General features: G+C 38.0%; 3 protein-coding genes and 1 pseudogene across 3 annotated transcripts; 2 read left to right on the forward strand and 2 right to left on the reverse strand.

Moving 5' to 3' along the window:
- The first annotated feature begins 21,948 nt into the window (after window positions 1-21,948).
- LOC111021343 (uncharacterized) lies at window positions 21,949-22,269 on the forward strand. Its single transcript, XM_022298264.1, has one exon. The coding sequence runs from the start codon at window positions 21,949-21,951 to the stop codon at window positions 22,267-22,269; it is 321 nt and encodes a 106-aa protein (XP_022153956.1).
- A 14,623-nt stretch (window positions 22,270-36,892) lies between these two features.
- On the reverse strand, window positions 36,893-37,868 carry LOC148211406 (uncharacterized). Its single transcript, XM_088124406.1, has 2 exons — window positions 37,472-37,868; window positions 36,893-37,266 (listed from the first exon to the last, which is right to left on the reverse strand). The coding sequence occupies exons 1-2, from the start codon at window positions 37,866-37,868 to the stop codon at window positions 36,893-36,895; spliced, it is 771 nt and encodes a 256-aa protein (XP_087980532.1).
- A 3,676-nt stretch (window positions 37,869-41,544) lies between these two features.
- Window positions 41,545-42,060, reverse strand: LOC111021344 (uncharacterized). Its single transcript, XM_022298265.2, has one exon. The coding sequence runs from the start codon at window positions 42,058-42,060 to the stop codon at window positions 41,545-41,547; it is 516 nt and encodes a 171-aa protein (XP_022153957.2).
- A 6,510-nt stretch (window positions 42,061-48,570) lies between these two features.
- LOC111021345 (serine carboxypeptidase-like 45) lies at window positions 48,571-59,104 on the forward strand (annotated as a pseudogene).
- The last annotated feature ends 12,985 nt before the right edge of the window (window positions 59,105-72,089 follow it).

The raw sequence follows: 72,089 nt of genomic DNA on the forward strand, positions 1-72,089 counted from the left end.
AAATTTCTTAAGGGATTATATGTATATTGATACGTTATAATATATAGTTAATTCTAAATTAAAACTATATATTATGAGAGAAATTATTTGAATGAGATTCAAATAAAATTAATATGAATATGATTCATATTAAAACTATAGGTTAAAAATAATGTGCATAAGATGTACATTACAACTATAGGTTATGCGAGAGAAATGCGAGAGAAATGTGCATAAGATGTACATTACAACTATAGTTTTAGAATGCGAGAGAAGTGTTAATTCTTTATTTGATTTATATATATTTATTAATTAATTATTAATTGGATTAATAATTAATTATATTTATTAATTAATAAATTATATATATATATTAATTATTATATATATATATTAATTAATAATATTAATATATATATTAATAATTAACTCCCCTAAAATTTTGCAAGGGAGTGGGCAGTTAAGTGACGTGGGGTAATTTCCCATGTGGCTTTTGATGTTCTTCTTTTTGCAGTTCTGCAAAAATACATATGAATAGAACAAAAGATAGCACTCCCATTTTCTCTCTCGATCAAGCGCTCTCACTCAACACTCCCTCTCATTCCAAACGAGGTGTTCCCACAAGCACGATCTCGAAACCCATGAGGATAGCAAGGAAGATCGTTTGGTGGTGTTCGTTGGGAAATTGTTGAAGAAACGTTCTTCAAAGGTATATTTTTCCCTCTGTATTTTCATCTTTAACGGTTTTGCTTTTGTTTCCAAAATGTCACGAACAACGGTCCGCTTCTGCTCCGGGATTCACATCCCTTCAGAGACGTAGTGAGAGTAAGGGGTAAAGTGGTAAAATTGTTGCCTTCCATTATTAACACTCACTATGATTTGTTGGATGTGTTTAATGCCATAGGAAATGAAGTCTTGATCCATCCATCGGACAAGCAAGTGGAGGAGGCACGTAGACTTATTTGTAGACCACACAAGATATGGATCGTTCCAACAACGGGGAAGCTTTCCCTAAATCCCCTTGACATCAATGAACAAGCAACGATTTGGACGTATGTCGTGAAGAACCGGTTGATCCCCACCTCTCACGATTCCTCCATTAATCGCAATAAGGCGATGATGGTGTACATCTTAATGAAGGGTATTGAGTTCAATTTTGGGGAACTCATAAGAAATGAGATACGGAGTTGCTTGGAGAAAATGATAGGACCCCTTGTTTTTCCTAGACTAATAACTGAGTTATGTTTGGAGGCGGGTGTGGAGGCTGATGATGCGAATGTAGTGACACCCAAGAAGCCGGTCACATCCGTCAGGAAAGTTCGGGGATATTCGATTGTTCGAGAGGAAGACTCCCTCATTACCGCCCCGGATCATGAGACCCGAGGAGTGGTAACTAGAGAGCAATATGATGAGCTAAGGCACAAGTACGAGCTTCTCTTGGCTACTCAACGTGCCATATGTGAGTTCCTCAAGAAGATATACGGTGATGATGCACCTTCAATCCCCGATAAGCTTGCGGCCGACTTACCATCTTCTTCTCGTCTTCCTACTGATTCCACCGGTGATGAATCTTCAGATGACGATTAAGGGAGTATCTCTCTCTCTTTACTTTGATATTTAGATCTTGATTTTGTATGTTGTGTTGTTTAGTATAAGTTGTTTAGATTAGTTTGCATGTTAGGTTGTGTAGGTTGTCTTTGTTCTTTTTAGTGTGCATGATAGGTTGTTTAGCTTAGTTTTTGTTCTAGGTTAGTTGTTGGGATGTTGTGCTGTTAGGAATGTATATAAGTTGTGTCTTTACATATGTTTAACGTTCAAGCTTGCATGCTTCCTTGTTATAGCTTATCACTTGTCCTTAGCTTCTTCAATGCATCTTTTCTAAACTCTCAACATGTTCATCTTTTTAATGAAATGTTTTCCCGTATTATTTGTTTTTGTATCATATCGATGAAGATTCTTAAGATCATGAATATGCTAGATTTCCTAGTTTTATAATCAAGCAATAAGTCATTTTCCACTTTTTGTTTTGGTTATAAAACTTGTTCTGCTTCTTTTTATTTTGAAACTTAAACTTTTTTATTGCATTGGAAGTTCTTGTTCTTTTTGTGCCAAAATTTTGCATCTATCAAAATTTCTTTCCCTAGTGAGGACATTGTTTCCCTTAAATTTGGGGGAGACAGTGTATGTCTTTTTGTTTTTCTTTTTTTTTTTTGAAAGAAAATGCTTTTTACATTTAAAAAAAGAGTCAGAAAGAAAATGCAAGCAATAAAAAAGAGCCTTATGCAAAAAAAGACATATGCAAGAAATTTGTTTCGAAAAAAAAGTTCAAAAGAAGGAAAAAAAGTTCGAAAAAGAGTCTTGAGAGAAAATAAGAGTGGGGGCAAGAAAAGAAAAATAAAAGTGAGAGTAAAATAAAAGTGGCAAGAAACATGAGCGGCAAGAAAACGTACTTATTGTTTCGCGAGTCCCCACTTTAGACATTCATTTACTTTTAAATAGATGTCGCTAGCATCTTGGAGGGTAGTAGCCTACATATTAAGGTGACTTCGTGAAAACCATGGTCGACATCATTTTATGTCGGGTTGCTACCTAACAAGTTTCTATGAGTGGCTGTGGTTTGAAACCGATGTTAGTTGGTTGAAACCCTCAGGGGTTAGTAGCCAATCCACGTGTCTTTTTGATGTAAAACCTTTTTGAATCAAAATGGAAGTGTGCATATTCATTGGTTTTGTAAAAAAGTTTTGTGTTTTAGAAAAAGAGATTTTAGAATCATTTTTATCTTCAAAACAAAAGATGGTTTATGGTTTGTTGGCTTGAGATTAAAGTTAGGATGTTTAGCTTGTGGAGCCTTTCTTGAGACGTATGACTCATTTACTTAGAATCTTTGGATTGTTGTTCATTCATATTTCTATCATGTTGACTGTTTTAGCTTTTTTGCTGTTGATTTTGCTTGAGGACAAGCAAATGGCTAAGTTTGGGGGTGTGTTAGGGTTGACTTTTTACTATAGAAACATGTGTCGGTAGTCCTATTTAACCACGATTTTGACCCCTTTTCCATTATTATTTGCCAAAAATGATTACATATTCTTAAAGTAGAACATGCGTAGTACATTTATGCATAAAAGTCTAACTATGGTACTTTAGGAAAAATATGAGAAAATGCGGTCAAAGTTGGAAGAAAATAACAATTTTATGTTTTGTAGGAATTGCGCCAACTGGCGCAATATTGAAGAATAATTTGCCAAAACGTGCGGTTTGATTAATAAATGGCAAGGAGGGAATTTCCTGTGTTTAAATCAAAGCTATAACCGCGGGTCTAAGTCAAATGGGAGTGGTTAGGTGTATCTCAACTCATTTCCACCTAAAATGTTGGGAAGTTCAACAACTCCAAGGGCCTATATAAGAAAATCATTCTTTCAGCAGCAAATCATCCCTTCTAAGCTCGTTTCAACTTCATTTACTTTCTCTTTCGTTGTAGAACTCGTTCTTAGGCTTTAGATTCAAGTTTTAGTTGTTATTTCTTTGTATTTTCATATATCCAAGTTCTATCTTTTGTTCTGCATTTATTTTGTTCTTCTTAAGTTCTTTAGGGAGCTTACACTCGAGAGATAAAGAGGGTCAAGCTAGAACTCATTGTACGGCTCGATTATTCATTTTAATTTAATGAAAAATACTTCTTTTATGTTTTCGTGCATTTTCTTTCCATTAAAACTGTTCTAAATTAGTTATCAACCTCTTTGTGGAATGCCTTTGTCAAAATGAGTTAATTTTCTACACGCTCGGGATTTGCCCATAATTGCGCCTGACACTTTTTTGGGTTGGTTTTTAAAAACTTCTCTTTATATATTTTTTCCATTTGGCCAGTGAGAACTTGATTTATACACTAAAGTCCAACCTTGAGAAAGGTGAGTAAGGTAAAATAATAGGAAACAAATATGAGATTTGACATAGATATAAGCACATAAAACATGGTCCTAGACATAGGCCCTTTGACCCATAATGTAAATGAGTTGATTGTAGGTTAGCCTAACCTCTACAGCAACCAAAAGCGGTAGTGAAAGAGTAGAACTCCAAATCCCAAGAAAATCCAGAATTGCACCTGGCGCAATTTCCCAACAATATGTGTTTTCTATGTTTTGCATCAAAACTAAGGTAGGAAGCAAAGAGGTTGAGTTTTATTAAATTTCTTGATATTTAAAACCCCAAACAATAACATTTCATCACTATTTTCTTCATAAATCGCAATTGCATATTTGAACCATTCACTTCTTTAAAATCGATTTTGAAAGCAACAAGCCCCTAAGGATTGAACCTTGGATTACTCCCAAGTATTACTTGTGACCGTGTGCGCTTGCACGAGTCTCTAAAATCTTTTTGAAGGTAGAGAAAGTCCCAACAACTTCTGCCTGTTAGGGCTCGTCCTTTGATTTGTATAGGTGAGAGTGGCCCAAGTCGCCGACTCAATATTCCTACCATCTTTAGGACGAAACCGAGTGGGGAGCTGGAAACATAACTATACAAGATGAAATTCACTCATTCCCGACTTTAGGGTAAATAGATGAGTGTTCTCTTAAGTGCTGACTCTTAGACTTGAACAAGGGGCCCCACTCTCTCACTGGCCTGAGAGGGACTTCCAATTATTGGTCAGATCATAAATGGATTGTTCATTAGAAGATCAGCAGTACATAACCTCCAAGATGTAACACAGGGGTAAAACGATAATTTGACCCAACTGTGGTTACGAACACTCATGAAGGATTGACTTGCCATTAATGGTTAATATCTATGGATGCAAAATATTCTACAGTGAGAAGAGTGCAGCTATGGGTTTTTAGTAGAGTGACCAATAGTTAACGAATGTTGATTAATATGGTTAATGAGTTTAATCAATTAATCTCGTATCGTTGAAGCTTCTAATCTGTACGTTCATTAGGTTCCCTTGTTAGCTCGTAAAGGATAGTTAAGAATATTTAGTCTTAAAAAGAATTTGAAGTGTTCAAATTTTTTAAAGGGAATTAAAGTTAATTGTATGAAATGCAATTAATATAATGTATGTTGATACATTATGAGATATAGTTAATTTTTAATTAGATTCAAAATTGTGAGAGAGTGAGATATTATAATTTGATTCTAATATGGTTCATTAATTTAAGTTTAATTTAATTATATATGATTTAATTAAATTAATGGTATATGTTAATTTGGTTAAATTAAATTAGACTTAAGTTAATCAAATTAATAATTCTTTTGTAATTAATTAAATTCGATTTAATTCATTATTAATTTAATTAAAAATAGTTTTAATTAAATGAAATAAAAAAGAAAAAGAAAAGTGAAAGTGGGAGATAATTAACCTCTCACTTCCCACCATTAATGGTGGGAAGTGGGGAAGTGGTGAATGGTGGGAAGTGGGGAAGTGGTGACTTCCCCCTCACTCTTCCTCATAGAAGAGAGGTTCTCCCCTTCCTTAGTTCCCCCCGGTCGTCAGTTGAATGAGTTTTGGAAACTTTAGCTAACAACCTCTATCTCAATCTCTCGATTTCCCTCTCAATTTTAAGATGGTTCCCACAAACTGAGATCTTAATGTCCAGAAGTTAGTGAGAAGGCTTTTTGATGGCGTTGGTATCTACATTGATGAAGTGTCTTCAAATGTATGTTTCACTGCTTCCTTTTAATAATACTTATAGCTTTACTTTGTTGTATTTCCAAAACAAGATCGAAGTGTTCGTGCGGTTCCACTACAGGATTTGATCCCTTTAGGTCATACCAAAGGTGTTCCGACCTGGGAACCAGCTCTGGAACCAACCTTAAGATAAATAAACTTCCACCAATGTGGTGATCTTCGTTATTTTGGTAAATATCGAAGAAAGTGGCATGAATAAACTTCTTAAGAAGTCGAACAAGTCGAAGGGAAGTTGCTTTCATAGAGACGAAAAACATAATACGTTTGGTTGCTTATAGCTCAAGTGTCAGATTAAAGACCTAATTTAACATGAGTACTTCAAAAAGTTCATGGGAAAGAAGAACAGCTCGACCCACGCTAAGAAGCCTAGAGAAGATTGCAATAGCTCCATAACTCCCCAAGGCATAAAAACCAACCACCTATGATCCACATCATCTTTGGAGGTCCGAGTGGGGGAAAGTCTGGAAATAAAAGGAAAGAACTTGCAAGGGAAGGGAAGCACATGAAGTGTGCACATTGCATACGAAGCCAATAACTTGGTTTATTTCCTTGATGCCAACCTTCAAGGTGTCCACCAACCGCACAATGACGCCCCATTGCGCCTTTGATTGACCACGTTCAAGTTCGGCATGTGCTGAACGACAAACTAGCTTCATACCTTAGTTGTGAATAAAAAAAAGCTTTCCAAATAGCGTTGACGCTATTAGCTATTCTACTACTAAATAGGTTATACTCTAATCACAAACCGCTTTTAGTTGTTTCAAAGCTTAGGTTAACTACTTCCTCATATGTCTATTGGTTGTTACAAAAACCTAAAGAGCACTTAGCCAACCTTCTGTTTTACGGGTAAGAGGTGTTATGTCTAAAGGTCTTGTTTTATGTACATATGTCTAAGCTATTTTCCCATATTAATTCCATGAAATCCACTTAAACCTAATATTTTAAGTAATAGGGGTCAAGCTAACTGACTACTTAATGGCGAATTTTAAGAAATCATTGGAAAGAAGTAATTCAATGCGAGTTAAGCAGAGTGCTAGGCGCTAACCGACTACAACTCTTATGCTATTTTGAAAAGATAACAGCTAAGACATTTCAATAGAGGTATCAAAAGCTAATTTAGCTCACAATGGAAATAGAAAAAACAATAAATAAAGAAGCATAAAAGGAATTCATTTTCACTAAAAAGTAAAGTGTTCCAAAAATGTGAAAAAGTAAAAGAAAATATTGACTAATCAAAGGAAAGACAAAGGTAAATTATAAAAATAAATTGCATAATAAAGTAAAAAAAAAAATGCTTGGAAAAGAGACGAAAATCGAACGCTTCAAAAGGCTACATCCCCATGGTATTTACAGAACTCAAAATATGGTTGTTAGATGGTTGGAGAGAATCAAGGTAATTAGGTCTAACTTATGGTTTTGTTGCAAATATCATGGGACTTGGACTTCAGACTAAAATGACCTCAACAACCTTTGAGTTTGAACGAATCCAGGCGGCTGCGAAATGGCCTAAATGAACAATGCTCGAAACTATGTGTTTTGCAAACTGATAACCCTTATTTTCAAGGGTTAAAAGATAGTTGTTTGTGCATACTTCAAAGCTTAATTCATTCATTCTTATCCAAAATATGCATGTATTTGAATACATAATGTTAATATAAAGTATGAAATTGATCACTTTTTAAAGGAAAACGAACAAAAACATCAAATTTCAAGAGTGCATGTAGGTAACTCTCGATGCTATTTTCATGGAGTGAGAAAACACTTCGTTTTGAGCGGAGGACGGCGAGTACATTGCACAAATCACGGGATTTCGTCATGTCACAGCAGTTAAGTCCGTTTGATGGTTTTTTAGTCAACAATCACTTCATTTTAGATCCCACTTCCTTCTTTTGTGCAGTCTAGTTACAACTACACCAGCTCCTATAAATTCCAAGCGCTCCTGCATTAGAATCACCGTCATCTAGTGATGTGAAAACCCTAGAGAATTGAAATCTTTTGGGTACTAAAACACTCAAATTGATTCGATTTGAACCCTAAGCTTTAGGTTAGATATGAATTGCATTAAGATCAACGCTCTCGAGACAAAGAATAAGTTCCTTGGCCCAGGAGTCAAACACTCGACAAGATAGGATGATCATTGTTGCATATCCACAACTCATATGAAAATCGGTGCAAGTGTACACAATATGCTCAATTGTAGTATAAAACAAGATCGTTTCCACATGGACTAAGGTTATTTTGATGCAGTAAAACAAAAAACCCAAGAGAAAAATAAAAATAAGATGATTAAAGAATTATGAATGTTTTAATAGTAAATGATAGAAATGGTAAATGAGCAAGGAACATAAGTGTTATGCGATTCTGTGTTGTGGTATACAAAAACAGAGAACGAAATGAAATAGATAATGTGATACGATGTAAAAGTAAATCGAGATGGAATCACTCTAACGCTTTCACTTCCATCTAACTAATGCTTTAGCAAACTCAAAATACTGAATACCCAAACAGATGTGATTCTCTCTCAAGATACCTAAACATGCTTATTCCCAACTTTCTCGGTAAAATAAACAAGCATAGAACATAGTTTATAGGCACGATAGGGTGAGCCTGAAGTACTCACCATCCTACTTCAAAGAGAGAAATCTAACGCAAATGTAGGTAAACATGCATCAAGAGGACTTTTCCAAGCCACAAACGAGTTGACAAACCAATAATGTCGGCCAAACAAAATTAGTAAGATGAAAGAAATGAAACACCTCTATTAAATTAGCAAAGATGAGTTAGTAAAACATAGTTATTCAAGAGCTACAACAAGTTCATCCCCCATGAAGGTGGGGTTTAGTTCATGCTAAAAGATTATAAAACAGTGGGTAGAAGAGAAAGAAGGCCGATCAAGTAAAGAAGCTTCAGTAGTGGTGGAAAATCTCCCAGCTCAGTGATGATGCAAGGTTCAGTTCCTCTTTCGTCAGCTTCTTCGTTGAAATGAGTACGAAATGTCTCCATTTTCGATCTCAAAATTGATTCCTCAGTTTTGTCTCTCTAAAGGTGGCATTTAGTTCATGGTAAAAGATTATAAAATAGGGGCAACTGCAGGAATGACCAAATTTAATAACACGTTTTAAAAAATACCAAACCTATGAGATATTGCAATAATGACTAAATGGTTTTTTTTTTAAATACTAATAAAATGTTTAGACAAATATACCCTTGTAACCAATTAGGTATATCTGCATAAATGTAGGGATCTAAGATTTTTATGAATTGAAAAAACAATCAACCTTAATTTTAGGGAATCAACCGTATCTAATAAAATGTAAATGAAATTAAAATATTTATTTTAAATCTAATTTAAAATTACTAATTATTATTTTAAATCTAATTTTAAATTACTCATTAGAATCTGAAAGTAGATTTTAAAAGAAATTGATAAAATTGTGTTGGTGTAGATTTTAAAATTTACCCATGTCTAATATAAGATTTAAACATAAGAGAGTAAATATAAAATTGATAAAATTGTGTTGGTGTAGATTTTTTAATTCACCCCTACCTAATATAAGATTTAAAAATAAGATGGTAAATATAAGTAATACATTTATTGATTTTTTTTTAAGAAGTTGATTTCGAATCTAATTAGTAATTTTAAATTAGATTCGAAATCAAATCTAATTTAAAATTACTAATTATTATTTTAAATCTAATTTTAAATAATTCATTAGAATTTGAAAGTAGATTTTAAAAGAAATTGATAAAAGTGTGCTGCGTAGATTTTAAAATGTACCCATGTCTAATATAAGTTTAAAAATAAGAGAGTAAATATAAAATTGATAAAACTTTGGTGTAGATTTTTTAATTTACCCCTACCTAATATAAGATTTTAAAATAAGAGGGTAAATATAAGTAATACCTTTATTGATTTTTTTTAAGAAATTAAGGTTTCTTAAATAAACAAAACCTTTTGACAGCTTCAGCCGCCGCCTCCTCCAGCCTGCAAAAGAAGACACTGCCACTGTTTCAGTCGGCGTCGTCCGTCACTGCTTCAATCGTCGTTGCCGCTCCCATCTACGCAAAACGCGTCACAACATCCTTCCTCGCTCTCATCCATCAGTCGTTCAACGACTGCTCAGGCGAGTTCGTTTCCCATCGGTCAGAGCTTCGCCAGACGTCGCCGTCAAGTCATCGATGGTTTACCCAACTCACAACAGCTGCCCAACTCGCCCAACTAGACGCTCACGCCGCCGCCCCATCCACGCCGACGCACGAACCACTGTCCCATCCATTAGTCATCGAATCGCTGCTCAGGCGCTCTTGTCCCCCATCTGCCGGAGCTTCGTCAGCCGCCGCTCGAAACCACATTACAGACTAATATTGCTGCCACGCCATCCATACTACCGCCGCACCGTCAATACCTCCCTGTCGTTTGAAAAAAACTCGTTCGTCAATACCCCGACTGTTTGAGGAAGGTCTTTGTTCTGATTAAGGTTGATTGTTTGATGAAGGTTTTTGCAGCTTCATTTAAAAAGAAATTTTTTGTCTTCCTAACTTTCAGGTGTATTTTTAAAAATATATAAATGTGGGACCTACCGTGTTGTTAATAACCATATTTGAGGAGTATATGTGTTTAACTCCAACAAACTTACTATATTTAAGTAAATTAAAATCTAAATAATATCTATAGATATGGTTAGAGTTAGAGGAGGAATAACTCGACGATCGAGTGAACGATTGAAGGCTGTTGGAATAACAGGGGGTCGAAGAGAATTGTGCACAATCAGCTTAGAAAGTGAAGAAGAGGTATATATAAATCTATTTACATATGGGTTGTTTGTTTTGTTAAAAATCCTCAACCTTAATATGTTTTGTTTTATTTTTATATATACAGATTGAATCATCAAGTCCCCAAAGAAAGACTCCAATGAATATTGTAGAATGTGATGTTGTCCCAAGAAAGAAAAGTAAGAAATTGAAGGATACCAGCAAAAAAAGGGTGGAGGAGACCTGGTCGGAGGTAAAACAAAACAGATTAAAATTGACCCTAAAAGGAATTTGGGTTATAAGGAATCCACTAAGAAGGTAAGAACTCACTGGATGTTGGTGTATATTTAAAAATTAGATTCTAATTATACTCTTATGCTCTAGGGAAAAGGAAAATATCTCAAGATAGTTGAGAAAGAGTGCGTTGTTAGTGATGTAATTATTAGGATATACATGTACTAGCTTGTGTAATACAGTAGTCAATAGATGTATTGACTTTTTGAATTTCGTTGATAAATTGATATATACATTTGTTTACTTCATGTTTTGTTAATTGTTGAATTATTTGGAGATATATGTACTAGTTTATAAAATTATGATAATTTAGTTGTAAGACCGTAAATAGATGTATTCACTTACGTATCTGGTTGTTTCTTGAATTGATATATACATCTATTAACTTTCACGTTTTGTTAAATGTTGAATTATTAGTACATACGTATATTTACTCAATCATCTATTAACTCATACATATTTTGATGATTGAGTTGCGTGATTATATGTACATGTATCAACTGGTATATGCATTTACTGACTTTCTAATTTAAATAATTCTTCTAAGATAAGGATGATACGAAATCTGATGAAGAAAATGAAAGGCTGAATAATGAATCTAGTGATGAAGATAAGGTAAATAACTCAACTTCTAAAGAAATTTCAGAGACAGAATCTGATGAGGATGCGCACCCAAAGAAAGATACAAATTTAAGAGGAAATGGAGAACATAAAAATTTAATACTAATTGCATGATTCCTCTAGGCACTTTTTGTTGGATTTTACTGTTTTGAACTGAAAACTACCCTTTAAGGCTATAGAGTAAACTACCTTATTCAATTCTTCCTTGCTTAGAAAAGCACAATCTTTTTTCGGAACAAAGTTGGACGGAAAACCATGAATTTGACTCGGATTCATTAGTATGAGTTCCTTGCATTTATGGTGGGATGCTGATGTCTCACCTCCATTCATGGGGTCAATGGGAGTATTTACAACAATGCTATCTAGTGTAGACTGCACTTGTGTAGAACTGTCATAGCTAGGGTAGATGTTGACATTTACATTCGTCCGAAATAGCTTCTCACTTCCATCCATGGATTCAATACGGGTATCCACAGTATCAACAACAATGCAGTACTCTTGTTCCCAGCTCATTCGACAACACAGTTAAAAACCATGTGACATTCCTATCCTCGACTAGTCTTATAATAAGAGACTTGTAACTATTATTCTTGACCAACGATATACATGAAACTTTTTGCCCGTCTGTTAAATGAATATTCTTCCTAATGCCTTTGATAAGTTGCGACAACGTACAATCCTTTTGAATTAACATCTGAGAGATGTTGAAATTGTTGTACCCATTTTTTTCATTCCATGTGCCACCATATAGAATTGTGATTACTACATTCACAACTGTTGCAAGGAAACAATGAGCTAAAGGAAGAAGATACAGTAGAATGACAAGAAGATGGGGACAGTAGAATGACAAAATGATGAGATGGAGACAGTAGAACACTGATAACGTTTAAATTAAATGAAATTACTAATAAAATAATTAAAATAATTAATAAAAAATCCCTTGAAGGTAGGAAACCAAATTTTGAATTGAACAGCAAGTTTGTTAGGGTCGTTAAATACATGTAAATTCCATGTAAAATATAGGAACGACATTGTGGGGAAAAAAGTTTTAAAATGTAAAAATTCAAATATACCCTTTAGCCATTTTTGCAAAATTATAAACTAATGGACATTTTGTTAAGTGGGTGGCCAAATTTAGCCACTCACCTAAATTTCCCTATAAAATAGTGGGTAGAAGTGAAAAAAGGCCCATCAAGTAAAGAAGCTTCAGTAATGGTGGAAAATCCCCTAGCTTAGTGATAATGCAAGGTTCATGTAACGCCCCAGGAGTTTCAACATTCCAAACGGGGTCGTTACTAAAACCACCTAAAAAGTACCACTCGTACTAGGGAAATAAACAAGTAGTAATATAAACTATGACAAATTCTCACCACGCTTCCACTGCGCTACTCTGTTCAATAGCACTTACAAAAGTGTAAACAAACTAGCCAAGATATGGAATTCAACAAAGTTACAAACTTTTATAAGCAACAAATTTAGGAACAAATCTAACTTAAATTAAATTCACAAACTAAACAAACGACCTAACATTAGCAAACCCAAGCTAGGGAGTAAACTGACCTAAAACGTATGTGAACAACCTGAACTTCGCACAATAACAATCTAAATAGAGTACATTACTGGAAAAAAGATAAGCTCCTAACAACCTATCTTAAACTCAATAAAACGAATGGAAGGTAGCCATGGTCTTTCTTCTCCAGCCTCCTCCTCGCATTCTAAAGAGTTAGCTCACTGCCTGCAAAATCTGAGGAGAAAAAGAGGGATGAGTACAACCACGGTACCTAGTAAGCAGCCCTTGCCTGAAGGGTCAGGCACAAACAACATGTTCATCACAAAAAGTTCAAACGACATGCATAACAAATCATCATGCTTTACATAATAAAAATATAAACATATCTAAACATGCAAGCTACATGTCAAACTCATCCTCACACCTCAACTCACTAGTTTGCTTTCCTATTTCTCAAAGACTTATTCCTTCGAGTCGTATCGACCTCCGACCATGCATAGCCAAGGCATCGACACTTCTTTAAACTCAGTAGTTCTCTTTTATTTACCTCCAAAACTTACTTCTTCGAGTCGTACCGACCCCCGACCACGCATAGCCAAGGTATCGACAGTTCTCTATAGTGCTTGGCATTCGACCTTTGACCACGTATAGCCAAAGCCTCAAACTGTTGCACCAACCCCTAACCATGCATAGCTAAGGCATCGATGACTTTGCAACATGTTGGCCCTTGTCCTTTCCTCTCAAGGCCCCAATACTTGCCTTCCCCTAAGACTCACCGCGTCGACCCCTATCCACGCATAGCTAAGGCACCGACACTCATCTTTATCCAAAATTGGCATATCAATCCCCGACCTTTGCACCCGGAGCCTCAATACCCAACTAGTGATGTATCAGCCCCTTGGCCCTCATACTCACCTATTCACTTCATAACAAAACTTACGCTCTCACTAGAGTCTTACATGCTACTAAACCATGACCCATTAAACAATCGTCTCATAGCAATCCAATATGCGATATACAGAAAACATACATAAATACCAATCAACTCAAAATAGCCCAACATGATCCAACAACTACAACTTGTATAGTTCACAAAAGAGGCACAACCAACAACTTAATCAACAGATACCCAGCATACATCAATACAACAGGCTTCTCACAAATATTCAGTATGCTTTCCAAATAACAAATTATAGTAACAGAACAACTAACACAATTTTCATCACGCAACCCTATAAGAACATGAAACCAAATCCAATATAACTATCCAAGATTACGTGTTTACAATTTATTCACACAACCACGTGTATTTATAGGATATATTAACAATTATATCAATAATGACATTCACTAAATGATAAGAACCACAAGAAATCATGCAAATATCACACACATAGGCACACAAGCAAAAAACCAGTTCATATCAGCACACAACTCAATCCCCTCAAGTAAGAAACTACTTACTACAATGTCCTAACGTGCTACTAAGCTTGCAGAAGGATTCCTAAATCAAAGGCAACCAAACATGCGTTAGAATCCAAACATTAACACTTAAATCGAATCTAAAAGTGGGTTTAAGCGAGTCACTACTTACTAACTCAGACCGAATCCACTTAGGTTAAGAGTGGGTCGATGCCGTATAAGTCTGGCACTGCAAAATGGAATTTGAAATGTTCGAGCTTGCTGGTTTGACGCTGGAAAGAGGTGGCTAACACTAATTTGGATCCAAATAGGAGTGGGTCAATGCTAAAACAATCTCGAAGGGGGTGGGTATCACGGATTTCACTTCGAACAATGGTGGGTAAGCGTCAAATGTCACTGAAACGTCGTGGGTCTGCTCCACCTACCGTGCGTCGCCGAGGATGCCGCAAAATGCCACTGATTAAGGGAGGAACGTCGGGGTCTGTGCACGAGTCACTGGATCTGGTTTGTACCGCATCACCGATTGGAACATCGTGGGAAACACTAGAGCTCACTGAAAACATGCCGCCGTCGCCGTGGATTCGTCGGAGAATGCCAGATCTGGGCGTTTGTTGTGTCGTACCACCGCTGATAACGTGCAGCCCATGGGTTGCGCCGCCGTTTAGTGTTGTTGTGTCGTGGAGAAATCACCCGAGCACGCCACTGTACTGAACGATCGTGCCACAGAAGCTACCGAAAATCGAGGAGGGCGACGACTGGGGAAGGGTTGGGGAAGAGGAAGAAGAAGAATAAGGGATTTAAGGTTTTTTTCCTACTTTGGTTTGTTTCATTTTCTTTTTTAATTTCCTTTTGTTATCATTTATTTTCCAAACAAAAATAGCCCAATAATAATAATAATAAACTAACAGAAATAGGCTAAAGTAAAAGGGGGAGATGTTTTTCTTGATTATTTTGTTTTTTTCAAAAAAGAGAACTTATTTTAAAAAGGTTTGGGAAAAATTATTTAATAAAATCTAAAAGTAAACATTAAATTTCCAAAACTTTGAATTAATATTTAATTAAAAATCTCTTTGAAATTTCGGAAACTTAATTTATCTTAATCAAACGAAATTAATCTTAATTCTTATTTAAGCAAAAAGTAGAACTCTGTAACAACCGAAAAAATATATATAAATATATATATATTTAAATTATTAGTTTTTAGTTGTTTTCTTTTATTTTCTCAAACATAAACTTTTTTGGTTTAGAAATTATTTTTGAAAGATAATTTGTTCTTAGAGTTTGAAAAAAAAATAAAAAGAAAGAGTTTTATTAAATCTTTATCTTTTTATTATCCTTTTTAAATAAGGATTCATTAGGATTTGTTATAAAAACCCTTAAACCCTAAGTTTTATTTTCTTAAACTGTTAGGCCTAGTTTTTTCTCAAAGAGAAAAAAAAAAGAAAAGAAGAAGAGTTTGGTATTTTCTCTCAAAGATCGGTAAGATTTTCTTCTCATTGTTTTAGTTTTATTTTTCTTGATTTGTAGTTCATTAATTCAGTTTATTGGGAAAAGTTTTGACGTCTTTGTTTTTTTAGAATAAAAGATTTTAAGGACTTTTTAGCCTAAAATTTTTTCAGAATTTTTGGTTTGAATCTTTTTGTTTATAAGACTGTTTTTGGGCTATTTTGAGGCTCTTTTTACATAAAAAGTTTACCTATTTGTATCCTATAGATTATAGTTTGTTGTTATGATTTTTACATGAAAAATTATGTGTTTTGACCAAATTTTAAAGGTTTTCTATAAAGCTTTCAGATCTGATTTTTAAATTGTTAATTGTTTTATGGAAAACTCTTGGAAGTTTTATTTTATAAAACAGAAAATTTTTTAGATTTAAAATCGCCAAATTTTCAATTGTTTAGAAGGTTTTTAAGCTGGTTTTATTGAGAAACTTTTTGTAAATTTAGTTCGTATTGATTTATATCGATTCTTGTAATTTTTAAAGGTTGTTATGGTGGATTTTAGAGGCTTTTTAACCTAGTTTTCAGATCTGGTTTTGTGGCCCCAAATCCATACTTTCCTAATTATTTTACATAAAAAAGTGTTTTGAATGGGCAAATTGGGTAGATAAGATTTGAGTTAGTAATTGGTTGAATTTAAAATCCTTCGATAGGATTTAAGAATTGATTTTGGATATTGGTTGTTTCTAGGCCTCTAAGTTGACAACTACCAAGGAAGAAATTTATTAGATTTGTAGGATTTCTGAAAGAGGTAAGTAATTTACCATATCCCTTCGAAAAAGTATTGTAAGTAATTTGTCATATCCCTTCGAATAAGTATTGTAAGTAATTTACCGTATCCCTTCGAAAAGTTTTGTAAGTGATTTGTCATATTTCAAAAACTAAAATGTATTTTGGATTTGATAGGAAGATTTGAAATTGATATCTTGCATATGAAATTGAAGTTTTATTATGAATTTGAAAACTAATTTGGCAATTGAAATTATGTTTATTTGTAAAGTATTTGAAGTATTCTTAAATGATTTGATAAAATTTTGCTTAAATTTATTGAAAGGTTTGAAATTGATATTTTGTTTATTTGTGAAATATTTGAAATCCTGTTTTGGACGATTGATAAAGTTTGTTTTAAATTATTTCAATGTTTTGAATTAATTTAATATTGAAAGTAAGTATTTGTTTTGCATTTCATTTGAAAGATATTTTGATTGATTTCATAGGGCTATCCGGATATGTCATGATTGTTGTTTTGAGGAATGTTTTGCTTATTTGGGGTAGTAGCCTAATTTGGAATTGATGGATTTCTGTTCTGGCTTATTTGTGGGAAGGCACTTTTGTAGTTTGGCATTCATTGGGAATGAAGATTCATGTGTGTGTTATTCACTCACATGGCCTCACACTTAAGTAACTCTGTTCTGGTCGATATTATTTCGACAACTCTGTTCTGGTCGATATTGTTTCGACAACTCTGTTCTGGTCGATATTAATTCGACAACTCTGATAGAAGCTTCTGATTGATTTGGTGTTACCGACGGGTAACCACATATGTTCTGTAGGCTACCCAAATAATGCAACATTCCACTCTGATTTTGAAAGTATGAATGAATGTAAGATTGTTTTGAATGTTTGAATGATTTAGTTATTCGAAAGTTTGAAAGTTGTACCAAATGTTTTAGAAGAAATTTTGAAAGTTTTGATTGGAAAATTTAGTTTGTTTTGAAAGTTTTGAAAATTGTATTAAATATTTTAAAGGACTTTAAAAGTTTTGATCTGTTCGTATTTTTGTTTACGAATGTTTTGAAAGGAAAATGAATTTTGAAATTCGATATGGAAATTGCTTATTGATCATTTTTGTACTCATTCTTTGTTTTCCTAAATGTTTTTCAGATGAAGGACTGAATGATCGTTTTGGTAGAAGGTGAAGTTTAGCATACTGGCATGAGTTTGAAAGTCATCTTCCTATTTAGTTAAGTTAGTTTAGAAAAATTCTGTAAAGAAATTGCTTCCGCTGAATAATTTTAGTTCTTAAGGTTTCTTGAAAGTTACGTTTCCGCATTTTTTCAGAATGACCGTATTAGAAAATACAGGTTGTTACAAACTCCAAGATTAAAAAATCCAAGAAATCAAATTATCAACTTAGGGAAAAAATCCAAAGGCACAATTTAATTCTTGAAATAAACGAGCCAGAGAAGGTGGGTTACAGTTCAGCTCTTCCTTTGTCAGCTTCTTCCTCGAAATAGGTAAAGAATGTCTCTATTTTCAATCTCAAAATTGATTCCTTAGTTTTGTCTCCCCTTTAGGACTGGGCACTATTTTCTTTATATATCGATCGAGCCCTGATTTTTAGGGCAGCATCTGGAAGCTATACGGATTTGGTTGAAAATTGGGGTGCAAAGTTACTGTGCAGTCACAGATGCAAGAACATCCAGCAGGCTCCAACAAACTCTAGCATTTCCACACCAACCTTCATAGCTCACATCTTAGGCATCCTTAACTATAAAAAATACACCAAGAAAATCAAATAATTAGCTAAACTTCATTCAAATTAAGGATACTTGATGATTCTAAATAGCTTAGACACCTACTTCACCACATGCTTCTCTTTTCTTGCTAATTGACCAAGGATCCTTACGTTTTCACACCAAAATTGCTCAATTTATACCACAAAGCACTCTCTTATCGAGAGTTATAAATCATTCCTACTTGAATGTTCTTGACATGCAACTCAAAGAAACATGAAATTGTAAAGTTCAAGGAAGCATATTGGCTAAAAAAAAAGCTTGATGACTAATTTACATTAAAACTAATCTAATCTGTAAAACAATGTAATGGTCAGGCTGTAGATAGCCTCTCAGCTAAACCATAAATGGTATGATAAGAAAACAATAGCCAATTGGATCTAAGAATCCTTATGGTTATGCAAACCCCTAGATCACAAGTGCTAAAACCCCCAAATCAAGATGATGTCAACCAAAGGAAGAAGTTAGAACGGATTTACCTTGATGATCAATATCAAGAGTAGAGAAAACTTGTTTCTAAACTCAAGATTCGAACCACTCCACAAGATAGCTTGATCAATGCTACTTGAATGATTCTAGCATGCAATTCTAAAACACAAGAAATGCAAAGGAAAAGCTCATGGCTCAATAAGCTTAAATTTCATTATCTCAAAACTCAAATCTCAAATCTCAAATCTCAAATCTCAAATCTGTTTTTCCAAGGGAATAAGCTAGGCTATTTATAGCCTCCAAAACAACCCTTCAAGTAACCTAAAAGAATTGTAAAGGTTGTAACTCTCTACTACATCAATACCATAACCACCACTAACACAAATAAAACTTAAAACACATAAATGAAATGTTTAAAACTGAAAATACAATTAAACATGCTTTAAATCCGAGAATGAAACTCCTCCACCATAAAACCAAGAGTTTGTAACCCTTCAAGAGTGAATAAACTGGAGTTTGAACTACTTTCAAGTACTTTGAAGTCTTGTTCATTTAATGCATCTGGAGTTCAACTTAGACTTCCATTAATGCAACTCGAGTTTGTAGTAAATGAAGTTGGACTTGTTCTTGACTTCATTCAATGCCACTTGAGGTTGCCATAAATGACACTAGAGTGCATTTAATGCAACTCCAATTTGTTGTCAACTTGGACATAGGATTCTCCAACAACTTCCTTTAACTCTTTGAAGACTAAGACAGTTTGGTTCATATCATGGTACATCATCAACACAAAAGCAAAAGACGAAAAAACCTACTTAGTATGTTCAATAAAGGGTAAAATTTGAAAACAATAAATTACATAAAAATTTCTTAAATAAATTGTTATCATAATGTAAAGTCCTAGGCGGTTCATATCATCGGAGGTTTAAAATTCATAGATTGTAACTTTACAGATTTGTTTAACTTAAATTATTGTTTGACGGTTATTTTACATGCATTTCTTTATTCGTTTCTATTGCACTTTTATTTTATTCAAGTTCTGTACGTAGTTCTAGTGAGTTTATACTCTCTTAAAACATTGAAGAGAATAAGGTCAAGCTAGGAGAACTTGGGATTATTTATTTTATTGTATTTCACTTATTAATGTTATTTTCAATCAATAGAAAGTATTCACGTTTGGAGAACAAGCCCACTGCATGCTCATTGACTACACAACGCTGATAGAACGAACGATTCATTTCGCAGGGAAATTGTTGGATTGACATTGAATGTATATTTAGAGTACTAAATTAATTGAGAAAGTAAAATACCTTTGTAGAATTTCTCCACAAGACCTTCCTCGCTATGACTTGAACAAATGGACCAAAGTTGGTGGGAGCTCCTTGAAAGAAATGAGAGAGAATTTCGAGAGAATTCGTAGAGAACGAATGTTTGTTTTGGCTTACCTCAAAGGTCTTATTTATAGAATTTGAGGTAGAATCTTTTTAATATCACATTTTAAAAAGTTTTATTTTATTTTATTCTTATAATATTTTATCTAGATAAAATATTATCTTTTCCTTAATGTATCAATTACACTAAATAGGAGAATCTCATGCCAAATAAAATCTTTTAATATCTCATATTAAAATTTTTATATTATTTGATTCATAGTCAAATAATTATTTTATTAGTTTATCTTATATATTAATAAAATATTAATTTAAATTTAAATGTATCAAATACATTAATTTATTATTCTCATTTTTTTAATGTATTCCAAGTACATTAAATATGAATTTGAACATTTCAAATTCAATTTTCTTTCCACATAATTTGGTCCATTAATGTTATTATGAGTTAGCAAGGGGATCTTAATTAAATGTATGATGCATAAATGATGTCATTTAGATTAAAATCCCACCATAAGTTGAAGCATGATCATGAATTGTATTAATATAAGTGTTATATTATATGAAGCGTGATGAATTTTTCTTGTAATTGATATACTTGTTATGTTAATTAATGGAAAAAATGAGTTGCATTGAGCATGAAATTTCTTTAGTAAATATAATTGTTATATTTTCATGAGTGTCATTTGATGCATGCCTATTAGTTTAACTATATGTATAATTGTTATATGTATGTTTAAAACTTAGTATTGTAGGTCTAGGATTAATTAATTTGTTTTAAAAAAAGTTTAAAAATTATTTAAATAAACCTTACGTTAAATAAAAAAATTATAATAAGATTAGAATTTTTTCTTAAAAGAAAAAGTAGTTGTAAAATATTGCATATAAGGGACTCTGTCTTAGCAAAGTTTTGTCTAGTTTGAGGTATTTAAGATGACTATTTAAGGAACACATCTACTTGGAAACCGACCTGGGGGTTGAATTAGTAAATATTTTATAAAATCATGCAATGTTTTAGTTTATTAAATTATTTCATAAACTAAGAAAATTAGTGTAAAACTATCAAATATAAACAAGTTGTATTGGGCAAATGATTTAATTTGAAGAAACATGTTTTAGCCTATTTTTTCTTAAATAATAAACCCTAAGTTATAAAATACATAGTGGGAGGATTATTGTATGTTATAACATACCAGTATGTTTCATATACGAGGTATGTATAATATATACTACTTTCCTTCACGTTCTCCATGAAGTTCACACTGTGAGATTCATGCTCGGCCATATGGTGCCTTAGGAGCATCCTCCTCGAGGTGTTTGCATGGATCAATATCAAAGTAAATGGAGAAAGTATTTAAATGAAGTGGGAGAACGTCGTGGGACAACACTTCCTATGGTCTCTTAGTTTGAAAAGCAAGGGTTTCATGCTTGGCCTTGTGGTGTCCTAGGAGCATCCTCCCTTATGAAGGTGTTTGCATGAGATCAATGTCATGACAAACTCCATAAATAGATAGGGTTCTAAAGTTTTTGCGACAGTATTGTCCTACCCTTCGGTAGTTGTGTTGGGGAGGAATTTTAGGATCTAAAATGAAAGGGCTACACTTACAAGAAATTATTAAGTTGGTTAATGATTTCTAGACCAAATGAAATTGTAGCTAATCATTATAGGGGTAAGAGTTATCTTAGTATAGTGTTTGGTTAAGATAGTCTCAATTCAGTGAAGGTATAACTTACTATCCTTCGATGGCGGTTGTTTTAAATCATTGAAGATCATTGCAAATTATTTAATTGTTAGGGTTGATTATTTCTTAATTTGCTAAGTTGGTTTAAAGGGTTCATTATTTAAGTAATTATGTCTACGTTTTTAATTTCACGTATCGCTGCCGATAAACTGACTGTGGATAAATATCCCACGTCGAAAACGAACCTTAGTGCCATACTCGTAGTAGATGATCTTTACTTTGTCTTAACGGAGGCCTATCTGAAGGCCCCTGAATCTGACGCCACGAAATTTGTTTGTGGCGCATATGACAGGTGGACAAAGGCCAACTCAAAGGCCCGATTCTACGTCTTGGCTAGCATATCTGATGTTTTGGCCAATAAGCATGAAATCATGATCACTGCACTCCAGATCATGTACTCGTTTGGTGACATGTTTGGAAAACCTTCCTGACAAGTCATGCATGAAGCTCTCAAATTCATCTTCCACTCACGGATGAACGACGGAACATATGTCCAAGAACATGTTCTCAGTATGATGATCTACATCAACGTGGCGAAGATGAATGGCACAGTCATCAATGAGTCCAGCAAAGTCAGTTTTATTCTGAAGTCTCTTCTGAAGAGCTTCCTTTAGTTTTGCAGCAATGCTGTGATGAAAAACAAGGGACCTGAATGGGACAAAAATGTTGTCACCTCTAACAAGAACTTCCACAGAGGTTCGACCTCTTGGACTAAGCCTAGACCTTCTTCTTTGGGTTTGAAGAACTTAGAAAAGAAGAAAGGTGGACAGGGGAATAAAATTTTCCCCGCTGCTGCCCAAAAGGGGAAGAAGGTTAAGGCTGCAACCAAAGCAAAATGTTTCTACTAAGGTGTTGACAAGCACTGGAAGAAGAACTGTTCAAAGTACTTGGCCGAGAAGAAGAAAGCAAAAGAAAGGAATTAGTTCTTGTAGGCAGCTAGAGGCTGAAGAGATGTCTCAGTGTTGGAACAGGGAGATCGTCTCTACTGTTGTGGTGGGCAACGTCAAATTATTTTTCAGCAAACGTAGATATATGTTATTAGATAATGTGTACATTGTCCCTCAAATGAAAAAGAATTTAATTTTTTGTTGCTTGCTTACTTGAATAATCTATGTCATTCTCATTTATTTCTAATGAAGCATTTATTCTAAGAAAATGTGTTGAAATTTGTTTAACAAAATTAGAAACTAACTTGTACGTACTAAGACCAACTTTAACTAAAACAATTCTAAACACTAAATTGTTTAAAACTGTAACAACATAGTTCAAAAGACAAAGAATTTCTTCTAAAGAAAATGCCCATCTTTGGCACCTCAGGCTTGGCCACATTAATCTCAACAGGATTGAGAAACTGGTTAAGACCGATCTCTTAAGTGAGTTATACAACAACTCTTTACCAATATATGAATCTTGTCTTGAGAGCGAAGTGACCAAAAGGACCTTTACAGCAAAGGGTTATAGAACCAAACAACCTTAGAACCTATACATTAAGACCTTTGTGGTCCGATAAACGTTTGAGCTCGAAATCGGTATGAATATTTCATCTCTTCCATTGATGATTATTCAAGACTTGGGTATCTTTACCTAATGCAAGATAAGTCTGAAGCTCTTGAAAAGTTCAAAGAGTATTAGACTGAAGTTGAAAATTCATTAGCTAAGTCCATTAAAATACTTCGATTAGATCATGGTTGGTGAGTACATGACTTAAGATTCCAAAACTATATGATAGAATACGAAATTGCTTTCCAACTCTCAGCACTCGGTACACCACAACAAAATGGTGCGTCAGAAGGAGAAACAGAGCCCTGTTAGACATCTTTAGGTCAATAAGGAGCTATGCTCAATTGCCTGACTCATTTTGGGGTTATGCATTAGAGACTATAGTTTATATCCGCAACAATGATCCATCAAAGAGTGTTTCCAAAATACCGTTTGGACTTTGGAGATGTCATAAACCTAGTTTAAGACATTTCAAAGTTTGGGGATGTCCAGCACATGTGCTTGTGGCAAACCCAAATAAATTAGAATCACATTCAAATGTGTACCTATTTGTAGGTTATCCCAAAAAAACGAGAGGTGGTTACTTCGTCGATTCTAAGGAAAATAAAGTATTTGTATCGACAAATACTACTTTCCAAGAAGAATACCATGTAAGAGATTATAAACCACATAGTAAAATGGTGTTAAATGAAATTTCCAATGAAGCTATCAGTACGTGTTGTGGTTCCTAGCAATGGGTAAATTATAGAGCAAGTATACAATAATTCTTGTCAATTGTAGTACAAACAAGGTCGTCTCCACAAGGAATTCATGAGTACAGAAAATGGTTAATTGATTCGAGCTACCAAAAGAAATAATAAATGAAAATGAAGTTGGTTGATCAATTTTTGCTAGTAACTTGTCAAAGTAACTTTTCCATACTTCTTCCAAAAAAGAATTGAACACATTGGGAGGTTTCGATCTGTTTTTAGGGAATCGAGGAGAGGAAATCCACCTACTGATTTTAAGCATCACCTACTAAAGAAAAACACATGAAACTCTTAGAACCCAGACCCTCACGGCTCTCTTCCGAGTTACCCAGCAATTGTTCTAACCCAACTCCCGTCATGGTTATAACAAACATGAAACCAGTCTATAGGCACCACAGAGTGAACCCATTCCTAGGTATTCACTACTCTGTTTCAGAAAGAACAAAGAAACTGTAACGCCCTAGAACATTCTACACGCTCCTAGGTAACGTTAACTAACCACCTGTCTAACCTTATCTCTAAACACGAGATAACTAACTCCCTATGAAATAATTACATAAAATAAAGCTTCAACTCCCATCAATTGACCAAAGAACCAATCCTTTAGATCATCAATCAATCGTCATCCATGGACAACTTCATAAAGCAATTTCATTATTCCAACTAAGCAAACTCAATGGATGGAAGAAACTAAAATAGACGCCTATTCTGAATCAAAGTAGACAACAAGTGGGAACCCCCAATTAATTAGATAGGAACAAGTAGTTTGTTGTCCAAGCAACAAAGTATAAACCATCTAAACCTAAGCTAAGCAAAAGTAACTACGCAGCCTATGACCTCCTCACTCGTCATGTCTCCTCCACGTCATCACCATGGTCGTCAACGAAATCTCCGCCTGAAACAATAATTGCAGTGGGGGGGGGGGGTGAGTATATAAAAATATACTCCGTAAGTAGCCCTCACCAACAACACACAAACAACATGCTCAAAAATCATGAAACATTCATAGACATGCTCTTCATCACATTATACAATCAAACATAGACACGCTCTATAAGATCCGGCGATAACCACAACCACGAACGATTCAACTACCAACCTCAAGGCTCCCTAGCATCTCAAGCACCTCTACGCTCATCACAGCTATCCTAGCTTTCCAAAGCTAACTCTTTCGAGTAGTGTCGGCCCCTGACCATTTTTACCCAGAGCCCCGACACTGCTGCATCGACCCTTGACCATTTTTACCCAAGCCTCGATGACTTTACAATCTATTGGCCCTTGACTGTTTTTACCCAAGGCCCCAATAGTTTTCCTTTCAAAAGACTCCTAGCATCTACCCTCGACCATTTATACCAGAGGCCTCGATACTCATCTTTACCCAATATTGGCGTATCGACCCTCGACCGTTTTTACCCGAGGCCTCGATACCCCATTAGTGAGGTATCAGCCCCCGACCATTTATACCCGAGGCCCTGACACTCACCCATTCACTTTCCATAAGAATCCAACGTTCCTTATCATAACCAACTCCACAACAACCCTTATCCTGCCAACAGGGTCCGAAAACATGCTTCTATTACACCCCCATCTCATATGAAAATGATATGACTCGGACCAGCACGCTCGCATCATAAAGAAACGTTTATATGTACTCAACCAGCATGCTCACATCATAAAGAAACGTTTATATATACTCAACCAGCATGCTCACATTATAAAGAAACGTTTACATATACTCAACCAGCATGCTCACATTATAAAGAAACGTTTACATATACTCAACCAGCATGCTCACATCATAAAGAAACGTTTATATATACTCAACCAGCATGCTCACATCATAAAGGAATATTTATATAAACTGTACTAGCACGCTCACATCATAAGAAAGCATAATCGCAATAATCCCATTTTAACGAGCATCCTTTGTAAACACACATCGTTCCACAACAAATCTCAGCAGTTTAACAATACAAAATCCCACCATTAACACCGAAGAATATTCAACACCACACCAAGCATACAGATTAACACAAACGAGAGTTACCTAGCACAATAGTGTATCAAAATCAATATTAAACATCACAAAACAGCACAATGGAAATCAACTAATACACATCAACACGCGCACACGCCCCTTGTCTACTTACCCACGCCTAACGCTCTTAGTTCTCGAGTCGAAAGCAACCAAACTCAATTTGGTCCTTACCAAAAACGTTGAAACGGCTCAAATGAGGGGTGGGTTACGCGTAACGGGTTAGATTAGATATGGGTTGATGCCAAAACTACCCGAACGCTACTTTCGACAAGAAAATCGCGCCCAGACTCGAACAACAGCTGCCACCAAAGTTTCCTGCTGCTGGCCGGCCACTGGAGACGCGCTTCACGCAGTCGGAATCGAACAAACCGTCGAAAATACCCGGAATCCGTCGAAGCCGAACGCCGCGAACACCGGCAAAGTTTCGCACCGCCGCACCGAGCTTCACCGTCGTTGCTGTTCCGCGGAGGAGACGCTGCCGCTGTGCGCCGCCGTTGTTACGAACATAAGCTGTGCACGCGAACTGCTGGCCGAACGAAGAAGGCGCGGCGAGGAAGGGTAGTCGACGGGGAAGAAGAAGGAACGATGTGGGCGGGGGGGGGGGGGTACGACGGCTAAAAGTGGGGAAAAGGAAAAGATGATTTTGATTCTTTTCCCTAGGGTTTCTTTGATTTTTCCCCCTTTGTTTTAAAACCAAACCAACCCAACTGAAAGCCCAGCATAAACAAACCCATCCCAACCTGAGATAAAACCAATCACGCGAAATCCGATATACATAAATTTAATAAAAATTAATTTAAAATTAAATGAAAAAATCTCCTAATTCGAGACTAACTAACCTGAAGGACTCGAGGCGTTACAGAAACTACGACTAACAACAGTGAATCCACGCACATGAGCTTTCCCAAGTTTCCTATGAGCTTGCACACTAAACCTGCTGGCCAAACATGTTTAGAACGAAGGAAAAATTAAACCCACTGCTATTAAATAAGAGTTCAAATGCATTCAACAGTAGCTCAACGTCTATTACATCAAGTTTCAAACACCTCCCTAAAGAAAGGGGAATTAGTTCATGATGAAATAGAAATAAAACAATGCACAGATGAAAGAGGACTACATTTCAGAAGGTAATGAGAGAAAACCCAGAAACTTTCCCGGATGAACAGTGATGATCTCGAGCCAAATTCGTTTCTCTTTCTCTTGCCCGTCGTCAATGGAGACCCCACGTCTCTTTTTTCTATTTTATGAGAGTGTTTCCCTGAAAATGATGCCTCTAGTTAGGTCCACCGTCATCCCTTTTGCAGCTGGGCGTCTCTTTCTTTTTGTGCCCCACCTTTTGCTTAGGGCACCAAAGAACCTCACGTGGATGTTGTCTCAACAATGTACGGACACTGCACGGATACGGTAACAGCGGGGGTGAAATCAAATGACTGCTCCAGCCTCTGCTCTATAGCTTCCAAAGTGCTAGCCTGCTTTTGACTTCAACCAGTTGCCCTTAGCCTCCAGTAGCATCAATTTATTCCACTCATGCTTCACCTGCTCCGAATGCACTAAATTTTGCTTTCTGCATTAAACAACCACAATTTAGCATTTACTCTGAAATTTAATGAATCTACAAGATTCTATACATCGAAGGTTCCCTCTGAGATTTCTCACATTCTTATGGCTTAATTATCTTGTATTTCACTTTCTTGGCACACAATTACCCTTAGCTTGGCCCATAATTCACTCTCTATTTAAGAGCTATCAGTACTACAGCAATAGTTGCTGAATACTGCTGGACCATCAACAAGGGTTGTTGACAAAGCCAGTACATCGAACCAACATCAAACTTCACAAGATTTGAGAGAGCCTCGATGTAGTTGGATGGTTATAACTCAGCCTGACCGTTACGTGGGATTAACAGAATCCCAGGTTGTCGTACCTGATGATGGCGTTAAAGACTCGTTGTCTTATAAACAAGCAATGAAAGATGTTGACAAAGATGAAGGGGTCAAAGCTATAGATCAGGAAATAGAGTCTATGTACTTCAATTCCATCTGGGAGCTTGTCGATCAACCTGATGAGGTAAAACTTGTAGGTTGCAAATGGATCTACAAGTGGAAGGAAATGTCAATGAAAAGGTTCAGAACTTTAAGGTTAGACTCGTGGCAAAGGGTTATACCCAACCGGAGGAAGTTGATTATGAAGAAACTTTCTCCCCTGTTGCCATGTTGAAGTCTATTTGCATTCTCTTAACCATTGCCACATATTATGAATATGAGATATGGCAAATGGATGACAAGACAACTTTTTTGAATGGATATCTTGATGAAGGCATTTACATGGCTCAACCGGAAGGATACATAGAATAGGGTCAAGAGCAAAAAGTTTGCAAAGTTAGAGATCCAGGAACATAAGGTTTGACACTGTGGTCAAATCTTATGGCTTTGACTAAAACGTTGGCAAACCTTGTGTTTATAAGAAGGTCGTAAATAATACTATAGATTTCCTATTTTGATACGTTGACGACATCCTACTCATTGAGAATGATGTAGGTTTTCTCACTAATGTTAAAAACAACACAATTCCAAATGAAAGATTTGTGAGAAGAAAAATATTACTCATTGGTTTAGAAAGGCTCTTATTGCTATAGTGTTTGAGGGTCATCTAGAGAGTGTAGCTTTATGAGACATGTGCCATCTAGTCTATGGCAAGTGGGAGATGTTATTGGGTATATTGTATACCCTAGTTCATTGTAATACTTGTACATCTCACCCGCTTTCGGAAAAGTGGGAGATTGTTGGGTTTGATGCGCTTAGCTCGTGTATTTGTAATTTATGAACAAATTATTTATTCAATAAAGAGTGATCTTATTATTTTTTTTGCATTACTCGTATTCCGATAAACTAAGATCTAAGGTTATTTAATGTAATTGGAACAATATATATTTGATATATAGTATATATTTCATATACAATATACATATTTGATATACAGGATATATTCAATATACAAATGGATAATGTTTCAGTAATAACCTAAATGGTCTATAGTACATGGATAAGGTTTGATACCTTATCTTCGTAACACTATGGATACGACCCACTTTGTAATAGTTACAAACGACTTTATCTAGGTCGTTCACGTAGAGACATGCGAGTGGGAGTATCCTATACAATGATTATTTAAAAGACCGGACTGCGAAATAATTAATCGTTGGCTTTAACACCGTTAGTCAATAGATTGTTATCTCATAGGATAACCAGATAACTAGATAACTCGATGTTAATCCTGAGCAAGTTATAGACTCCTGTATAGACAAAGTCATCTCCTCAGGGAAATAGGCTATAAATTGATTTAATGATTTCGAAATACCAACAATTAAAAAATAAAAAAATGCTTTGATTTGCAGTACTATATTTAAATGGAATAAAAGAAAACAGGAAATAACAACTTGGAATACAACAAATGATTTCCTAGGTCGCACTCTGGAGCATCCACTTAGAGAAAACAAAAGTAATATGGACAAACGGTTTGAGAATAAATCAAGGAGGGGAAATCTCGCCACTGATTTTCTCCATGCTAGCTATGCAAAATTGCTTTAAAAATACTGATTGCCCAGACAGTCACGACTCTCTCCCGAGATACCTCGAACATGTTTTAACCCAACTCCCACTGTGATTAAAACAAGCAATTAAATCAATATATAGCGCAAAATGGGTGAACCTCGTCCCTGAGTATTCACCATCATACTTCAAGAAGAGGACACTACGACTAATAGAAGTAAACACACTCGATAAGGACCCTCCCGAGCCTCAAGTGAGCAAGCACACCAAATAAGTTGGCCACACAAATTTAGTGAGATGAAGATTTAAGCACACTTCTATTAAATTAGTTTTAAAGTTCTAACACATAGCAAACTTGGAAATTACAGCAGCTTAATACATCCCCTCCCCCCCTCCCGCAGAAGGTGGGGTTTAGTTCATAATGGAAAGGAGAAAAAAAAATAGAAAATACATAAGAAGTTCCCATCATAAGTGCATATGGCAAAGACTAAGAAGCTTCCTTAAGAGTACAGTGCGACCCACAAGCAAGCAACTATCTCTCGAACTCCTTCTTCGATGAAAAACTACTGATGTCAATGGGGAATGTTCCCTAAAAGTGATGCTTCCCAAAATGAATCAATCCTCTGTCCCCTTTTGCGGCTAGTGCATCTTCTCCTTACATACCAGGTCCTTAAAATTTTAGGCACCCTCTGGATGTTGTATGAATGCAGTAACAATTTAAATTCATCGGGTTACTGCACTGTCATATGTGCTGGGGCATCCGAGTGACTACAGGCTCCAACAATCACACCTCATCCAACAGTGCTACAGCATAAACCCCACGACCTTGGCAACACTCCTATTCTCTTTACCTAAATTCTACCATTACTGCATAAACCATCAATAATTGAGCATAAAGCATTACAATTGAGGAATTTAAGAATTATAATAGTTTGGGGGTCCACTCAATGATTTCTCACATTTTCTTTGGTTTATTGTAAGGATCTTCACATTTCCGCACACGTAATGCCACAAATTGCCCACAAAACACTCTCTTATGGAGAGTTATCAACCCCCAAACTTAAAACCTTGCTTGTCCTCAAGCAAGATTAGTCTACAACCCTATAAATATGATAAGGCTTGCATCCAATGTGAGTGCCTCTTGCATCAACTCTGCTTTCTGCTTTCGTACCTACTGCTAACTCATACCCAAGACTACAAATTTGTTTTCTAGCAACATCCTTAAGAGAGCAACCAAGACCTTGCTCCAGCTTTAGCAAAGAACTCTTTCCTACAATACTAACATCTGCTTGCTTTCCTCATAAACTTCAATTCGCCTAGCATTGCACTTCTCAACTACCTTTTGCTCACCTGAGCTTTTGCCTTTCTATTTCCTCCTGACTTTGACTATGGGCTACTAGCCCTTCCTACACCTGCAGCCTCTTTATATTTAAATTATCATTTCTCGTTTTTTTTAGATGAGTGATATTAGGGCTGAATTACAGGCCTAGAAACATATATAGTCTTACAATTGAAGCCTATCCTTATGACTATCCAAATGAACGCATACCCTGAAACATAAAATAAAGCATTGTCCCTAATGCGACAAATAGTGGTGTTGAACGCAGCAACATACCCCCAAACTTAGAACTAATGCTAATTGTGGTACAAAAGGGGGAATATTGCTGAAATATGATCAATGTAGTGTAAAGGTACATAAATAAGGCTTAGAGTGGTGAAGGAAAAAATGGAGAGGAATAGCAAGGTAAGGGCTGGCTTGGAAAGGTCATTGGGAAGGTTATTACTAGGGTCTCTATATCTTTGACTCATTCTTACATGCAAATGCTGGGGCTGTTGGGCTAGGGTCAGGGCTAAAACAGAGCAAAGGTTCCTGCTGCCCATAAGCAAACGCTACTAACTTAAAACTTGAGGGATAGCTTAGGATGATTTGGAAGAGAGGCTACTTAAAAAAGCAGAGAAAAATACAAGAGACTATGTAGCAGAAGCAAAATCATCATATTTCTATTCAAATTACGCTCAAGATAGGGGGAAGGGGGACGTGATGATTAAAAAACTAACCTAGCATCAAAATAGGAAGATAAAGCTTTGCATAAAGAAAAAGAGGGGGATGGGGAGGATGTAGCTGGTGAGGGAAGAGGGGGCTCAAAAGCAGGTGGTGGATGGGGAGTGCCGGATGTAAGAGTGGGGTTGGCCATAAGCTCCTCTTCCTCCGAATAAGTGTCGGGCTGCTGCTCTAAATCAGATTTAGGGACCGGGAGTGATGTAGAGGTAGTAGCTAGAGGGCTTGGTCGGAGAAGCTATTGGAGTCTCAAGGACTTCTACAGCTACCGATTGGTCGTTAGCATCGGCGAAGTCCTCCAAGAGCTCTTGGACTAGGGTGGAGCTCCATGACTTTCTTTCGATTTACCTTCGTCTTGTAATGGGGCATTTTGGCAGAGGCGACGAAGGGAAACTTAAAGCAGGGGGAAGAGGGTTAGGTAAGTATTTTGAGAGGCGAGAGGAAGACGAATCGAGGGCATATCGTGGATAGGGTGGTTGGGATAGTGGCACTTAAAAAGGAAATAGTAGATGTCAAATACTATTGAACTTCTAACCTAAAAGAAAATAGTAGATGTCAAATACTATTGAGCGGTGCTCATCTTTTGTTTGAAGAGGCGTATCTTGAAGTTCCAGAATATGACCATAATAATAGTAATAATAACTTGCAATGAAACTCATCACAAATAACCTAATTTAATTTTGCAGTGAATGAATCACAGTTAATTTATTTTTTCCCTTTATGAATACAGGAACTAATCATTTTTAGATCTCATTCAATAAATTATTAAATGATAAATTTGAATTGGTCATATAATTTTCTAACATATTTAGAGATTGGTGTCTTTCTAAAATTAATTACAAATACAACATATTTTATATAAATAATAATGAATATATTTTTGGTTTTGTTTACGCAAGGGTTTGCACAACGGTTCTTCACGAATCAAGCTCGAACCCGGTCTCCGGTTCCGACTTGAGCACTAGGGTGGACCTGCACAAGAGGGTAAGCACTCCGACGCTCAAGTCAGTATAGATCGGACTCCGTATTTAGGTCGAGGTGAGATTCGATACCTGAGCGTGAAATGAAGCCCTCTATTTATAGGTTATGGATCCGACAGTACACACGACCGGCGGTTATATGTGTTTTCTCATGTCGGACCTGTCGAGTTCCGAGCAGGTCGGACCCCAGCCAGGTCGAACCTTGACGCCCATACTTAGTCTTTCATAATGGGCGAACCCGGTCTCCACGGCAGGGCCGAGGTGGACATTGGCAATCCCTCTTATTTAGTTTCTTCAAACACCAATAAGGGTCCTCCACGTGTCCCGGGTATGTACTACCCCTAAACATTGGCCCCCTCTCTGTCAGGTTCGATCTCGACCTGGCAGAGAAGTTTATCCGAATCCATTCCGGACACGTGGCGACTTTTCATATGTAGAGGGAATGTGACCGTTGCGGAAGACGTTTCGATCTGCCAGGTTGTCGAAGCACTCGAGTATTCCGTCGTTGAGGATCTCGAGAAGATCCTAGCTGCTTGTTGATTACACGTGTACGACGCAGAGGTTTTTCCGATTAGCTATATAAATAGTTCCGAAACTTCAGGTCAAACCTTACGTTTCCTAAATTTCTGGAGTTCGATCTGAAACCAGCTCGAACCCTTTCTGTAGGTCAGTCACTTTTCCTTGCTCTTACTCTTCTTTCAAACATGGTAGTTTTCTTGTCTTCCCCCTCCAGTAGTGATAGCCTGGGTAGTGTAGGTCGGACTATAAGTAGTTCACCCCCCAAACCAAGTGATTTTGGGGAGGTCTTAGCTCGTAGGTTAGAGTCCAAGCTAGAAGAAATTGAGAACTTTAGGTTCTCAGATGATGGAGAGGATAGTGATACCTCCACCTCGGGCCAGGGTCTGGAGTACCCTTCAAAGATGCCCGAGCACTATCTCGGACCCCTCCGTAGGGGGTTTAAAATTCCAAATGATATCCTTCTTAGGATTCCGGGAGAAGGGGAAAGAGCTGACAATCCTCAAAAGGGATGGGTCACTCTTTATTTAAAGATTTTTTAGTACGGCCTCAGACTTCCCCTTCATCCTTTTGCCCAGGAGTTCTTAAACCGAACTGGACTGGATCCTGCTCAAGTGGCCCCCAATGGGTGGGGTGTCATTTTTGCTTTAGCCATTCTTTTTTGGTTGCGAGCTCGGGACGAGGATGAGGCCGAGCTACTAAGCGTTGACAAACTTCTTGGGTGCTTTGACGCCAAGAGGATAGCTAAAAAACCAGGTCGGTATTATATGTGCGCGAGGAAGGGCGCGGGTGGCATAGTCAAGGGGCCGACCTCCATCAAAGGATGGGTAGGTAAGTGGTTCTTTGCCTCAGGTGAATGGCTGGCAAAGGACGAGTCAGGTCATCCCTTCTTTGACGTGCCTGTTAGGTTTGGGAACCTAGGTATGAGGCTGTTGCGTTTACCTCTTTGAATTTCTCTATTCTTCCTTTTTCATGTCTAACTTGAATCTTTTTTGTCTTGTACAGTGTCGATCAAACCGATTCCTGAGCTTGCTCAAGCCACCTTCGATACCCTCAAATACTACAAGGATCACTTTCTCAGGGGCTGGAAGATCGGAACCTTGGTCACCGACAAGCTACTCTTGGAGTCGGGGCTACTGGACTACAACCCTCTGGTTCGTCGAATTGAAGCTTCAAGGCCGAACTCCGAGCTCGGTAAGCCGTGTTCGATCTCGACTTCAGTATTAACTTTCCTTTGATCTCTAACTTTATGCTTGTTTATTTTGCAGCAATGGTGTGCGGGTTCACTGGAAGTGTGAAGCGCAAGTCCAAGGGCCGTGCTTACGCCCTCAAGATCGTGGTGGGTACTGAACCGGTGACGCCTATGGTGCCACGGACTGAAGCTCAGGGTAACTCTGGAACATCTTCTGCAGTCCCCACCCCCGTGATCGAGTTAGACTTGTCTGGGGGTCGATCTGGTGAGAAGCGTCCAAAGGAGGAGTCCGAGGCGCTTGACGTATCTCCCCTGAAGGAGGTGAAGGGAGAATATCCTTTGAGGAGAAGGAGAAAGAAGAAGAAGACTTCCTCCTCCTCGGAGGCTGGGGCTCGTGGGACTTTGCCTACGAGCCATGCTGATTTGGTGGATCACCTCGAAGCTCGGATGGAGGGAACATCCGATTTGTGAATGCGGTTCAGGATGGAATCGTCGAGCTCCGGGGTGAAAGACCAGGTGTCCCGCATCTCGGCCTCGTGCTTGGACCGTTGTCTGAGGAGAGCATCCAAGTTCGTGAGCGATCTTGGGTCCATACTGCAGAGGACCATTGACAATGCTACCGAGGTAAGACCTGTTCTTGTGTCATTTTACTTCCCAATTCTCAGCTTAATCTAACCATCATGTTCTTTGACTTTCGCAGGCGTTTATTGCTTCCATTCATTCAGTGGTTGTGGTCAAAGCCGAACTGGATGGAAGAGAGGCTTTGGCAGCAAAGGAGAGGGAGAACTCCTCTGCTGCCTTAGAGGCTGCTACCACCATGAAGGGCGAGCTACTAAAGGCTCGTTCTGAGGTGGATATCCTGAAGGCCGAGGTGGACGCCAAGGCCGATCTCTTGAAGAAGGAAGGTGAGAAACACAAGGCCCATCTCAGAGCAGCCCATGCTATCACCAAAGGGCTAGAGAAGGAGAAATTTCAGCTCCTGAAGGAGAAGGACGACCTCGCTCAAGCTCTCGAGGAGAAGGATGCCTTGATCAGACGCCTTACTACCGAGCTGAAAGACGCGAAGGAACGCCTCACCAATGGAGTTCTGTTGGAGGAAGCCTTCAAGCAACACCCAAACTTCGATGGGTTTGCCAAAGACTTCAGCGATGCCGGCTTCAAGTTCCTGATGAAAGGCATTGCTGCCGACATGCCTCATCTTCAGATCGATCTCAGCGATCTTAAGAAGAAGTACTCTGAGAAGTGGGCTTTTGGGCCTAATGGTACCCCTGGCCCCCAATCACTGGTGGACAAGTACGTTAGGGAGCTGGACTCTGACTACTCCGATATGGAGGGAGAGGATGCCCCTAGTCAGGAGCCTACTGAGCTCGGCATGACCCAAGAGGAGGCTCCTTCACAGCAGGGCGGATCCCAGGAGGTCAACCTTCTAGGCTCCCAGGGCGAGCTGTCCTCTCACCTCGGAAGTAGCTGAGGCTTTCTTTCCTTCTCTTTTCTTTTATTTCTTTTCTAAGTTTTTTGGGCAGAGCAGCAAGGTATATAAGCCTTGGCTCTTGTCCTTTTAATTAATGAAATTGCCTTTCTCCACTTCTGTTTGTTCTTTTACTGCTTTTCCCTTAATCTTTTTAAACTTGCTTTTGTAAGCTGGAACTGATCTATGAATAATTTCCATCTCGCACCTCTTAACTCGTAAGTTTGAAGGATTGAGCGTGAGATACTTTTTCACCTCGCACCCTTAAGGTATAAAATCTGAGTTTATTTAATTGGTCTTTAATATTTCTCCTCGAACTCAGAAGTCCAGAAGATAATACTAAGCAACAATTTGAACTTCCTACATCGCACCTTTAACCTGAACGTTTAAAGGGTTGAATTTTTAGTCCATAATTAATATTCACATCGCACCTCGAACCCGTAGGTTTAGAGGACCGAATTTCCTGAACCTTCAACATCGCACCTTTAACTTGAACGTTTAAAGGGTTGAATTTTTTGTTCTAATCGATTTTGACATCGCACCTCGAACCCGTGGGTTTTGAGGATCGAATTTGATCAATTTTTGCCCTTACCTTGCGGATTTTAATTCTTATGGAGTCTGTGGCCCCCATTTAATTTCTAATCGAACTCGAAGTTATGAAATTAAATCACTCCATTTATTAAAAGTTCTGCCCCTTGAAAATTTTTACAAGCCGCTTCTAGGACTATTTTGACATTTCAGGGGTAATAGCGCTTCAAGTGCTTCGCATTCCATGGATGCGCAAGCATTCTTCCTTCCAGGTCGGCTAACATATAAGTTCCAGGTCGGACTATGCCTTTGACCTCGAACGGTCCCTCCCAACTTGGGTCAAGGGTGTCCACATGACTTTGAATTTTCCTTAAGACCAAATGTCCAACTTGGAAGCTTCGAGGTCGAACTCGGGCATTGTAATGTCTGGCCATTCTGTTCTGATACTCTGCTAAGCGCAGCTGAGCCATTTCCCTCTATTCTTCCAATAAGTCTAGGTTAAGGAGTAGTTCTTCTTCGTTCTTCGCTGACTCGTATTGATCTACCCTGTCTGTTGGTATTCCGATCTTGACTGGTACAACAGCTTCGGAGCCAAAGGTTAGCGAGAACGGAGTTTCACCAGTTGACTCCCTTGGGGTGGTCCGATATGACCATAATACTTCGGGTAGCTCATCGGCCCACCTTCCCTTTCTGGAATCCAGTCTTAGCTTGAGGCCTCGTTTTATGATTTTGTTTATCGCCTCTACCTGCCCATTTGACTTTGGATGCGCAGGGGACGAACTAAGGTGGCTTATGCCCAACTTTCTGCAAAAGTCGTTGAACTTTGCATTGTCGAACTGCTTTCCGTTGTCTGTCACAATAGTGTTTGGTATACCGAAACGGCATACGATGTTTAACCATATGAAAGATGTGACTCTGGACTCGGTAATGTGGGACAATGCCTCGGCCTCGGCTCACTTGGTGAAGTAGTCCACCGCGACAACGGCGAATTGGTTTGCCCTTTTCCCAGAGGAAAAGGACCTATGATATCTACTCCCCACTGCGCGAATAGGCACAGGGCCGAGATGGGGTGACCAGTTCGGCAGGTTGGTGGATAATATTTACGAAGCGCTGGCAGTTGTCATAGGTTTTCACAAATTGCTTTGCATCCTGCTCGACAGTGGGCCAATAGTACCCTTGTCGAACCACCTTAGTCGACAACGACCTGGCGCCTGAGTGGTTTCCACACACTCCTTCATGGATTTCTCTAAGAATGTAAAGGCCTTCTTCGGGAGTAACACACTTAAGCAGAGGCAGGGAGAAGCCACGTCGGTACAACGTTCCTTCTCGGAGTGTGAACCGAGCTGCTCTCCGTGCCATCTTCTTTTGCTCCTTCGATTCTTGTGGTGGATTTCCTTTAATGAACTCCACGATTGGGTCCATCCAAGAGGGTGATGGAGTGTCAACCTCCATCACATCTGGCTCCAAGATTGAAGGACTGTCCAAGATCTCGACCGGGACCGATCTAGCCAGGTCGGTCTCATATGCTGATGCCAATTTGGCTAAGGCATCCGCATTTGAGTTTTCAGATCTTGGAACTTGACTCACCTCGTAAGTCCCGAAGTGGGCGAGGCGCGATCTGATCTTGCTTGGATATTTTTCCATTCGGAGGTCCTTCGTTTTGTACTCCTGTTTAATCTGATTTACAATTAGTTGGGAGTCACTAAAGACCTTAATGTGGTTGGTCCCCAGTTCTTTGGCGACGCGCAGGCCTGCCAGGAGTGCTTCGTACTCGGCCTCATTATTCGAGGTCCGGAAATTAAACCGCAGAGCATATTCAAACCGTTCGCCGCCTAGTGCGAGTAAGAGGATCCCTGCCCCACACCCTTTCTCATTGGAGGATCCATGAACTTAGATCGTCCATGGTAGGTCGGCCTTGGCCAACTGGGGTGGTGGGGTGAGCTCTGCAATGAAATCGGCCACTGCTTGCCCTTTCAACGCAGTTCTTGGCTCGAACTAGATTTCGTACTCGCTTAGCTCCATTGCCCATTTCATCAGGCGCCCTGCCGTTTCTGGCTTATGGAAGATGTTCTTTAGGGGCAAGTTGGTAAGTACTACAACGGTGTGCGCTTGAAAGTATGGCCTAAGTCTCCGGGCCAAGGTGACTAATGACTGGGCGTTTATGCTGAACGCACGCGCTAAGCGTGGTAACAATTATATAGATGCAAGCGCACACCTGTCAGAGTAATATAAAATGGACGGAGTATCCAAGTATCGATCCTCAAGGACTTCTAAATAATTTCCAAACTCTGAAGTTTTAAAGAATAGTGAATGTTGAAATGAGTGATTTTTGTAAAATGGGAAGCGGTCACAAATAATGGTTTGGATTTGGGATTTGGACTTATAATAATAAAACCTAGCCCGAATTACTTCAAGTTAGCCAACAAAGAGTCAAGGACATGCTAAGGATAATATGCATTTTACTTTAGAAACTAACGACTACGCTTCTCACTTTACTTATGTCTAAGCAAGTTCAAAGTCCTAAGACATTCCCTAATATGTCTATTATGAGATATATCTTAGTTTTAGGATGGAAATAGTCGCAACCTCGGGTTAAGGTCCTATGTCTAGGCTACTTAAGCGGAACCCTTATGTCTAAGGCGCTCCTCTCCTCGGTTTAACCATTCAACAATGCAAATAAGCAACCTTTTCAGTATTGACTTGTTAAGACTTACAGTGGCCTTCTCTAAATCCTAACTTTTTGGGAAAACATGTTGAGCAATGAATGGAAAGTAAAAACACTACTTCTTAGCAAACCCTTTTTAGACATAAAAGGCTAACTATCCATAACCGGGCTAGAGACGGGAATTTAGAAAGACATATTGAAGAAAATACAGCAAGTAAAATGGTTGAATGTGGAATGCATATGTGAAAAACAAAAGTTAACTAACGGAGAGTTTTTATCGGGATTGAGAGCTTCGCCCTTCTCTTTCAAGCAAGGGAGAGTGTCACGTGCTCTTTCCTCCAAAAACACAACTCTCTAAAAATAAAGTAAAGACAAAGAGAAGATAAGCAAAGTGCTAGATTTTTATATATTTGAATAAGTAGAAAATAACTAAGTACAAATGGAAACAAAACAAAGCTCAATAAAAGAATGTAAAGTGCTCGGGATTTAAAAACCAAAAGCAACTAATGAAAGCAACTCAAAAGTACTTAGAAAGCAACAAAGAAACACTAAAAATGATCAAGAGAAGGAAGCAAGGCTTGATGAATTTGGTGGAGAAGTTGCTGGAATTTATAGCTGTGCAGAATTGGTTAGGTAGGTCCTAAAACGATGGTGAATCACCCATTTCCAACTCTTTTGACTGACCAAATCGTGCTCAAACTGATAGTGGAACACTTCTTCTACACGTATGCATCGGTTGGAACCACCAAAACCCATTGGAAGACGCGTTTCATTAAGGGCAAAGTTGGAAGAAAACCAGTTTTCTGCAGGCATCCCAGGCGCCTGGCGCCTCCCATGTAACTTTTTCGTCTTTTTGCTTCTTTTGATTAATTTGCACTCCCAAATGGTCCTAAAATGTCATAAATACAATATAAGTCATCCACAAACCATAGTATATGAATTTTGCATGAATTGGAACTCAAATGATCGAGAAAAATCCGAAACAAAGCCGAAACATAGTAAAAACAGCATCTAAAACCTTCTTTTTACGCATGTAAACAAGCGTAATCAACTAAGGCGAGGGCCAGCTTTTCCATTTCGGGATATCTGGTCTCGGCCTCCGTCATGGCTTTACTAGTGTAATAAACGGGACTCTGGCGCGCTCCCTCCTGCCTGATTAGGGCCGAGCTGACAGCGCTGTCAGACACTGCCAGGTATAAGTGGAGCTTCTCCCCTGGTAGTGGTTTTGCGAGCAGTGGTGCCGAGCAGAGATAGTTTTTCAATTCTTCCAATGCCTGTTCGCACTCTGCCGTCCATTCAAATGGTCTTTTCTTTCTTAGAACCTTGAAGAAAGGAAGGCACTTGTCCGTTGATCTTGACACGAACCTATTCAAGGCTGCAATCGTGCCATTGAGACATTGAAGCTGCTTTAGATTCTTGGGTGCTTCCATCTCGAGCACGGCCTTTATCTTCTCTGGGTTAGCCTCGATCCCACGGTTGTTTACCATAAAACCAAGGAATTTTCCCGAAGAGACCCCAAAGGCACACTTGGTCGGATTGAGCTTCATTTGGAATTTGCGCAGTACTCCAAAGCCTTCGGTCAGATCGGAAAGATGCGACTTTGACTGCTTGCTCTTGACAAGCATGTCGTCCACATACACTTCCATGTTCCGATCGATCTTCTTGGCGAACATTTTGTTCACCATCCTTTGGTAGGTCGCACCCACATTCTTTAGGCCAAACGGCATCACCTTGTAACAGTACAGACCTTGGTCTGTTATGAACGCGGTATGATCTTGGTCTAGCAAGTGCATTTTAATTTGATTGATCCAGAGTAGGCATCTATGAAAGTGAGTAGCTTGTGCCCGGCGTTGCATCCACCAGCTGGTCGATCCTCGGAAGGGGGAAGCAATCTTTTGGGCATGCCTTATTCAGATTTGTAAAGTCCACGCACATCCTCCACTTCCCGTTGGATTTTTTAACTAATACAACGTTAGAAAGCCACTCAGGATACAGAATTTCTCGTATATATTCAGCTTTTAAAAGTTTGTTTACTTCCTCAACAATTACATCACTCCTCTCCTTATTTACAGGTCTTCTTTTTTGCTTTACAGGTCGGAAAGATGGGTCTATGTTGAGGCGATGCACCATGATCTTTGGGTCGATGCCAGACATGTCCTCGTGAGACCATGCAAAGACGTCCGAGTTGGACCTGAGGAAGTTGATCAGTTCTTCCCTGTCAGTGGCCCCTAGCTTGGTTCCTATGCTTACTTGTTTTTCAGAGCTAAGCAAGGGAACGAGCTCGAGCTCTTCTGTTGGTGGGAAGAACTGCCTTTGGCCTACCCTCGGAAGGTCGTCTTGACTGGTTTGCTCTTCCAGGACACATACTGACGATCCTTTGAGCGCAGATGCATAACACTCCCTTAAAGTTTTTTGCTTACCTCGGACCGTGCCGACTCCATTAGGGGTTGAGTACTTCATGACTTAATGCAGTGTGGAAGGGACGGCCCAGAATGAGTGGATGATGGGTCTCCCGAAGATGGCGTTGTAAGCCGACCTGCCATCGATCACTACGAACTCAGCCATCTGCGTTACTTGGGTAGCATCTTGTCCGATCGTGACCGGTAGGTCGATACACCCTTCTGGGGAGACCGATTCTCCAGAGAATCCAACAAAGGGTGTTGGACTCTTTTTCAGCTGTGGCCTGGTCCACCCCAATGCTAGATATGTTGGAAGGGACAAGATATTGGCAGATGCACATCCATCTACCAGTACTCTTCGGACAAAGACGTGATCAATGAGAGGAGCGATCACAAGTGCATCATTATGAGGCAAATGAACTCCCTCCAGGTCGGAATCACTGAAGGCAATGTAGCAAGTAGGCTTCTGCTCCCTAATGATGCATACCTCGCGTCTGGCCTCGCGAGCTAGTTTCTTCCTTTTGTTTCCAGATTGGCCCCCACTGGGGCCCTCGAATATTGTGTTGATGACCGCAGGCATCTCGAAGAGGTGGCGTCCTTGAACACTTCCTCTCTTCTGTCTTCTCTACCGAGTTGGTCCTCGGCCTTCTTACGAACTTTTTGAAATAGTCATCTTGAATGAGGTCTTCAATCTGGCGCTTCAGTTCCCAGCAACTCGTCGTGTTATGGCCGTGATCGCGATGAAAACGGCAGTATTTATCTTTGTTGCGCTTTTCTAGGTCTCCTCGGAGCTTTTCAGGTCGCTTGAGGAGCTTTTCCATCCCGCTTTCCTCGATGTTTGTGAGTATCTCGGAGATGGGGATGGTGGTTGAGGTGTACCGTTCATAAGGTCGGCTCCTGCTGGGGCCGCTCTCCGACCTACGGTACTCGGTTCTGCTGACGGAAGAGGACGATCCCTTGTCTTTAGACTTAGAATCAGCCTTCCTCTTCTCTTGGTTTAGTTTCTTCTGGTCGATCTGCCTCTCAGGTCGGCCAGTTTTGGTTCGGAGGAGCTCTTGCCCATCAATGACTTTCTTTGCCTTTTTCAGAACTTCAGCGAAGGTTGCTGGAGCCTCCTCTCCGAGTTTCACGGTGAGGGTCTCATCGGCCAGGCCGGTGAGGAAGTAGCACATGGCCGAATCATCGGAGCAGTGTGCGACCTTCAGCTGCTCCTCTTGGAACCTTGTGACATACTCTCTCAGCGTCTCACCTTCCTTCTGTCTAATGGTAGCAAGGTGAGTCGCTGTCTTTCTATCGTAATGCCGAGAAGAGAATTGACTAATGATTTCCTTTCTCAGCTGAGAGTAGGTCGAGATCGACCTAGCCGGCAGTCTCCGATACCACAGGCGCGCGCTGCTGGTAAGCGCGATCTGGAAGGCGCGGCATTTTATTGCATCTGTTGCCGCTTGAAAGTCCATGAGGCCCTCGAAGACCTCAACATAGTCCTTTGGGTCCTTAGACCCATCATAAGGTTTCATTGTGGGAGTTTTGAACTTCGGAGGGATTGGAGCCTCCAAGATGTCTGAGGTGAATGGCGATTCTCCCAAGTCACCATCGTCGAACGGGCACTCTTTCTTCTCGCACCTGGCCTTGAGTGCCTCGACCTGCTCATCGAACCTGTGCTTCATCAGGTCGAACTCTTCTCTAGTGATCACAGCTTCTGGTGTCAGAGGCTTATACTTTTATTGAGCCTTGAGGTCCGAGTTCGAGAACTCTCGGGAGTATGACGGAGAGTCTTCCGGCTCCCGAGATGCTCTCTTCTTCTTTTCAGTGAGGTGCTTTCTAAGATCATTGTCCCGTAAGCTATAGTCCACCCCCTCACTATTGGGAACGAGCTCGCGGTCGCCGAGATGAAGGGATGGAACCCGTCCTTCCTTTTCTCCAGGTGCGCCTGGGACCCGAAGGGGGACGTTGTCCGATTGGCCCGCGTCGCCTCGGCGTACATTTCTTCCATCGTGCGCAACCGATGGCGCATGTCATCCAACTCGCGCTGGAGAGTAGACAAATACTCAGGGTCCGCTGTCGGATTGGCCCCTCGGGAGGCTTTCTGGAGGTCCCTCCTCGGCCACGGTTGGCTTTTGAGGGTTTAGGGTGAGCAGGGGTAACTCCTGGTTCGCATGGCGGGCCGATCTCCGTGGAAGGTCTCCCGCTTGCCCTGCTCGAACCTGATCCTCGACCGTTCTAGTGTCAAGATCTCGCTGAGGACCGTTGTCAGCGTTCAAACCCCTCCGTTCTGTCGTGTTAGCAGAGTTTGCTGGCTGCACCATCTTTGTGTATGTTTCTTAGGTCGGGATGACTTAGATTGTTTTTCTACTTTGTATTCCCACAGACGGCGCCAAATGTTTATGCAAGGGTTTGCACAACGGTTCTTCACGAATCAAGCTCGAACCCGATCTCCGATTCCGACCTGAGCACTAGGGTGGACCTGCACAAGAGGGTAAGCACTCCGACGCTCAAGTCAGTATAGATCGGACTCCGTATTTAGTTCGAGGTGAGATTCGATACCTGAGCGTGAAATGAAGCCCTCTATTTATAGGTGATGGATTTGACAGTACACACGACCGACGGTTATATGTCTTTTCTCATATCGAACCTGTCGGGTTCCGAGCAGGTCGGACCCCAGCCAGGTCAAACCTTGACGCCTATACTTAGTCTTTCATAATGGGCAAACCCGGTCTCCTCGGCAGGGCCAAGGTGGACCTTGGCAATCCCTCTTATTCAGTTTCTTCAAACACCAATAAGGGTCCTCCACGTGTCCCGGGTATGTACTACCCCTAAACAGGTTTAAATATTATTTTGGTCTCTATATTTTTAGTTTAAGTTCATTTTGGTTCATATGCTTTCAAAATTTCATCAAAATTCTTCTACCTTTCAAATTTTATTAATTTTAGTTCTGTACTTTCAAATTTTGTTTAGTTTTCTTTATACAAATATTTGATGGTCAATGGAATAAGGCTAAGTAGTGATAACTATCGGAGCTTTAGGTGCAAATGATCAAGAGTCAATAAGTTACGAAGTTATTGAGGCCTTGAGTACACAATGGCCAAGGGTCGATGCAGCAATTCAAAGAAACTCTTAAAAGTACAAATAGTCAAGAGTCAAAGATCTATATAGAAGTGTTAAATCCATGGGTACAGACAGTCAAAATTGATAGGACTCGAAATGGTAAATACTAAAGAGTTCGAAAGATTGGAAATAACTTGGAACGACTTGAAAGAGTTACAATTCAAAGAAGAGTAAGTCTTATGTGTGTCTTGTGTATGTAAGCATTCAACATTGAAACTTAGAATTTACGATTAAAATGAGCATATGTATTGTGTATGTTGACCATGTTATTGAGTAAGCATGTTGTAGTGGTTATTATGTTGGTTATGCTATGTTGTTTTTGGGTGGCTTCTCAAGTAGAGACTACTTACGTACAGTTGTTAGGAAAAAAACCTCTCACTTCTGGTGCAAGAATGAGTAGAAAATAACTTAAAAATTAAAAGAAAATACAACAATAAAAAGAAACACAAAAGTTTAAAACCAGAGAAAAACTATACCGTCCACCAAAAAAAGAAAAATTCATTATAGGGAAAATATCACAATCTCACATAATTCTCTCTAATCCCACCTACAAAAATAAACATAACTAAATAAATAATCTCTGAAAGCTTTATATCACATTCACACAGTTAGAATTAGTATATCAAATATAAATATTTATAATTTAGGTGAATAAAACTCAAAGTCATGAGCTTGTATCTTTCTAGTGTTAGTAATTTTACTCTTCTAATATTTTAAAAAATTCCGACAAATTTCACATTTGACAAGATATTTAAAGTTATAAGGCATAATATCTCAACTAAATGAGTGGTTTTGGCGGAACATTCCCCATTTAACTTATTGAAAATTTGGGATATTACAAATTAGTAATTATTCGGAAACTGTGAACCGTACGTCCCGTTTGAATAGGCTTTTGATCTTATCCGATATGAAACTTAAGCTCGAGGGAGTCTCTATTCGATGGAACAGGAGACTAAATAAACATAGTATTGGGGATCACAATCTTAATAATAAAAATGTTCATCTTAGTGTTAGAAATGTAAAATCATCAGCCTAAAGAATTACTCGACCTCCGAAGTTGGCATCAGGAGGGGTCTGGGCGCTAATGATTTTAAAAGTAGTCTATATATATATGGCTAGAAGGAGCCGATGTCTACTACTGCCACAGAATTACTCGGTTTGAGGCAATAATACAAATATATTGTACATAGCTGGAAGTGGAAGAGAGAAAGAAATGTGGCGAAATGGACAATAACACAAATACAGGGTAGACACCTGGAAGTAGAAGAGAGAATAAATTTGGTGAATATACCCAGTACTCGCAAGTTGAAGTAAATAATATTTTGATTTAAAATTGCATTAGTGAAGCGTGATTGAAGTCAATATAGAAAGTAGATTATGCTTGAATATGGCAAAACTTGATGGTTAGTATTTGTATTTTTAATTATATTTTTTATTAGTATTTCTTGTTGATGCTGATTTTTGGGGCTACAATATAGAAAGTAGATTATGCTTGAATATGGCACAACTTGATGGTTAGTATTTGTATTTTTAATTATATTTTTTATTAGTATTTCTTGTTGATGCTGATTTTTGGGGCTAAAAAAGAGATATGTTTGGACGTGAACAAGATTAGTCTCTAAATCTTACCCCACACTACTTGTGTTTAGTTGCTTGAAGCGAAGTTATTTGGGTAGAATTCAAGGAAAGAAGCCAGATGTAATTAAGATTCTCTTTTGTGTAGATTAAAATTGGAGGGTTAAACATGGGATAATACATGTAAGATTTAAATATCATTTTACCCTCCTACTTTCAATTTTTATTCATTTTAGATTCTTAAAATATCTATTTTAACCCCAATATTTTTCAAAAAGTTGCTACTTTTTTTCCCTATTTTTAATATTTAATTAATAACTCAATAGATTGATCATGTGATCTATAATTGCGATGAGTAGGCATCCACATGAAAGAGATGTTTTCAAAAAATAATTCAAACAAGCGGGTCAAGTTGGAATCAAACATAAGCAAACATGAGTCTATTTTTTATTTCTTTTTGCAAGTTGGGTTTTCGTTTTAGATTCCAATCGCATTTGAAATAGGCGCTTAATCCAAGCTTTTTGTGTCAGTTTTAGATTGCATTTGAGGGGATCGTTTGAAATGTGATTTGGGATTAATTTTTACAACAGACTGTAGGAGATAACGAGGATTAATGACATCTGATTTCTACTATTTGATTTCTAAGGCATTTCAGGTTAAATATAATAATGAATGGCTTGAAATGTAGGTGCCACATATGGCTTCGTCTTTGAAACCTTGATACCTGCACATACAGAAATCTTGCACAGTGTGGTTCATCTTTCGAATGCACTCTGATACTTAAGTTAGAACTCAAGTAGAGGCAAATAGGTATGAAGCAGAAAGAATAAGAAAGCAGGAATATCGAGAGTGAGAGGCTGCTGGAGAGTGTCCGTTGAATCTTCACAAGGAGTTGTATAGAAAAATGTGGCTTACCTTCTGTTGATGATGGAAATTTGGTCTCCTTGGTTCTCGCTAAATATGCACCCAACTCGATGAACACGGGACTGGATACCTACAAAATCGAACAACCCTAGACCGGTGTGACTTCGATCATACTAGTTCCGATGCTAAAGTCAGCGATTGGAGAATTATTGAGTGAAGTAATTAGGGTTTTACTTGCTTACCTCTAGGGTTCAGCTAGTGATTCCATTTATAGGAGATTTGCCTTCTAGAACCTTCTCGTTGGGTCCATCTATCCGTCGTCACTAGATCACAGTGATTCATGGACCGTAGTACCTCAACCAATGGGAAATGAAAGAAAGTGGGCTCAGCCAACAGGTTGAGCCCTGGTTGGAGTTGAGCTAGGGTCGGGATCTAGCCCCAGCTTGCTCGGTCTGTCGTTGGGTTTGGGCCTCTCTGGTCTGTAGAGGCTCATTTCCTTGGTTGGATCTAATACCATAACAGTTGCCCTCACTCTCAAGATGATGCTCTTCCGGGCGTCTGATCTCATCATTTTGAGAGTAAATCAACAGGTGTTGGAATATCTAAGATCGACTTTGGCAAGTAGTTCCATTTATAGGAAATCTATCTTATGGAAGCTTCTTGTTGAGCCCATCTAATTCGTCGTTGCTGGATCACAAGGATTCACTGATCGGGGCATCTCAACCAATGAGAAAGGAGAGAAAGTGGACCCGGCCAATGGGTGGAGCCCTGCTCGATGCAACCAAGCAATGACGAAGGGAAAAAACCGAGCCAACCAGGGCTTGGTCCCGACCCCCTAAAGGTTTAGTTTTCGGCCTCATTGTTGGATGCATGAAAAGTAAACTGCAGTGCATATTCGAATCTCTCCCTATTTTGGGAGACCAGTAGAAGCCCTACTCCCCATCCTCTAAGATTTGAGGACCCATCCACGTAAAGGGCCCAAGGTTGCTCTTCCTCACCTTGCGAGACTAGCTATGGATTGATGCTATAGATTTGATGTTGTCTTGGTGTTAATGCTGCTATGAAGTCCGCTATAGCTTGCCCTTTCATCGTAGTCTTCGGTTTGTAAGGGATGTCGTATTCACTGAACTCTACGGCCCACTTCACCAGTCGCCCTGAAGTCTCTGACCTTTGTACGATTTGCCGTAGAGGAAAGTTAGTGAGGATAGTCATCTTGTGGGCTTGGAAATATGGGTGCAGTCTCCGAGCTGAGGTGACTAATGCTAGCGCCAATTTTTCCACTCGTGGGTATCTAATTTCTTCATCCACCATTGCTTTACTCGTGTAGTAAATTGGAGACTATCGTCAATCCTCTTCTTTTACCAATGCTAAACTCACCGTAGTGTCTGATACAGCTAGGTATAGGTAGAGCTCGTCACTAGTGATCGGTCTTGAGAGGAGTGGGACTGTCCCTAGGTATTGCTTTAGCTTTTTGAAGGCAACCTCACACTATTTCGTCCATTCAAACTGTCCCTTTTTCCTTAGGAATTTGAAGAATGGTAGACACATGTCAGTTGAACGACTCACAAATCTGTTGAGTGCTACTATTCTTCCATTGAGTCCCTGCAATTGCTTAAAATTTTTGGGTGGGCCCGTCTCCAACACGGCTCTGATTTTATCAGGGTTGGCTTCGATTCCTGGTTGGTACACTAAGAACCCATGAAATTTTCCTGAGGTCACTCCAATCGTGCACTTGTTGGGATTCAACTTCATCTTGTATCTCCTCAAGACCTCAAATGCCTCTGCCAAGTCTGCTTCGTGTTGATTGCCTTTTCGGATTTTCACCAGCATATCATCCACGTAGACCTCCATATTTTTGCCAATCAATGCTGCAAACATCTGATTTACCATTCGTTGATAGGTTGCACCAAAGTTCTTTAACCCGAGTGGCATTATTGTGTAGCAATATAAGCCTCCGCTTGTGACGAAAGAGATCATCTCCTGATCTGGCAAGTGCATCTTAATTTGATTATATCTAGAGTAGGCGTCCATGAAACCCGGTCTTTCATGTCTGGTAGAAGCATCAACCAGTTGATCTATCCGAGGCAAGGGAAAAGAATCCTTAGGGTAGGCCTTGTTTAAGTCCGTGAAGTCGACCATTTGCCATTGGGCTTCTTTACTAACACGACATTGGATACCCACTAGGGGAAGTGCACCTCTCGAATAAAACCTGCTTTCAGTAGATCATTTACCTGTTCAGCCACAATCTCGTTCCTTTCTTGGTTGAAGGGACAACATTTCTATTTCACTAGTCTACATCTCCTGTCGACGTTGAGTCGGTGGACCATGACTTCTCGATCGATTTCTGGCATGTCCTCATGTGACCATGTGAATACATCGACGTTGCTTCTGAGGAAACTTATAAGGCTCGTCTTTTCCTCACTTCCTAACCTGGTTCCAATGTTGACCCGTCGATCCTCGGATGTCAAAGGGATAGACTCCACCTCCTTGGCCAATTCTCTCATTCTTAGGGTGGATGGATCTAGTTGATGATCAGAGCTCGGGCATATCGTTCCCGAGTGGTCGATTGTCCTGCTCGGGCTCTTCTATTTGAAACATTATTGACCCCCATCGAGGTTCATATCAACTTGCTCAATTCTAATCTCCTCGAATCTGGTCTTGTTTTGGCTAAGTTTGCTTCAAATTTTGTAATCGTCCCCACAAACGGTACCAATTGTTTATGCTGGAAATTTGACCTCCTCGGTTTCGCCAAACATGCACCTAACTCGATGAACACGGGACTAGATATCTGCAAAATCGAACAAGCCTATACCGGTGTGACTTCGGTCACACTGGTTCCGATGCCAAAGTCAGTGATGGAAGGAAGAATTATTGAGTGAAGCAATTAGGATTTTCTTGCTTACCTCTAAGGTTCATCTAGTGGTTCCATTTATAGGAGTCTTGCCTTCAGATTGAGTCCATCTATTCGTTGTAACTAGATCACAAGTATTCATGGACCGAAGCACCTCAACCAATGGGAGAGGAGAGAAAGTAGGCTCGGCCAACAAGCCGAGTCCTGATTGGCGCCAAGTTAGGGTCGGGATAGAGCCCCGGCTTGCTCTGTTTGTCTCTGGGTTCGGGCCTCTTTGGTCTGTAGAGGCCCATTTCCTTGGTCGGATCCAATCCCATAACACCTTCATTATGGTGGTTTGTTTTCTTATATATGAAGATAGAGAGGGTTTTGGTGGGAGGTCTACAGTCTCTCGAGCATCTACAAGGAAGAGGTATGGCACGTCAAGGGTTCATGGGGACCACTGACATCCTCTGTTTCCTCTTGTCATGCAGGTAGGGGGCTTAGTGGCGTCTTGAATAATCCTAGAGACGTGTAGCGGTTTGGGTATAAGACGTCAGTGTCCAGTTTCCTAGCTATTCTTCATATGAGACGTACTATAGGAACGCTCGACCTGTTGTCGATGCGCTCGATTCCTTTTTCGTGCACTTGACCATGTCGGGTTGGTTCTTGATCCGTCCCAGTGGCTTAATTAGTCGACTTTTTTTACACTTGACATTTGTTTTTACCCGATAACATTTCTTCTTTTTAAGACTCGTTTTAGTATATTTTTTATTAAGGATTTTATTCTGCTTTAATTTGTTTTTAAACCATCTCTTTTAGTATATTTTTTATTAAGGATTTTATTCTGCTTTAATTTTTTTTTAACCATCTCAGATAAAAATGTATTGGAAAAGATATCATAGGACTCTCTAGATTTTTATTTAATAGATATTTTTTTCCCTTTTTTGTTTGTTTTATTATATTCTCCTATAAAAATGAGTTGGCAAAAAAATCAGTAGGATTCTTTAATTGGGAAAAAAAATCAGTAGAATTCCACAATAAACATGGTTGAGAAAAAAAAAAATCAGTCAGAACATGCATATTGTTTCAACAATAGCAAATGAGATTCCTCAATAACATACTAAGATGGAATAGTTAGGATTTCTGAGGGGAGATGTCATTTGTTTGATGGAAAATAACAAAGGAATATCGAAAATTCTTAAAAGATTGATTTCCATGTGAGAGAGGGTATTTAGAGCCTACAATAGCTTATGCAATTCAGAGTATGGAGTTACCATCGTCGGGTATAGTGTATAGAGAAAAAAAAGCTTATAAAAGATTACAACTCTCCGTCTGAAGTCCGCTATGGACATCTCGCTTAGTCTGTTCTTGTCTAGACCCGACTAAAATTAGTCTTACGAGCGGGTTTGGAATTGATGCTAATATTTCAGAATTTTAAACTCTTGTATGCTTAGTTGACGAAGATCTAATTGCAATACTGAAGTTTGATTAGAACAAAGTTTGATTGTTATTCATATATTTCTTGATTCTAATAACTTACAATCTTGGAGTTATTGATTTTGTTGGCAGTCCAAGCACGGTTTCCCAAAACTTCTTAGATCAACCAGTTGTTGAACAAGCCGCCCAGTATAAACGATAAATTTATGAGCTTATAAATTAAGATTACTTAATATTTACCTATTAAAGCACTTTTTGTCTCCAGTGGTCTAAAATTAAGTCCATAAACACTATTTCTACTTCACTAGGTGTTTCTTTGCTTTATTATCCAAATTTTAAAAATATTTTCAAAATCTAAACAAAAAACAATGAAAATATAAGTAGTTTTTAAAAATTTGTTTCTATTTGGTCCCAAAAAAGCAGCCTGGGAATGGTATGGAACTTTGTGGTATCAACCTTAAGGTCTTGTATTCAAAATTTTGGATGAGCTTAACACAAAAAAATCTTTGACTTCTCGCAAGACCGAATTTTATGATGGAGGCATGGATGCTCTCCATCATATGGATAAAAAGCCTAGGGAAAAATAGTAGTAAACAAATTCTGGGTAGTAAAGCAGCACAATTTTTAAAAACTAAAACTAAAAATGATTATCAAATAGTAAATAATTAAAATATATAATTTCCGTTAAATGAAAACATTCACTATCGAATTCAATGTATGAATACTTATAATTATTATGAGGATGCGACCAACATAACAAACAAAAGGTTTGAGGGTAAAGCTAAAATAGTGGTCAGCAAGGGTAGCGGTTGGCGTTGGGTTATAAATAGATGGGGAGTTTTATGATCCATAAGCCAAATTAAAGAAAGCAATTAATAGCGTTATTATTGTGAGACAATAATGAATAATTATTGTAAGAAATGGATAACTGGAGCTGTTTTGTGGGTAATGGTCACGTTTTGTTGGAGAGGAGAGTGTGAAAGAATAGTGAGGCTTCCAGGGCAACCAGCTGTTGCCTTCCAGCAATATTCAGGATATATTAGCGTTGATCAATACCAAAGCAGAGCTCTTTTCTACTACTTTGTGGAAGCCCACACCAATCCCGCTTCCAAGCCTCTTGTTCTTTGGCTAAACGGAGGTAATTATTAATTGTGTCTCGTTTAGTTACGGGTTCGTTTCTTGTTTTTTTTTTTTAATTATCAATTTTTTAGAAACATTAGCAATTATGGTAACTGTTTCTGTTTCAGCTCATTTCTCATTCATTAAGAAACGTTTCTAACCTTGTGTAAAATTTTTGGACACAACTGTAAAAATAAATCACTGCAGAAAACAAATCCTAAGATGAGATGAAGAAGAAAGAACACAATAGTTTATAGTGGTTCCACCAAGTTGGTGTACATCCACTCTTCAATCAATATCTCAAGCTTCTATTAAGAAATGGTGTAAAAATACACCCTCCAGCACACATAGGAACACATAGGAAGAACACCCTCCCCTTCTCTCAAAGGGTCAAAAATTCTCTGTCATTTTTTTCACTCTCTCTCCCAGTAGTACAGTTATCACGCACGACCAAAAGAGTAAATAAAAAAAAAAAACCAACTCTCATGCCCTAAAACATAAAACTAATAAATGGGCTCAAGGGATAATGGGCCCAAGCAAAAACATAAAGGGCTAAGAGTTAATTCTTAAACAAATTTGCTGAAGTGTATCACAAGTCACCCTCCTGACACAGCAAATTTAATTGCTGATGTAAAGCTTGAGACATTGATTGGAACCACAAACCATCAACGTTTTCAGCCAATGTCTACTTTTAGTAGGCTACATAGGTAACTCAACCTAACTCCTGAGACCACTTCGTGAGCATATCTGCTGGATTATCAGAAGAAAGAATTTTCTTCAAGCTTCACTTTCTTCGATGTTATACTGTCCCTTACAAAATGAAATTTAACATCTATATGTTTTGTTCGATCATGAAACATATGATTTTTTGACAAAGCAATCACACTCTGACTGTCACAGTATATACACGGTTGAATAATAATCCCAAGCATATCACCAATTAATCCAGATAACCATATTGCCTCCTTCACAGAATCTGCAAAAGCAATATATTCAGACTCCGTAGTTGATAATGCTACGATAGACTGAAGGTTAGACTTCCAACTTATAGTATTCCCAAATAATGTAAACACATAACCTGAAGTTGACCTTCTTTTATCAATATCTGCAGCAAAATCAGCATCTACAAAACCTTTTAAAATGTCTGGGCTATCCTTAGTTTTTGAATATATCAAACCATGCCCTTGACTGAATTTTATATATCTCAAAACTCATTTAACAGCCTCCCAATGAGGTTTACCAAGCATACTCATGAAGCGACTAATAACACTTACTGCATAAGCAATATCAGGACGAGTACAAATCATTCCGTACATTAAGCTTCCTATTGCATTCGAATACGGGATATGAAACATACCTTGTATCTCAGTTTCAGTTTTTGGGGACTGCTCTCTTGACAACTTAAAATGCTGAGCAAGAGGAATTTTAACATCTTTTGCTCCACCCATGTTGAAGCGTTTCACTACTTTATCCAAATAATCTCGCTGGTTTAAAAACAACAAATTGCTAGCACGATTTCATCGAATTTCCATCCCGAGAATCTTATCAGCAAAGCCAAGATCCTTCATTTCAAATTCCTGACTAAGTAAAAGTTTTAAACTAGCAATTTGAGAAGACCGTTGAGAAGCTATGAGCATGTCATCTACATAAAGTAAAAGATATACAGATACATCCTTGGATATTGTTTTTATATAAACACAGCTATCAAAGTCACTTCTACGAAAATTGCTTCTCATCATAAAGCTGTCAAAACGCTTGTTCCACTGTCGAGGCGACTGTTTCAAACCATACAAAGAGCGTTTAAGATAACAAACCTGATGCTCTTTACCTGGTATTACATAACCTGGAGGTTGGCGAATATAAATCTTTTCTTCCAAGTCTCCATGAAGAAAAGCAGTGGTAACGTCCATCTGTTCCAATTCAAGATTAAACTGGTTAACTAAAGCAAGAAGAACTCGAGTTGATGTATGTCTTACCACTGGAGAAAATATATCATTATAATCAACACCATATTGTTGTGTGTAACCTTTAGCCACAAGCCTAGCTTTATATCTAGGTTTCTCCCCCTTAACAGCAGGTTTAATCCTAAAAAGCCATCGACAATCAACCAATTTCTGATCTACAGGTTTATCAACCAATACCCAAGTTTCATTCTTGTATAGTGAAGACATCTCTTTATCCATAGCTTCCAACCATAAATCTTTTTCCTCACTATTAATAGCTTTTTCATAAGAATTTGGTTCTACATCAGTCAAATTTTCTTCACAGTTTAAAGCATACATGGCAATATCAGCTTCATATCTCAAAGGAGGTCGAATTACCCGTTTTCCTCTATCTCTGGTTAACTGATATTTAGCAACTGAACCACGTTGACGATCATCTTGTTGCTCTTGAGTAATATTAGTTTTTGTATGTTCAAAATCAATCAAAACAGGATCAGGAGAAGGAAAATTTTCAACATGCTCAATAGGTTGACCACCACAGCCTGAAGTTCCAGCAGAAGTTTTAGTTCCTGAAGTTCCAGTAGAAGGTTCTTCACCCAATTCCTCCCTCTGATGTGCTTGTTGTTCAATCAAAATTTCAAAAGAAGAATATTTAGAATCCTCTCCTCTTTTGAAATCTTGACAAGACCGATATTTCCAGGGCATTTCCTCTTCATGGAAAGTAACATTTCGACTCACGATACACTTTCCTTCACCTGGTTCGAGCAACCACAACTTGTACCCTTTTATACCCGAAGGGTAGCCTAAGAACATACAACGTTTAGCTCTTGGAGCTAGCTTATCCTGCTTGACATGAACGAATGCTGAACAACCAAACACACGCAAGTAATCCAGCTTAGGAGGTTTACCTGTCCATACTTCTTGAGGAGTCTTCATCCGTAGTGCTGAAGACGGGCTTCGGTTAATAACATAAACAACAGTATTTACAGCCTCTCCCCAAAAAACCTTTGGTAAATTCGCATTAGACATCATACACCTTACCCGCTCGAGAATGGTTCTATTAAACCTCTCAGCTAAACCGTTTTACTGAGGTGTATAAACCACCGTCAAATGCCTTTTAATTCCATATTCAATGCACATACGATTAAAATTCTCATTTAAGAACTCTAATCCGTTGTCAGTTCGAATTACTTTAATTTTCCTCCCTGTAGTTTTCCAAGAGTTTTTTTCCAATCTTGGAACACGTTAAAAACATCACTTTTCTGTTTTAACAAGTGAACCCACACCTTGCGTGAATAGTCATCAACCATGGTCGAAAAATATTTTGCACCTCCATGTGAAGCAACTTGAGCTGGCCCACATAAATCTGAGTGAATATAATCCATAATTCCTCTAGTTTTATGTACAGCTCGATTAAATTTAACTTTTGCTGCCGTCCCAAGAACACAGTGATCACAAAAAGAAAGATCACCGATTTTATCTTTACCCAACAGCCCTTGTTTTTACCCAACAGCCCTTGTTTTTGAAGTTCTTTCAAACCTCTTTCACTAACATGGCACAATCTTTTATGCCATAAGACTGACCGCTGAGACTTTGAATCAGTGACTGCATTAACAAAGTCTATGGTCGTTCCTCCTTGAAGAAAATATAACCCATTCTTGAGAACTCCTTTTAATTTCAGCAGCGAACCTTTATAAACTTTCAAAACACCAGCCTCTGACTTGTAACAATAACCGGCCTTATCCAAAGTGCCAAGGGAGATGAGATTTCTCTTGAGTTCAGGTATATATCTCACTGACGTAAGAAGTTTTTTAGTACCATCAGCTAACCTCAACCTCACAGATCCTATTCCCTTGATAATACACTTCTGATCATTTCCCATCAGAACGCTTCCCCCTTCATATTCACTGAAGTCTTGGAAATAATCTCTATGAGGAGTCATGTGAAAGGAACACCCGGAATCCAAGATCCATTCCTCTCTACAATGATGATCTGAAACTGCTAGAACCTCAGCTGAATCATAACCATCATGTATGTTAGCCGAACTACCTTCTTCTTTCTTCTCTGCGTTACTTTGCTTCATCTTAGCTTTAAACGCATAACAATTTCGTTTGATGTGTCCTTCTTTGTGACAAAAATAGCATTTCTTAACCTTTCCTCTTGACTTCGATCTAGATTTTCCACTGTGTTTACCAAGACTCGTATTTTTATGTTCTGTTCTTCCACGAGCGAAAAGAACTTCTGCATCTTTCTTTTCTGATTTAATTTCCAGGTCTTTAGATCTTACTGCATCAAGAACTAAGTCTAAAGTTAATGAATCTCTACCATATTTAATCGCTGACTTAATTTCCTTGTAACTCTCAGGTAATGAATTTAGCAATATCACTGCTTGGTTTTCATCTGACATTTTCTCCCCTGTACTTGCAAGTTCAAGGCAAATCTTGTTAAATTCATCCAAGTTATCCTCGAAGCTCTTAGAACTATCCATCCTGAAACTAAAGAACCGCTCCTTAAGATAAATTTTATTAGGCAGAGACTTGATAATAAACAACTTTTCTAACTTAGCCCATAGTTTTGCAACAGTTTCCTCCTCATCAACTTGACGAAGAACATTATCCCCTAAATTTAGGATTATCAAACTAAAGGCTATTTCATCCATTTCACGTCTCTTAGCTTCAGTAAGTGTAAGTGTTTCCGGTAAGGTTTCGGGCGCATCTAAGGCTTTTGCTACTTTTTGATGAACTAATAACGCACGCATCTTCTTTCTCCATAAACTAAAATCTGATTTACCAGAGAACTTTTCCAATTCAACCTTTGTTGCCATTATCCCAAAAAAAAAAAAAAAAAAAAACAGCAACTCAGAATAGTTAACCTTTACTTGTTAATATCTGAAAAATTCTGACTAAAACAAACCACTGAGCCTCTCCAATTAACCAACAACGCCGTGCATACAAATATATACCATAGGCAAAACAAATTTCATGCGATTTCACAGTCAAGAGAAAAAACCCAGCAACAAAAATTTCAAATATCAACTAGTCCACAGGGCAAAGATTTCACAGTTTGAATACTTTCAGAAGTTCAGCAAGGAACCGTAACCTGGCTCTGATACCAAATGTAAAAGTAAATCACTGCAGAAAACAAATCCTAAGATGAGATGAAGAAGAAAGAACACAATAGTTTATAGTGGTTCCACCAAGTTGGTATACATCCACTCTTCAATCAATATCTCAAGCTTCTATTAAGAAATGGTGTAAAAATACACCCTCCAGCACACATAGGAACACATAGGAAGAACACCCTCCCCTTCTCTCAAAGGGTCAAAAATTCTCTGTGATTTTTTTCACTCTCTCTCCCAGTACAGTTATCACGCACCACCAAAAGAGTAAATAAAAAAAAAACCAACTCTCATGCCCTAAAACATAAAACTAATAAATGGGCCCAAGCAAAAACATAAAGGGCTAAGAGTTAATTCTTAAACAAATTTGCTGAAGTGTCATTTGCATCACAACAACAAAATCAATTTTAAACAAGAAATTACCAAACATGTTTCTGTTTTTTTTTCAACTAACACAACCCACAATTATGAAATGAGATTCTATTCTTTTTAATGGAAAAAGAGGAAATGATAACAAGAAACAAAAACGTTGCCAAGTAGACCCTAGATTCCTACCATCTATCTTCTCGTTTTTATTTACTCAACTAAGCTTCCTATATAATTTTACACATTTTTTTTTTGTTCTTTGTTAAAAGGTCCTGGTTGTTCATCTGTTGGTGCTGGAGCTTTTCTTGAGCACTGCCCTTTCAGGCCCAAAGCAGATATTTTGATCTCAAATGACTTCAGTTGGAACCAAGGTTTGTACTTTATTCTCAATTTCCCTTTTTCTTTCTCTTGGTCTCTTCGAATCTTAAAATTAACTCATTTATCAATTTATTTCTCAATTTGTTTGTTTGACAGTGGCCAATATACTGTATCTTGGCGCTGGCGTTGAACTTGGATTCTCATTTTCTAAAAATACCACCTTCTTCTACTCCACAGTTAACGACAAAATTACAAGTGGCTCTCCATATTATTGTAAATTCCTATAAAAATATATATTTTGTTAATTTAAAATCTTAGAGGATAAGAAACAAAAAATGGATGCTTCATTGTTTCAGAACAAGACAACTTAATATTTCTCCAACGATGGTTTGACAAATTTCCAGAATATCGATATCGAAATTTTTACATGGAGAGCGCTATGCTGGACATTATGTTCCACAGCTTGCAAAACTCATACTCGACTCCAAACTAAACATTCAACTCAAAGCAATAAGTTGTAAAAATATGATATTACAAAATTTTTTGATAATCTAAAAAAATTGTACAAAAGAATAAAATTAAAATACAAATTCTAAAAATAACAAATTTAGTTTAAACAAATATTTTAAAATAATATTATCAGTTAATTCTAATTTAATTCAAATAGCCAATTAGACTCCATCCAACTTTGGTATGTAACTCATGAGTCAGCCCAATCCAACACAACAATAATAAAACTTGAGCCTAATCGAATTTGGGCCTTTGCCGGTCCAATAATGAAGGTGATTGCTTCTTTATTTTTTGATAGATGTGTGGGTGAGATAAGTTCCTTAACTATTTGAGTTGTGTTCGATTTGACAGTTGGTTCTCAAATATTCACTATTTTGATTTAAATTCATCAACAGTTCCGACTTTTGAAAATTCCATTGTTAACAAAGCAACATAGTTTTCAAAAAGAAAAAAAAAATTTCAATTATCTTTCATTATAAAATTTTGAGTAAAATTGAGAATTATTAAACACATTTGTTAATCAAAATTAGAAATTAAAGGTTTAAACATTTTAAATAAAAAAAATTATGTATTAAATAATATGTTTATATTAATGATACTTTATTGTTTATTTTATTTTATTTTATCAACATTAAAAATGTCGTTGGACATTCATATTTTCTTAATTCCTCCTTCAACTTGCAGTGGAGATCAGGACGCGGTGATCCCCTTAATTGGAAGTCGAATAGTGGTGAATAAATTAGCCAAAAATTTGGGACTCAATACAACTCTGCCTTATTCAACTTGGTTTTACAAACAACAGGTGAATATATATATTATTTAAGTTTAAGTCCTACTTTAAACGATTCATTGACACATTTATATATTTTGGACTCCAATGGTATAATTGTTTCTATAATATTTGGAGTGATTTATATTAGATATATTTCGTACTAAAAAATTATTATTGTTATTATTGAAAGATTTTTACTAAACTTCTTATTTTCTTTTTCGTTTTTATTCAAAATCTAAAAAAAAATTATTTTACATTAATTTCAAATCTTTCATATTTCAAACAGGTAAATAATTTTAAAATATTTTTAGTATTCCAAATCATGAAATTTAAAAGTAATTCTTGAACTTTACTAATTCCAAATGGAGAGTAATTTGTACGTGTTTTGCTTTGATTCTTAAATTTTCAAGTTTTGTACTAATCTCTATACTTTATATAAAAAGATAATGCAATCAATTTTTCATCAAAATCGAACATTGGTTCTGTTAAATGTGGTTTCTAATATTTGTCTAAAATAGATCTTTACTCATCATATAAATAAACAAACTACGTATTTATATTAAATAATTAATGAAATGAAAAAAAAATGTATTTATTTACTTTTAAATTAAAATAATATTTTATGTGAAGCTGTAAGGACTGAAATAAACATGTTTTAAATATAGGAATACATTATAATAAATATGAAAGTTGGATGAGTAAATAATTATTGGATACTTGCATCGTGTTAGGTTGGAGGATGGGTACAAACATTTGGGGATGAGAATATTCTGACATTTGCGACCATTAGAGGAGCTGCTCATCAAGCTTCGTACACATCACCAGAAAGATCATTGGCACTCTTCACTGCTTTCCTCGCGGGAAAGAACCCATATCTAAAAGCTTTTTACAGTTACTTGTGTTTTCAATAACTAAGCATAAATCGCCCACATCAACATCGCTCATCAATTAAAGTATCTTGCTCCAATTAAAGTATCTTGCTTAGTTGGAGGTTCAATTCTCACATTTGTTGTACTAACAAAAACATATGCTTTAACATAATTAGTGCCTCCATATTTTGGGTATGCAAGTTATTTAATTTCTGACGTGTATTTGCAAATTAATGATGCTGGAAAAACAACTAATATTTATCTTAATCACAAATACAAACAATATTTGTTAGTTAATCCTAGATTAGGTTCTGGTTCCAATTAGAGTGGAATTTAAATCAAATTGAAAATTGCAATTTAAAATAATAGATAAATTAATTCAAAATTTGTAAGCAATAGGAAGTATAAATAAGATTTTAGAGAGAAGACAATTAAACGCTGGATTTATGCATGTTCATGCAATGTAGACTACGTCCAGTTCTCTGCTACTGTAGCATGTTCTACTGCAATGCCAGAGAGAATCTCCCAATAGTTTACAAGTCTTTTACAATTATTTCTCTCAATTTTTCCTCACACAAAAAACGCTCATGAATTCAACTCTCTAAATATTAGACATGTATTTCACTCTCTCAAACTCTCTCTTTTTAGAGAATTTCTCAAGACTCTTTATTTATGCTCATCTATAAAATGACCACTTCTATTTTATTTATAATAGACACGAAACCAAATACAAATAGGATAAGGCGGAAAGCCTTTTACAAATAGGAAACCAGGCGAAATAAAGAAAAAACCGACTCGATATAGCATTGCGGTGCTTTCCTCTCGGCCCTGAAGCTTTTGTACCATCTTTTCTTAAATTTCTTCTTGGTTGGGCTCAATTTTCGTAAAAAGAATCCAAGTTGGAGATAAAGAGATATTTTGTTTGGCTAAGCTCCAAGAATCAATCTACATCAACAAGGAGAAAGAATTAGAGGCGAGACCCCCAAAACGAAGAAGACTTCATTGGACCCAACAACAAATTTTGTCTATTTTGAAGGCCAGTGAACCTACAAGGGTCAAGATGAAGAGAGGAGTTGAGGAAGAACTATTGGGACTTTCTCTACCTTCAAAAAGATTAGAGACTCGTGCAAACGCACATGGTCACAAGTAATACTTGAAAGTAATCCAAGGTCGAATCCTCAGGGACTTGTTGCTTTCAAAACAGTTTTTGAGAAGTGAATGGTTCAAATATGCAATTGTGATTTATGGAGAAAATAGTGATGAACTGTTGTTGTTTGGGGTTTTAACTATCAAGCAATTTAATAAAACTCAACCTCTTTGTTCCTACCTTAATTTTGAGGCAAAACATGGAAAATTCACTCTATTGGGAAAATGAACCAGGAGCAATTCTAGCTTTTCTTAGGAAACTGAGTTCTACTATTTCACTAGCGCTTTCGGTTGCTGCAGAGGCTAGGGTAACCTACAATCATATGTCTTTGTGTGATTATAATCCTAGAGAATAATTATCAACTCACATGCATTATGAACAGAGGGCCTATGTCTAGGACCATATTTTATGCGCTTGTGTCTAAGTCACATCCTATATTGATTTCCTAATATTTTACCTAACTCACTCTTCCCAGGGTTGGGCTTTAGTGTATAAATCAAGTCCCACTGACCAAATGGAAAAAAAGACGTAAATGTTAGGTGTGTTGCCCTAAACTCGTAGTTTGTATTTATGTAAAAACAAATTTATTGAATAAAAATGTATATTCAATAAAGTTTTATTCAATAAATTTGTTGTCGAATTCATGCCATTGCATTGTCCAAAATCCAATAAACTAAACATCCGAGGTTATTTTAGTGTGACCGGGACACAGTATATGTACTCGGTATATATTTGATATACTGGGTATATAATTGATATACCCCTGATATACGAGGTATATGTTTGATATACCCTGATATACAACTGGATAATGTCCCGTGAATAACCTAAAGGGTCTATAGTATATGGATAAGGTTGGGTACCTTATCCTGGCAACACTATAGATATGGCCCACTCTGTAAAGGTTACAGACGACTCGATCCAGGTCGTTCGTGTGGAGACATGCGAGTGGGAGTATCCTATAAAATGAGTTTGTATAAGACCAGACCACGAAATAGCCAATCTTTAGATGTAACACCGTTAACTAATAGATTGCTATTTCTTAGGATGACCAGACAACTAATTCTCAATCCTGAGTGACTTATGGACTCTTGCCCGTGAGGGCTCGTCCTTTGATCTGTATGGGTGAGAGTGGCCAGAGTTGCCGACTCAATATACGTACCATTTTGGGGACGAGACCGAATGGGGAGCTGGGAATATAACTTCACAAGATGGAATTCACTCCTCCCCGACTTTAGGGGAGTAGATGAGTGTTCCCTTAAATGTTGACTCCGGGACTTGAACAAGGGGCCCCACCCTCTCGTTGGCCCGAGAGGGACTTCCGGTTATTTGTCGGACCATAACCGAGTTGTTCATTAGAGGAGCAGTGGTATTTAAGGAGTAAGATGTAACTCAGGGGTCAAACGGTAATTTGACCCAACTTGAGTTACGAACACTCATGAAGGATTGACTCGTCATTAATGGTCATATATCCATGGACACGAAAACATTCTGCAATGAGAAGAGTGCAACTGCGGGTCTTTAGTGGAATGACCTGTAGTTAACGAATGTTGATTAACTCGGTCAATGAGTTTGACCGATTAATCTCGTATCATTGGAGCTTCGAATCTGTAGGTCCATTAGGTCCCCTTGCTAGCTCATAACGGGTAAAACGAGGATCAAGTTTTTGGAAGAATTTGAACTGTTCAAATTTCTTAAGGGATTATACGTATATTGATACATTATAATATATAGTTAATTCTAAATTAAAACTATATATTATGAGAGAAATTATTTGAATGAGATTCAAATAAAATTAATATGAATATGATTCATACTGAAACTATAGGTTAAAAATAATGTGCATAAGATGTACATTACAACTATAGGTTATGCGAGAGAAATGTTTTAGAATATGATTCTAATTTTATAATAAATAATTAAGCGTTAATTATTTATTTTATTGATATTTATTAATTAATTATTAATTGGATTCATAATTAATTATATTTATTAATTATAATGATTAATTATAATGATTAATTATTAAATTATATATATATGTATATTAATTATTATTATTAATTAATAATATTAATATATATATTAATAATTAACTCCCCTGCAAAATTACAGGGGAGTGGGCAGTTAAGTGACGTGGGGTAACTCCCCACGTCACTGCTTTTAGTGTTCTTTTTTTTGCAGGTCTGCAAAATACAGAAGAACACAACAAAAGAAATCTCTCCCAATTCTTCTCTCTCAATCGATCTCTCTCAAACTCTCCCTCTCGTTCTAAGAAAACGCTCCCACAAGCGTGATCTCGAAACCCAAGAGGATAGTAAGGAAGATTCAGTGGTGGTGTTCGTTAGGAAAAAGTTGAAGAAACGTTCTTCAAAGGTAATTTTTCCCCTGTGTTTTTCTTCCTTGTACATTGTGTTTTTGTTTCCCAAATTTCACGAACAAGGGTCTGCTTCCGCTCTGGGATTCACATCCCTTCAATTGGTATTAGAGCCAAGTTGTTGTTCTAATTTTTGGGAGCAAAATCGGTGTTTATGTTGGGTGTTTTCATATTTTCGAAATATGGGTTTGCGGGTTGGAAAATTTCCAGTTTTTGGCATGTAGATTGCGATTTAAGTCTTGATTTGATCATGTAAGGGCTCGGTGTTCTGGGCATTATGTTTTTGTATTGTTTCTGTAACTCCGGGTCGCTCGAAAGTCGTTCGTGGTGTCGGATTAGGTGAAAATTGCAGAAAACAGCGAAGAAGACGAAGCAGACTGCGCAGACAGCGCCGTGGCGCTATGCAGCAGTGCCAGGGCGCTGCAGGGACAGCACACAGTGCCACAGCGCTGCACTCTAGCGTCGCGGCGCTGTGTAGTGCCATGGTGCCATGCCTGGGCGCCGCAGCGCTGCCCTTAGGCGCCGAGGCGCTGTCTCGGGTGTTTTTCGGCACGTTTCCGTGGTCCTGGTTCGCGGTTCGAGGGCGGTTGCAGTCGTTTTCTCTTTTTTGTATTTTTTTGCTTTCTTAAGGTGCCAAAAACCGTTCCAACTTTGCTATTTAATTATTTTATGCATTATGAATGTATGTTTTAATTAAAATCATATTGCATATTGTATGTCATATAGTTTTAAAATCCCACCATAGGTTACATGCATAATATGTATGTTTGATATATAGTATGTATGTATGGTTATGCATCATATAGTTATAAATGTTATAATGTATGGATGCATGTTTTATTTTCATAATTAATATAAGTGTTGTATTAATTAGATGAAAATAAATTTGCATTGAGCATGACATTACTTTGGTTAATATAATTGTTATATTAATGTATGCTTACAATGCATGATTATAGTTTTAATTTCTTAAATTTTATAAGAGTTATAAAATGTGGTGGATAGAAATTAAAATCTATAATAAAGAATTGCATGCAAACATAAGGTCTAGGTTTATTAATTTTAAAAGGGTTTAAAATTAATTAGACCTTAGGTTAGATTTTCTAATGTGATTAGGGGGTAGTATTTTATTTTCTTTTAACTAGGTTTAAAATGAAATGATAAAAGACTAAATATAAAATATTGCCAATAAGGGAACCCTATCTAAGGAAAGTTCTGTCTAGGTTGAGGTATTCAAGCTGACCGTAAGGGGACACCTCTACTTGGGAACTGACCTGGGGGTTGAATTAGTCAATATTTTATATACATGCAATAATGTCGTTAGTTTATTGAAGTGTTTAATGAACTAAAACATTATTGTACAACTACCAATATAATAGTTATATTGGTTCGACTAAAAAAATCACTTAGTTATTTTCACTTAGCGGGGATTTATCTAAGTAATATACCCTAGTCTTAGAATACTAAGTGGGAGCTAAAGAGAATATGTAATATACAGCATATATATTCGATATACAAAGTATATATAACATACTTTTCTCTCTCTATCACGTTCTCCTTTATATTCACACTGTGAGTTCCATGCTCGGCCTCGTGTCGCCCTGGGTGCGGCATCCCTACGGAAGGTATTTGCATGGTTCAATATCGAGGTGACTGGAGATAGTATTCATAGTAAGTTGGAGAAGGACATGTGACAACACATCCTGCGGTCTCCGCCATTAGTTTGCACCGTGAGGTTTCATACATGACCTGCGTGTCGTCCTGGTGCGACCATCCCTACGGAGGGTTCATTGTACGGAATCAAAACCAAGGCAAACTCTAGAAATGGATAAGGGTCTCTTAGGTTTTGCTCCAATATTTTTCTTCCCTACGGCGAGATTATTGGGGTGGATCTCTGAGGTCCGAAAATGACGGGTCACACTTACAGGGAGTTGTTAAGTTAGTTAGCAATTTCCTGACCAAATAAACGATGACTAAAGTTTATAGGAATAAGAGTTATTCTGGTGTAAAATTTAGTTGAGAAAGTCTCAATTCAGTGAAGGAGTACCTGTCTGCCCTATGATACTTGTTGCTCTCAATCACTGAAGCGTCGTTGCAAAACAATTTTGTTAGGGTGCTTAATTACTTTTGCTAAAATTTGATTGGGTTTAAAGGCTAATGCATGAAACTGATATAGGTTGTTTTTACTTTCAACATGTCTGCTTCCATTATTGCACTCCTAGCCGCTAAAAAACTTAACGGCGAGAATTACAAATAATGGAATTCTAATCTAAACACTATTCTTGTGATAGATGATCTTAGGTTTGTCTTGCAAGAGAATTGTCCTCAAGCTCCTGCGCCTAACGCCACCGTGGCGGTGCGCAACGCCTATGACAGGTGGATCAGGGCCAATGACAAGGCCAAAGTCTACATCTTGACGAGCATATCTGATGTGCTTGCGAAGAAGCACGAGGACACGGTCACCGCTAAGGAGATCATGGACTCGCTGCAGAGCATGTTTGGACAACCGTCCTCACAGGCTCGACATGAAGCCCTTAAGTTCGTTTACAACTCCCGCATGAAGGAGGGTTTCTCAGTGCGAGAACACGTTCTCCACCTGATGGTCCACTTCAACGTGGCTGAGTCGAACGGGGCCGTCATAGACGAGCAGAGTCAGGTCAGCTTCATTCTGGAATCTCTTCCGAGGAGTTTCCTGCCATTCCACAGCAATGCGATTATGAATAAGCTGGACTACACTCTTACCACGCTCTTAAACGAGCTGCAGACCTACCGGTCTCTTATGAAAAGTAAGGGACAAGAAGGGGAGGCAAACGTTGCCACCTCAAAAAGGTTCAACCGAGGTTCGTCCTCTGGAACCAAGTCTGCGCCCTCTTCTTCTGGAAGTAAGACTTTTAAGAAGAAGATGGCTGCTGGTAACGGGTCTAAACCTGACTCTGCTGCTGCCGCTGCCAAGAAAGGCAAGGCCAAGGTTGCAGAGAAAGGAAAGTGTTTCCACTGCAATATGGATGGGCATTGGAAGCGCAACTGCCCAAAGTACTTGGCCGAAAAGAAGAAAGCCAACGAAGGTAAATATGATTTACTTGTTTTGGAAATATGTTTAGTAGAGAACGATGACTCCGTCTGGATATTGGATTCAGGAGCCACTAATCACGTTTGTTCTTCATTTCAGGGAATTAGTTCCTGGAGGCAGCTTGACGCTGGAGAGATGACTCTCAAGGTCAGAACGGGAGAGGTCGTCTCAGCTGTGGCGGTGGGGCAGCTCAAGTTGTTTACAAACAAGAATATGTATATATTATTAGATAATGTGTACGTGGTTCCTAAAATTAAAAGGAACTTAATTTCAGTTTCTTGTTTGTTAGAACATTTGTATTACATTTCATTTAATTTGAATGAAGCGTTCATTTCGAGAAATGGTGTTAATATTTGTTTTGCTTTGCTTGAAAACAACTTGTATGTGCTAAAACCAACCATAACTAAAGCAGTTTAAAATACCGAGTTGTTTAAAAATGCTAGAACTCAAAATAAAAGGCAAAAAGTTTCTGAAAAAGAAAATACCTATCTTTGGCACTTAAGATTAGGTCACATTAATCTCAATAGGATTGGGAGGTTGGTTAAGAATGTCATTCTAAATGAGTTAGAAGACGATTCTTTACCACCATGTGAGTCTTGTCTTGAAGGCAAGATGACTAAAAGACCTTTTACTGGAAAAGGTTATAGAGCCAAAGAGCCCTTAGAACTTATACATTCAGACATTTGTGGTCCGATGAATGTTAAAGCTCGAGGAGGGTATGAATACTTCATCTCTTTTATAGATGATTATTCAAGGTATGATTATTTATACCTAATGCAACATAAGTCTGAAGCCCTTGAAAAGTTCAAGGAGTACAAGACTGAGGTTGAAAATCAATTAGGTAAAACCATTAAAACACTTCGATCTGATCGGGGTGGAGAGTATATGGACTTGAGATTCCAGGACTATATGATAGAACACAGAATCACATCCCAACTCTCAGCCCCTGGTACACCTCAACAAAACGGTGTATCAAAAAGGAGAAACAGAACCCTGTTGGACATGGTTCGATCAATAATGAGCTATGCTCAGTTGCCTAACTCGTTTTGGGGTTATGCAGTGGAGACTGCGATTTATATTTTAAACGTAGTTCCATCAAAAAGTGTTTCTTAAACACCTTTTGAACTACGGAAGGGTTGTAAAGCTAGTTTACGTCACTTTCGCATTTGGAGATGCCCGACACACGTGCTCATGACTAACCCAAAGAAACTGGAACCTCGTTCAAAAGTATGCTTATTTGTAGGTTACCCTAAAGAGACGAGAGGTGGTCTATTCTTCGATCCTCAAGAAAACAGAATGTTTGTATCGACAAATGCTACTTTCTTGGAAGAAGACCATGTTCGAGATCATAAACCACGAAGTAAGGTAGTGATTAACGAGATTTCTAAAGAGGCTACAAATACGTCAACAAGAGTTGTTGATCAAACTGGCACTACAACAAGAGTTGTTGATGAAGCCAGTACATCACGTCAGTCACATCCACCTCAAGTGTTGAGGGTGCCTCGACGTAGTCGGAGGGTTGTGTCACAACCTGACCGCTATGTAGGTTTAACTGAAACCCAAGTTGTCATACCTGATGACGGCGTTGAGGATCCATTGACCTACAAAAGGCAATGAAAGATACTGACAAGGACAAATGGGTCAAAGAAATGGACTTGAAAATGGAGTCGATGTACTTCAATTCCGTTTGGGAACTTGTAGATCAACCTGACGGGATAAAACCCATAGGGTGCAAATGGATCTATAAGTGAAAATGAGATGCCGAAGGAAAGGTACTGACCTATAAGGCGAGACTTGTGGCAAAAGGCTACACACAAAGGGAAGGGGTGGACTATAAAGAAACCTTCTCCCCTGTAGCTATGCTTAAGTCCATTAGAATACTTTTGTCCATTGCCACATATTATGACTATGAGATATGGCAAATGTACGTCAAGACTGCTTTTCTGAATGGCAATCTTGAAGAAAGTATTTATATGTCTCAACCCGAAGGGTTCATAGCTCAAGGTCAAGAGCAAAACGTTTGCAAGCTTAAACGGTCCATATATGGACTGAAACAAGCATCTCTATCTTGGAACATAAGGTTGATACTGCGATCAAAGCTTATGGTTTTGACCAAAACGTTGATGAGCCTTGTGTATACAAGAAGGTTGTCAACAACACTGTAGCCTTCTTAGTGTTGTACGTGAATGATATCTTACTCATTGAGAATGATGTAGGATACCTCACTGACATAAAGAAGTGGCTAGCGACTGAGTTCCAAATGAAAGATTTGGGAGAAGCTCAGTATGTTCTTGGCATCCAAATTCTAAGGGATCGCAAGAACAGAACATTAGCCCTATCTCAAGCAACTTATATCGACAAGATGCTTACTCGATATTCGATGCAGAATTCCAAGAAAGGTTTATTACCCTTTCGGCATGAAATTCATCTGTCTAAGGAACAATGTCCTAAGACACCTCAAGAAGTTGAGGATATGAGACGTATACCCTATGCTTTAGCAGTGGGCAGCCTGATGTATGCTATGCTGTGCACGAGGCCTGACATTTGCTATGCGGTAGGGATGGTCAGTAGGTACCAATCCAACCCAGGATATGATCACTGGACTGCTGTTAAGGGAATCCTCAAGTATCTTAGGAGAACGAGGGACTACAAGCTCGTGTATGGCGCTAAGGATTTGATCCTTACAGGATACACTGACTCTGGCTTCCAAACAGTCAAGGATTCAAGGAAATCCACATCGGGGTCAGTATTCACTCTTAACGGAGGAGCGGTAGTTTGGCGAAGCATCAAACAAGGATGCATCGTTGACACCACCATGGAGGCTGAGTACGTTGCAGCTTGTGAAGTAGTAAAAAAGGCGGTTTGGCTTAGAAAGTTCTTGACAGATTTGGAAGTCGTTCCAAACATGAACTTGCCCATCACACTTTATTGTGATAACAGTGGTGCTGTGGCAAATTCTAAAGAACCTCGTAGCCACAAGAGAGGCAAACACATCGAAAGGAAGTACCACCTTATATGGGAGATAGTGCAACGAGGAGATGTGATCGTCACAAAGATTGCTTCGGAGTACAATATTGCTGATCCTTTTACGAAGGCACTCACGGCTAAAGAGTTTGAGGGCCATCTAGAAAGTCTAGGTCTACGAGCTTTGTACGATTAGTCTACGGCAAGTGGGAGAAATGTAATGGGTAAAGTGTATGCTCTATTTTATCGTATTTTCCCTTTGCTTTATGATAATGTACACCCCGCTCAAGTTTAGTTCAAGTGGGAGTTTGTTGGATGTGTTGCCCTAAACTCGTAGTTTGTATTTCTGTAAAAACAAATGTATATTCAATAAAGTTTTATTCAATAAATTTGTTGTTGAATTCATAGCATTGCATTGTCCAAAATCCAATAAGCTAAATATCCGAGGTTATTTTAGTGTGACCGAGACAGTATATGTACTGGGTATATATTTGATATACTGAGTATATAATTGATATACCCCTGATATACGAGGTATATGTTTGATATATCCTGATATACAAGTGGATAATGTCCCGTGAATAACCTAAAGGGTCTATAGTATATGGATAAGGCTGGGTACCTTATCCTGGCAATACTATGGATACGACCCACTCTGTAAAGGTTACAGACGACTCGATCCAGGTCATTTGTGTGGAGACATGCGAGTGGGGGTATCCTATACAATGAGTTTGTATAAGACCGGACCACGAAATAGCCAATCTTTAGATGTAACACCGTTAACTAATAGATTGCTATTTCTTAGGATGACCAGACAACTCATTCTCAATCCTGAGTGACTTATGGACTCCTGCCCGTGAGGGTCCGTCCTCTGATCTGTATGGGTGAGAGTGGCCCGAGTTGCCAACTCAATATTCCTACCATTTTGGGGACGAGACCGAGTGGGGAGCTGGGAACATAACTTCACAAGATGGAATTCACTCCTCCTCGACTTTAGGGGAGTAGATGATTTTTTCCTTAAATGCTGACTCCGGGACTTGAACAAGGGGCCCCACCCTCTCATTGGCCCAAGAGAGTCTTCCGGTTATTTGTCGGACCATAACCGGGTTGTTTATTAGAGGAGCAGTGATATTTAAGGAGTAAGATGTAACTCAGGGGTAAAACGATAATTTGACCAACTTGAGTTACGAGCACTCGTGAAGGATTCACTCGTCGTTAATGGTCGTATATCCATGGACACGAAAACATTTTGTAGTGAGAAGAGTGCAACTGCGGGTATTTAGTGGAATGACCTGTAGTTAACGAATGTTGATTAACTCGGTCAATGAGTTCGATCGATTAGTCTCGTATCGTTGGAGCTTCGGATCTGTAGGTCTATTAGGTCCCCTTGCTAGCTCATAACGGGTAAAACGAGGATCAAGTTTTTGGAAGAATTTGAACTGTTCAAATTTCTTAAGGGATTATACGTATATTGATACATTATAATATATAGTTAATTCTAAATTAAAACTATACATTATGAGAGAAATTATTTGAATGAGATTCAAATAAAATTAATATGAATATGATTCATATTAAAACTATAGGTTAAAAATAATGTGCATAAGATGTACATTACAACAATAGGTAATGCGAGAGAAATGTTTTAGAATATGATTCTAATTTTATAATAAATAATTAAGTGTTAATTATTTATTTGATTGATATATATATTTATTAATTAATTATTAATTGGATTAATAATTAATTATATTTATTAATTAATATGATTAATTATTAAATAATATATATATTAATAATTAACTCCCCTGCAAAATTGCAGGGGAGTGGGCAGTTAAGTGACGTGGGGTAACTCCCCACGTCACTGCTTTTGGTGTTCTTTTTTTTTGCAGGTCTGCAAAATACAAAAGAACAGAACAAAAGAAATCTCTCCCAATTCTTCTCTCTGAATCGATCTCTCTCAAACTATCCCTTTCGTTCAAAGGAAACGCTCCCACAAGCGTGATCTCGAAACCCAAGAGGATAATAAGGAAGATTCAGTGGTGGTGTTCGTTAGGAAAAAGTTGAAGAAACGTTCTTCAAAGGTAATTTTTCCCCTGTGTTTTTTTTCCTTGTACATTGATTTTGTTTCTCAAATTTCACGAACAAAGGTCCGCTTCCGCTCCGGGATTCACATCCTTTCAGTATGGAGAAGTTTTTAAAAACCAACCCAAAAAAGTGCA

The sequence above is a fragment of the Momordica charantia genome, assembly GCF_013281855.1.
Source record: "Momordica charantia cultivar OHB3-1 chromosome 5 unlocalized genomic scaffold, Mcharantia_2.0 BLBB01000005.1, whole genome shotgun sequence".
In the NCBI taxonomy this organism is placed as follows: Eukaryota; Viridiplantae; Streptophyta; class Magnoliopsida; order Cucurbitales; family Cucurbitaceae; genus Momordica; species Momordica charantia.

Excerpts from the sequence above, each read along its gene's own strand:
- LOC111021343 (XM_022298264.1), top strand. The coding sequence starts at position 21,949 with ATGTCTACGTTTTTAATTTCACGTATCGCTGCCGATAAACTGACTGTG.
- LOC148211406 (XM_088124406.1), bottom strand. The coding sequence starts at position 37,868 with ATGGAGGTTGACACTCCATCACCCTCTTGGATGGACCCAATCGTGGAG. Across the intron at positions 37,267-37,471 it reads GGTCACCCCATCTCGGCCCT|ACAACGGAAAGCAGTTCGAC; the intron begins GTGCCTATTCGC and ends CTATTGTGACAG.
- LOC111021344 (XM_022298265.2), bottom strand. The coding sequence starts at position 42,060 with ATGCCTGCGGTCATCAACACAATATTCGAGGGCCCCAGTGGGGGCCAA.